At 43.4% G+C, this 72,089-nt stretch overlaps 4 protein-coding genes across 5 annotated transcripts; 2 read left to right on the top strand and 2 right to left on the bottom strand.

Moving 5' to 3' along the window:
* The first annotated feature begins 22,029 nt into the window (after positions 1–22,029).
* Positions 22,030–36,238, top strand: LOC120033206 (secretin receptor-like). Its single transcript, XM_038979489.1, has 11 exons — positions 22,030–22,369; positions 25,120–25,195; positions 25,377–25,493; positions 25,658–25,790; positions 27,090–27,243; positions 27,417–27,477; positions 27,576–27,645; positions 34,823–34,914; positions 35,169–35,307; positions 35,386–35,427; positions 35,571–36,238. Exons 1-11 carry the CDS (start codon positions 22,030–22,032, stop codon positions 35,721–35,723), a joined length of 1,377 nt encoding a protein of 458 aa, XP_038835417.1. The 3' UTR covers positions 35,724–36,238.
* Positions 36,239–42,541: 6,303 nt separating this feature from the next.
* On the bottom strand, positions 42,542–49,674 carry LOC120033205 (metalloreductase STEAP3-like). The gene is given in 5 exon segments (XM_038979488.1): positions 42,542–43,040; positions 44,820–44,978; positions 45,195–45,722; positions 49,205–49,485; positions 49,488–49,674. Coding segments are annotated over 5 exon segments (1,434 nt in total). The 3' UTR covers positions 42,542–42,761.
* An 11,269-nt stretch (positions 49,675–60,943) lies between these two features.
* Positions 60,944–64,823, bottom strand: LOC120033203 (proline-rich extensin-like protein EPR1). The gene is made up of 8 exons (XM_038979487.1): positions 64,254–64,823; positions 63,942–64,208; positions 63,747–63,896; positions 63,357–63,662; positions 63,045–63,311; positions 62,616–62,999; positions 62,289–62,570; positions 60,944–61,060 (listed from the first exon to the last, which is right to left on the bottom strand). Exons 1-8 carry the CDS (start codon positions 64,821–64,823, stop codon positions 60,944–60,946), a joined length of 2,343 nt encoding a protein of 780 aa, XP_038835415.1.
* Positions 64,824–70,406: 5,583 nt separating this feature from the next.
* LOC120033763 (complement C1q-like protein 2) lies at positions 70,407–71,746 on the top strand. Of its 2 annotated transcripts, XM_038980217.1 has the most exons (3): positions 70,407–70,729; positions 70,784–71,003; positions 71,567–71,746. In XM_038980217.1, exons 1-3 carry the CDS (start codon positions 70,413–70,415, stop codon positions 71,744–71,746), a joined length of 717 nt encoding a protein of 238 aa, XP_038836145.1. In that variant the 5' UTR covers positions 70,407–70,412. The 2 variants fall into 2 exon arrangements, with proteins under 2 accessions (XP_038836145.1, XP_038836144.1); XM_038980216.1 differs by having other exon boundaries at positions 70,410–71,003.
* Positions 71,747–72,089: the final 343 nt, after the last annotated feature.

Raw genomic sequence — 72,089 nt, 5'->3', positions numbered from 1 at the left:
GCAATGTCCGTACTGTGAGATACAGGGAGACAGGACGGACAGGTGATCGTCCTCGCAGTGGCAGACCACGTGTAACAACACCTGCACAGAATCGATACATCCGAACATCACACCTGTGGGACAGGTACAGGATGGCAACAACAGCCTGAGTTACACCAGGAACGCACAATCCCTCCATCAGTGCTCACACTGTCTGCAATAGGCTGAGAGAAGCTGGACTGAGGGCTTGTAGGCCTGTTGTAAGGCAGGTCCTCACCAGACATCACCGGCAACAACATTGCCTATGGGCACAAACCCACCGTCGCTGGACCAGACAGGGCTGGCAAAAAGTGCTCTTCACTGACGAGTTGCGGTTTTGTCTCACCAGGGGTGATGGTTGGATTTGCGTTTATCATCGAAGGAATGAGCGTTACACCAAGGCCTGTACTCTGGAGTGGGATCGATTTGGAGGTGGAGGGTCTGTCATGGTCTGGGGCGGTGTGTCACAGCATCATCGGACTGAGCTTGTTGTCATTGATGGCAATCTCAACGCTGTGTGTTACAGGGAAGAAAGCCTCCTCCCTCATGTGGTACCCTTCCTGCAGGCTCATCCTGACATGACCCTCCAGCATGACAATGCCGCCAGCCATACTGCTCATTCTGTGCGTGATTTCCTGCAAGACAGGAATGTCAGTGTTCTGCCATGGCCAGCGAAGAGCCCGGATCTCAATCCCATTGAGCATGCCTGGGACCTGTTGGATCGGAGGGTGAGGGCTAGAGCCATCCCCCCAGAAATGTCTGGGAACTTGCAGGTGCCTTGGTGGAAGAGTGGGGTAACATCTCACAGCAAAAACTGGCAAATCTGGTGCAGTTCATGAGGAGGAGATACACTGCAGTACTTAATGCAGCTGGTGGCCACACCAGATACTGACTGTTACTTTTGATTTTGACCCCCCCTTTGTTCAGGGACACATTATTCCATTTCTGTTAGTCATATGTCTGTGGAACTTGTTCAGTTTATGTCTCAGTTGTTGAATCTTGTTATGTTCATACAACTATTTACACATGTTAAGTTTGCTGAAAATAAACGCAGTTGACAGTGAGAGGACGTTTCTTTTTTTGCTGTGTTTATAACCTACAGTGTACTTCCTAAGGAGCAAAAGGGTTTTCCACGTTCGTCAAGTCAAATGGTCTGAGGAAGGGTAGGAGGTTTTTTAAGTGCTGTGTTGGTACAAGAACTTACTGGTTGCGTGCGGTGCCTTCATTGAAGTTCTCTGCAATCAATGGATAATCTGAATATAATAGCAAAACAATCCTAACTAACTATCTACCCCAGGAGGCTGCTGAGGGGAGAACGGCTCATAATAATGGCAGGAACGGAGCAAATGGAATGGCATCAAACACCTGGAAACCATGTGTTTGATACCATTCCACTGATTCTACTCCTGGAATTCCCACGAGCCCATTCTCCCCAATTAAGGTGCCACCAACCTCCTGTGCTATCTACCTAACCATAGCATCCCAGTACCATGACACCTCGGCTGTGAGCTGGTCAAACAAGATAAGCTAATAAGAAAAGTGTTCAGTTGTGTGTGAAGAAAAACAGCCTGTACTTTGTACTGTTTGCTCAAGAACACATTGTATAGATGAGTTAGTACATCATGATCCGTTAAGTCACTATAGCGGTCTCTCTACGCAGCTGTATGTGTGGTGTGAATGGTAGACAGCCCTGTAAGGCTGTGTTACTGGATCCTTACACGCGCGGGGCCCAGCTACTGGTGAGTGTGGGAGTGTTGGACAGAGCGGCCAGGGCAGCCGATGGGAACTTCTTCCAGGTCATCACACCTCGGATCACATCCTGCAATTTGATCAGGATAAAGAACACAGTGTAATTGTTGTAAAAACGGCTTTGGCTTTAGTCTCAATTACTACAAATGTCCATATTGTGGGAACATTCAAGGTATTCTATTCTATTATTTTTTATAATATTTTAATTATATAGAAATGCAATGCTAGTACACAAAAAATTGACGATTTTTGTATTAATAACTCCTGTTGATATGAAAGAGACTTACTGTTCGGTCCAAAAATTTCTTCTGAGTGCTGGGGGTGTGCATTCCAAACACAGAGGGCTTTGGGATGGTGTACCGGGGCAGTGGACACAGGTGGAACTCCAGGTCACACTCTAGGTAGAGGGGGTCTGCTTTGAAGGCATGGAGACCGGGGGCTGGGTTCTACAGAGCAGAACAAAGTCCAACATGGAACATGAACAGTATAAAATTATTCACAATTATCGATATTCTCAGGCCCAGTGAATGATTCCACTATTGAGAAGAGGAACAGCTGTTGTGGGAATCATCAGGACAGAGATTCCAACAAAACATTTCCAACACTATGCATAATAGTAACACCAATCATTACGACTACATCTACTGTATACAGCCTTATAATGGACAGCCTGGAGATATTTACTGGAGATATGACATAGATGTGGTCCATACTGTAGATATGTAAAATAGAACACATTTATATATATACAGCAGTGGAGGCTGGTGGGAGGAGCTATAGGAGGACTGGTTTGTTGTAATGGCTGGAATGGAATAGAATAATTGGAACGGACTCAAACATGTGGTTTCCATGTGTTTGATGTGTTTCATACCGTTCCATATATTCCATTCCAGCCATTACAATGGGCCCGTCCTCCTTAGCGCCTCCCACCAGCCTCCACTGATATACTGTAAATAAATAAATAAATAAATAAATGTGTTCTATCATATTCTGTGATATTGCCTTACAAAGATTCTGAGGGGGTGTGCGTAGGGAGGCTTCAGCAGGGCGGCGGGGGCCGTGAAGCTCAGACTGGGACACTCGTCCTCCTGCTCCACATCCTCCTCGCCCTCTGGCTCGGCCACTGCACACCCCGAGGGAGAACGGATCACTCTGGGTAACAATTCATCCTGAAAGACAGGGACACAACCATACAAGCAACCAGTGTATTAGGACACCGAACGAAAGACTGAAACAGGAGAGACGACCTGAACTTGTTCAATACCAAACACACATTTTTGTTTTCCGTTACAAAATGTTTTCCTACAGTGTTTCCTAATGAATATGACCCAGCAGAGAATAAAAAATAAAAAAAAGATTTATCAGTCTTGTATAACAGCCATGGTGGCAAGAGCAGAGAAATACTATCAAAATCATATCAATGAGATGGGGCCAATCAGTTAGAAGCTCTAGTTCTGCAATTGCAAAAATCCTACTTGATGTTGTCCTAAAGTAAGATAAGATCTGACAGTTGTAGGATGTTTCTATAATAAGTAATGTTGTGGTAAAGAGTTTGTTATGGAGAGCTGCCCATAAATGAGTAAGTGCTTGTATGATGGGAGCTAAGTGGGGACCATGAGCTCTGGAGAAGGGTGGTCAATGTTCATCTTGTCACGGTCTTGTCAACCATGGGAAACTATAGGAACATTTAAAAAAATAATGGTTTGATTACATAAACAATGAGGTTATTGCTGTATCAGCTTGAGCAAATACACACACGCTATTGGATGTCAGAGGAGCAGAGCAGATCCTAGTCTCTGACAGTGACACCATTAAGTAATCAATCAAACCATTCAGAGTTCTCAGGGTTATTGCTGTTCTATTACATTGTTTATGTTATATCACTTCTATATCATCTCATAAAAGGCTTAAAAGATTGACTTTGATTTATTTGCTTTTGTATAAATGTATCTGTGTATTACACACCACCTATGTAAGTGTCCCACAGTGTTGCTGGTGAGTTGTCTCTAGGCTCACCTGCGCCCCAGTGCATAGCGTCCTGGGCTGGGTTGGGGGAATGTAGCTAGCTGCAGCCTCAAAGGCCGAAACAGGCTGGTAACCCATTAACTTGTAGTGCTGGGGAACCTTGAAAAACAACACAAGTAATGGGACAGAAGTGAGCATGTTACTGTACAATTTCCAAGCAAAATCCCTGTTACCATCAGCAGTGACAGAAAGGCAAAAATAGCTAGTTGTTAGTGCTACAATGTACAAGCAACATCAATGATTCTTTACTCAGGCAAAGACCTCTCATGTAAACGTACCTTCAGATTGAAGAATGGAGTGTGTCGTCTGACCAGGACCTCAATAGGCCTAACAGGGACGGCACCCAATGCATTGGGAGCCTGGGCATACAAGGCCAACACTATGTTATGGTCATTTTCACAAAATAATTTCAATGAATACAAGTTACTGGGCAAATCAAATCAGTGTTCCTTCTTTGCAAGTAGTCCACGCAAGAACAAGATGGACTACTTGAACAAGTGCACTGCACTTACCAGTTCATCAGACTGGTTAGGAAGAGAGAAGATATGGAATGTGAACGGAATCACATTGTCTGGTGAGATCTTCGGGAGTTGAAAGGTCTCCTCCTCAACTGAAACAGAAAAATGCATGCATCTTGCTTGCTTCCAACATCACAATGACTTGGTGGGTAAAATAACTTTAAGATATATTTTTATTTTGGCACAACAAATGTGTGTGCTGCATCGGTCAGGTATGTATTTTGATCATATGCCTGTGACAAATAGAGAACACGTTTGCCCTTTGGGGTCTCAACGGTGCAATACCTCTTACTCCTTTGGACAGGCGCTTCAAGCTTTGAGTCAGCTGCCTCAACGAGACAAGTCTGTTGTTCATACGACATTGAATCACCACCTGAAACACATGGTGCACTCACTTAGAAGTCGTGTTGTTTCGAAAGGTTATGCATGTTTATAAGTAAACCCTCTTCGTGCTGTATGAAATCTGTTGCAGCACATATTTCTTGCTCAAATAGAGAATGATATAAATACAAAAACCCCAAAAATATTTTCAAGTATGCTTTGGGAGAAATATGATATTAAAGAGAACCAGGACTTGGACATTGTCAGCTTTCCAACTGCCTATGAGGTATTGTATAACATACTGGTTTTACAGTTTGGCATTTGGTTGAATCTATTCAAATGTAGGCTACATCATTAAATATAACTGACCTAAGGAATTCCCATCCCAGACATACTACAGGGAATGTCTATTCTTAGCTTCTTACTACTTTCATTAGACTGGACTGTGCCCCACTACAAAACTACTACTACACCATCTTATGGCATGGCTTAAGATCGTTATCATAGAGAGTATACACACCGTCTCACGTGGTTTGTGAGTGAAAAACCATTGTGTTGAGTGGGCTGGGATGAGGCACTCTATGCCTACAGGGCCTAACCTAAGGCCAATAGAGTGAAAGAGAGAGGGCTAAGTACTGTACCTTGCGGGCTGCCTGCTGGAAGAGCCTCAGAGCTCTCTGCCTGATCTCCAGATGACTGCTGGAGTACATGCGAAAGGAAGGCGTGCCCACCGGTGCCTGGAAGGTACAAACAGAACAGACGTTTTGATTGTGAAAAAGAAAATGGATACAAGCAGCTCTCATATTCGGGGGGGGGGGGAGCTATATGCATTCCATTTGATGCCATTTTAAAGGCAAACAGGTCCGTTTTGACTTCGACATGCTTACCTGGCCTGTGTTACGCAGGACCCGTCTGGTAGAGAGCTTAGGTTGGCCTCTAGCAAAGTCTCTCTCCTTCCTCACCTCTCCTTTTCTAACCTGGAATTAAGACGGACGTTCAATTAAGACGGGGGTTCGCCATGTTTAGAATACGAGCAAGTGTGACTAACAGGGATCAATCCTGGGAGAATGCATTAGCCCACTAAGCCAAAGCCTAGACATTTTCTCTGGGAGCCAATGCAACTCTTCAAGTCTCAGGTAAGGTTATTGATCATCACACTAGGAAGGTCACTAAACTACCTCTGTTACACAAACGTATGAAACACAGATCAGCAGAAGGCATAGGGAAGAGGTGTAAAGGCTGTTTTGGTTCCTGGCCTGAGCTCCAGATTCCAGAGAAAACACATGAAAGGAGTTTATCAAATCCCCAAGTGGAGTGGTTGGCCTCTCTAAAAACAATGGTGGCCTGGAAAGAACACAGTAAATACAGCCAATAAACAGAGAGAGGGGAGAGGAAGTGCTGTTAAGTGTCCTGAGAGAGATCTGTCATCTGTTCCCCTTTAGAAGAAACAGCAATAGCAGCAGCTCCCTCTGACATTACAGCCTCATGTTGTATATCTAAGGAAAAGTAACTACTTATACATTTACTGGCTGTTCTCAATAAAACTCAAATATAGTTGGTGTCCACATACTTTTGGTAATGTTGTGTATATAAAACATAGTAACAATATGGTGTGCAAACCGGAGAAAAACTGGTTGCCCAGATAGCTGCACAAGTGATGAGAAAACAAAGCCAGAGCAGAGGAAAACATGAAACATGTCGGAAATACAACATACAGCAACAGTGTTTTATGATTATTATGACTATCCTGATAAGTTACAAATCTTACCATATATTCATAATCTGCAACATCTCTCTCCTCCAAAACCTGCATTTTGGTCTGTGTCGAGACAGGGTCCTTCCCAAGGTGAACTTGCCTTAAACAAAAATACATTTATCTACAGTACAGTTTGAGTGACCTATGACATTTATTACATAATCATAGATACGGTAATCTACAGTCATGGCCAAAAGTTTTGAGAATGACACAAATATTAATTTTCACAAAGTCTGCTGCCTCTGTCTTTAGATATTTTTGTCAGATGTTACTATGGAATACTGAAGTATAATTACAAGCATTTCATAAGGGTCAAAGGCTTTTATTGACAATTACATGAAGTTGATGCAAAGAGTCAATATTTGCAGTGTTGACCCTTCTTTTTCAAGACCTCTGCAATCTGCCCTGGCATGCTTTCAATTAACTTCTGGGCCACATCCTGACTGATGGCAGCCCATTCTTGCATAATCAATGCTTGGAAATTGTCAGAATTTGTGGGGGTTTGTTTGTCCACCCGCCTCTTGAGGATTGACCACAAGTTCTCAATGGGATTAAGGTCTGGGGAGCTTCCTGGCCATGGACCCAAAATACCAATGTTTTCTTCCCCGAGCCACTTAGTTATCACTTTTGCCTTATGGCAAGGTGCTCCATCATGCTGGAAAAGGAATTGTTCGTCACCAAACTGTTCCTGGATGGTTGGGAGAAGTTGCTCTCAGAGGATGTGTTGGTACCATTCTTTACTCCCTTGGCTGAGAAGCAACCCCACACATGAATGGTCTCAGGATGCTTTACTGTTGGCATGACACAGGACTGATGGTAGCGCTCACCTTGTCTTCTCCGGACAAGCTTTTTTCTGGAAGCCCCAAACAATCGGAAAGGGGATTCATCAAAGAAAATTACTTTACCCCAGTCCTCAGCAGTCCAATCCCTGTACCTTTTGCAGAATATAGCTTCTTTGCTGCCCTTCTTGACACCAGGCCATCCTCCAAAAGTATTCGCCTCACTGTGCGTGCAGATGCACTCACACCTGCCTGCTGCCATTCCTGAGCAAGCTCTGTACTGGTGGTGCCCCGATCCCGCAGCTGAATCAACTTTAGGAGACGGTCCTGGCGCTTGCTGGACTTTCTTGGGCGCCCTGAAGCCTTCTTTACATCAATTGAACCGCTCTCCTTGAAGTTCTTGATGATCCGATAAATGGTTGATTTAGGTGCAAACTTACTGGCAGCAATATCCTTGCCTGTGAAGCCCTTTTTGTGCAAAGCAATGATGACGGCACGTGTTTCCTTGCAGGTAACCATGGTTGACAGATGGAAAACAATGATTCCAAGCACCACCCTCCTTTTGAAGCTTCCAGTCTGTTATTTGAACTCAATCAGCATGACAGAGTGATCTCCAGCCGTGTCCTCGTCAACACTCACACCTGTGTTAACGAGAGAATCACTGACATGATGTCAGCTGGTCCTTTTGTGGCAGGGCTGAAATGCAGTGGAAATGTTTTTTGGGGATTCAGTTCATTTGCATGGCAAAGAGGGACTTTGCAATGAATTGCAATTCATCTGATCACTCTTCATAACATTATGGAGTATATGCAAATTGCCATCATACAAACTGAGGCAGCAGACTTTGTGAAGATTTATATTTGTGTCATTCTCAAAACTTTTGGCCATGACTGTACAGTGCATTCAGAAAGTAATCAGACCCCTTGACTTTTCCACATTTTGTTACGTTACAGCCTTATTCTAAAATTGATTAATGAATTTTTCCCTCATTAATCTACACACAATACCTGATAATGACAAATCGAAAAAAGGTTTTTAGAAAATTCTGCAAATTTATAAAAAAATATATTTAAAAAATACTTAATTCACATAAGTAATCAGACCCTTTGCTATGAGACTCGAAATTGAGCTCAGGTGCATCCTGTTTCCATTGATCATCCTTGAGATGTTTCTACAACTTGATTGGAGTCCCCCTGTGGCAAATTCAATTGATTGGACACAATTTCGAAAGGCACACACCTGTCTATATAAGGTCCCACAGTTGACAGTGCATATCAGAGCAAGAACCAAGCTATGATGTCGAAGGAATTGTCCATAAAGCTCCGAGACAGGATTGTGTCAAGCCACAGATCTGTGGAAGGGTACCAAAAAATGTCAGCAGCATTGAAGGTCCCCAAGAACACAGTGGCCTCCATCATTCTTAAATTGAAGAAGTTTGGAACCACCAAGACCCTTCCTAGAGCTGGCCGCCTAGCCAAACTGAGCAATCGTGGAAGAAGGGCCTTGGTCAGGTAGGTGACCAAGAACCTGATTGTCACTCTGAAAGAGCTCCAGAATTCCTCTGTGGAGATGGGAGAACCTTCCAGAAGGACAACCATCTCTGCAGCACTTCACCAATCAGGCCTTCATGGTAGAGTGGCCAGACTGAAGCCACTCCTCAGTAAAAGGCACATGATAGCCCACTTGGAGTTTGCCAAAAGGAACCTAAAGGACTTAGACAATGAAAAACAAGATTCTCTGGTCTGATGAAACTAAGATTGAACTCTTTGGCCTGAATACCAAGCGTCACGTCTGGAAGAAATCTGGCACCATCCCTACGGTGAGGCATAGTGGTGGCAGCATCATGCTGTGGGGATGTTTTCAGCAGCAGGGACTGGGAGACTAGTCAGGATCGAGTGAAATATGAACGGAGCAAAGTACAGAGAGATCCTTGATGAAAACCTGTTCCAGAGCGCTCAGGACCTCAGACATTGGCAAAGGTTCACCTTCCAACAGGACAACAACCCTAAGCACACAGCCAAGACAGTGCAGGAGAGGCTTCAGGACACGTCTTTGAATGTGTCCTTGAGTGGCCCAGCCAGAGCCCGGATTTGAACACGATCTAATATCTCTGGAGAGACTTGAAAACAGCTGTGCTGCGACGCTTCCCATTCAACCTGACAGAGCTTGAGAGGATCTGCAGAGAAGAATGGGAGAAACTGTGAGGACAGACACTTGGAGACGAGAAGCAAGTACAGGGAGTGAACATCTAATTAATAAACAGACATGAAACAAGGCAGGACAGCATCTGGACATCAAAAACATAACATTAATGCTGACACGGGGAACAAACTGAGGAACAGACAAATATAGAGGAGGCAATAAACAAAGTGAAGGAGTCCAGGTGAGTCCAATATTGCGCTGATGCGTGTAATGATGGTGACAGGTGTGCATAATAATGGGCTGCCTGGCGTCCTCGAGCGCCAGAGAGGGGGAGCGAGAGCAGGTGTGACAGTACCCCCCCCCCTCTAGCGGCGCCACTCGGCGTCCCACCTGGGCGAACCTGACGAGCCGGCTGAAGAGTGGAAGCCTGAAGAGTCGGCTGAGGTGTGGGAGCCCGACGAGCCGGCTGAGGCATAACATTGGATGGGAGCCTGCCGAGCCAACCAAGGCAAGGAAACCTCTCGAGCCAGCTAAGGCGTGGAAGCCCGACAAGCCAACTGAGGCACCCCAGGCTCCTCCGGCAGCGGCACCCGGACCCGACATCACCAACAAAAACAAAAACTCCCTGATGCTTCAAATTTTGGTGTCAGCATTCTGTGAGGTCAGACGCTTGGAGATGAGAAGCGAGTACAGGGAGTAAACATTTAATTAATAAACAGACATGAAACAAGACAAGACAGCGTCTGGACATGAAAATCATAACGACATTAATGCTGACACGGGGAACAAACTGAGGAACAGACAGATATAGAGGGGGCAATCAACAAAGTGAAGGACTCAAGGTGAGTCCAATATTGCGCTGATGCCTGTAATGATGGTGACAGGTGCGTGTAATGATGGGCCGGCTGACGCCCTCGAGCACCAGACAGGGGGAGCACGCGTGACAGAAACTCTCCAAATACAGGTGTGCCAAGCTTGTAGCATCATACCCCAGAAAAATCGAGGCTGTAATCGCTGCCAAAGGTGCTTCAACAAAGTACTGAGTAAAGGGTCTGAATACTTATGTAAATGTGCTATTTTTAATACATTTGCAAAAAACAATCTGTTTTTGCTTTGTCATTATGGGATATTGTGTGTAGATTGATGAAGAAAAAACCCCAATTTAATCAATTTTAGAATAAGGCTGTAATGTAACAAAATGTGGAAAAGGTCAAGGGGTCTGAATACTTTCCGAATGCACTGTTTATGATTATTAACGTGAGTAAATTATGGTTCTTCACCATCTGAGATGATTGGCTCTCTCTTCCTGGATGTCCTGTTGAACCCTGGTCTCAAAGAACGCCTCCTTCATCTGTCTTGTCTGGAGGCCCAGCTTAGGTTGGGACATCATGGCTGAATTGTAAAAAAATATATATCTGTAACTTAGTAACAGCAAATACAGTCTGCAGCAGACCCAAATGGCATGAATTAAGCATTCCAGAATTTGAATCATCTGAGAGCTTTCAGTCATACTAGCAAACAAGTCATCCAACAAACCGGGTTTCTCCCCTCTATACATTAAGTGAATATTGAATGACACTCCCTCATCTCTTAGAGAAAAATGTAATGTATGTTGATTACTGGTGTGAAAGATCATTACTGGTGTGAAAGTTGATTACTGGTGTGAAAGTTGATTACTGGTGTGAAAGTTGATTACTGGTGTGAAAGTTGTCCAGGTACCTTCCCTCAGGTCTTTAGAGCTCAGTTTATCAGTCTGTTGTATCAGTATCTTGGCCACTCCAGCAGGGGCGGACACATCAACTGCAGTCTTCAGGCTCAGCTTCACATCACTCTCTCTTCTCTCCCTTACAGTCTATAGAAATCATACAATACCAATCACACACAAGATATGTTCATATTCATATGATTACCTCATTATCTACATCGTAGCATAGTCTGCTAAATGAACTGGAGTGAGTTTCTCAAAAGCCCTGTAACTACCATTGTACTTTATTTCTCTAGCATGACTCATATCTCTGTGCATCTGGGTTGTCAAGATAAATAAGGTGTGATGTCAGCTAGAAGGCTTTCTGGAAACGCATCCTTGGTACAGCTGGAGTTAAATGCTTGCGGTACCTTTGACTTTTCAGGTGTCCGCATTGACCTCTGCTTGGATTTGGTCAGAGGCTGTATCAAGGAGACAGGTGGAGGCCCTCGACTGTCAACAAACAAAACTTCTCTTGCGTGTCCCATGTCTTTCTCCTGTTGACTGGGTCAGAAACAACACCAATAAATGGATGTAGCACGTTTCCTGCAGTATAATGACCAAATTGCCCTCTAGTGGCCTCATCTGTGGAATGTTACTAATACATGTTTTAATAATTTCATAATTAATAAACATGATTTAAAAACACATGTTGAAAATCCGGTGTTTCTATGGCAAACGGTTTGTTAAATTTCAGTCTTTCTCTGATGTATATAAACTGTAATACTGGGATGCAAAGTCAAAATGTAATACACTTCAACTTTATAACCTGACATGGTACAGGTGTCTTCTTTTATTAAGCCCATAACCACGTGTGTGAGGTGTAAACTTTTGTTTCACAGTAGATTTGTTTAAGACTACCAAGAAACACTCTGCGTGACCCTGATTTAGCTCACTGCAGTAAAATGTCAATACTAGTTTGTTTCCATCACTCTAGGCCTAGGGCCCAAACCTAATGCTAATGGAGTAAAAGAGAGAGGGCTAAGTACTGTACCTTGGGGACTGCCTGCTGGAAAACCTCCAGAGCTCAAAATAGCCATAGTTGACTAATAACTTACCAGGCTTTATCTGCCATTAATAACTTAATTGTGTACTTAGCTAATAATTGGACTTTGATACTGTACATGGGGCTGTTGGCATTGTAAGAGTAGATATATCCTATCAATATTTGCTGAACAAAATAAACAATACTCTTCCCATGGTATCAGTGTAGATGAAGGGGAGGGGACAGGTTAAAGAAGGATTTTGAAGCCTTGAGACAATAGATGTAAGTGCCTTTGAACGGGGTATGGTAGTAGGTGCCACGCGCACCGGTTTGAGGGTGTCAAGAACTACAACAATGCTGGGTTTTTCAAGCTCAAGTTTCCCGTGTGTATCAAGAATGGTCCACCACCCAAAGGACATCCAGCCAACTTAAAATCAAATCAAATTGACACAACTGTGGGAAGCATTGGAGTCAACATGGGCCAGCATCCCTGTGGAACGCTTTCAACACCTTGTAGTGCATGCCACAACGAATTTAAGCTTTCTGAGGATAAAAAAGGGGGTGCAACTCAATATTAGGAAGTTGTTCCTTGTAAATCTACAATCTGCTGATTCTTCCATTAACTCATTCAAATCTTATCTTCATATATTTTATTGCAGGTCCAGGGAGAAGTAAACATGGGAATATTTGATCTAAAACACACACATTGAATGGATTGGATACCAATGCATTTTGATATGACTGCAGTTCCCTTGCTTGATAAATCATTAACTTCCCTTAGTCATAACACAGGGGAGTAAAACTCGTCCACTGTCAGTGATGGAGTACACTCATTTTCTCATGGGAACTGAATCAAAAATGATATTTTATATACAGACTCGAAAACAAGAACAACCTGTTTATCAGTATAAGTGACTGTTCGTGGTTTTGAGTCTGTAGCCCAGGACTAAACAAAGAAGTTAGCCATGAACAGAAATCAATGAAACAAAAGGATATAATCATAACTAGAATCGTGCAGAAGAACCATATATGTGCATTTTCAATAAATGTAGATAAACATGATACATCATTATACATTTTTGGGGGGGGAAATTATTCAAGTACCTATCAACTGTAAAATTCCTAATGTGGTATATACACACTTAGAAACAGAGAAACATTTGAATATATGAAAGTGGAACAGTATGCACTTCTCTGCAAGGGTTAATTTTTATCTCTCTAAATGTTTGTACAATTTCTATTTTCAAAGTTTGCAGACAAAGAGTTTCAATACAGTACATGTGCAGCACTTGGTCTCTCTCACAATAGCACTCTCAGAAGGATATTGTAACCACTTAACAATCACATGTTTACCATTCTTATCAGTAAATAAATATGTTTGGCTCAGTGCATCAATTGATGGAACTCACAATGACAGAAAATAACAAGCAATAACATAATACAAACCAAGAAAACAGGAACTTTGCTGACCATATATCAAATATGTATATAATTGTAACTATGACCTGGTAAAAATGGCATAATTCAATATAGTGTTTGATGAATTAACCGTTAACATTTAAGAATGGTTCTGGGATACCTGAGTGCCAGGTGGGGCGAGGAGGACCCGCTGAGGGTGCAGACGTAGGGTTTGGAGTTGAACTGGGAGATGACCACCTGTAGAGTGACCTGGGACGTGTCATACTTGAACGGCCTGAATGTGACGGTCACCTCCACCTTCCCATTGGCTGGAATCACTCCTAGAATCAAACACAAACAAAGGATTATACTGGTCTTGACAAACTCAGAATTTTGCATGTTACCAATAATGCATTTTTGAAAGGAAAACAATACGTAGGCCTACCTAAACTCAACACTTCGATACCCTCAAACCATGGGAAACATAGAGAGATACCTTTTCAGATCTCTCTACCCAGTCTGAGTACTAGGCTATTTGCATAACCCCGGAAATCAAGCATCACTCATTGTCTGGAAAGCATCACCATCAATGCCAGAGACAAAACAGCACAGTTCCCCCCTGACTGCTTTGTGTCAAGGTGGCTCTGTTGCAGACTATCAGCATCTTTCCACAGTAATTCAAACACAAGACATGATGGTGGTGTTAAGGAATCACAGGTCAGGGCTAGGTAATGAGCTAATAATATTACGTGAGTTCATAGAGCAGAGTCTGGGTGTCTGGGAGCCAGCAATTTTTTTTTAATGTGGTTCAAAGTTTAAACTAATCACCTCAAGGAACTAACACAAAAACATAGCCGGAACCTTATTATAAAACCAGAAATTATCCTACCGTCAAATACTAAAAAATTTATTGATACATATCTGGCAATGAGACTCATTGGCTTAATACATTAATCACAGAATATATTCCAACTGTAGATAATAATACAGGGGTTATCCTCACTGTCTGTCTGACTGAGCTGTTAGGATGTTGTTGCTATCTTGTTCTATCATCTGTCATCAGGACTCTAGCATAATGGTGTAATTACCACTTTATTTAGTGGCCTAATATAAAGTGCTACCAAGTCTGTTGATTGGAGTTACCTGACAGGGGCTGGACAGAAAAGGCCTTGTGTGGCTGGATGATGTACACCTGGAACTCAAAGTCAATGGGACAGCTGCAGCTCAGAGGGATCACATGGCTGACACTGGAAGGTCAAAGACGGGTCAAAGGTCAAAGATAACAAGCATAGATATGCACAGTCCCAGAGAGAAAGGACAACAGCCTACATGTTCATTGAGACCTACAATGTAAAGCTAAATCAAATTCAGCTTGCCGCTCAGTTCAAAAGACAATCATTTTCAACAACAGATAAAAATACCCTCCTAAAAAAAATCATGGAAAGTAGATTGCGTTACAATCGGTAAAATGTAAACAATTACTATATCTCTATGGCCCTTCAAATGTTTATTATTTGATATTTGTGAAGTATTCTCTTTCCAAGCGTATTGTTTTAACTGAAGATTGTTGAATATGCAAGACAAATACAACTGGCCCTAGCATATAACCCAGCCTGCGGCTTAGAGAACTACGATTAGCTATCTACCTGTGCAAATGGACTCTAATATATTGACTGCTCACCGCATCATTAGTGTCAACAGAGATTATTAAAAACAAACGTTTGTGATGCGTTACATGACCATAATAACACAATGAGTTTATTCCTCAAACAGGCCTTTGTTGCCACTCATCATGTTTATCTGGCAGGCTAATTCAGAAACTGGTGCACTTAGCAAACACTTAGCAGACTAGGCTGTAGCTGTTGCCTATCCCTTACAGAAAAACACGTGAAGTGTTCCAAAAACACATGTTTTCATGTGATCTTATGTGAAGTTAATGTGATAACATGTGACAACATTTAAAGCAACATCTGATTACATGAAACTACACATGTGGAAACGTGATCATATGTGAAGTGTTCTAAAAACTCAGGATTTCACAAATTATGTGTTTTTTCTGTAAGGGATATGAGTGGCCATGCAACTCATGTACAATCCCCTTAGAAAGTTTCATTGACGAGTTGAAAGACTATTCAAAAGGCAAGGATGCACAGAGAGACACGAATGTCCACCTCACCTCACCTTTGGCCCAGTGGGACAGCTGGTATGGTGATGTGTGTTGGGATGTGCAAGTCATCGATGATGGGATAGGCATGGACTGGAACCTGTAAGTTCTCTTCCCCCTGGAGAGAGATTGAGAGAGAATAGCAATGCTCCCTGATGCATTCATTTCCTGGAGTTCTAAGCAGGAGGGAACCTTCTAGCAGTACCATGGTCCCATATCAGTTTGCCACGGAGTGACAATGACCTTAGAAGTTTGCATGACAGCATAAACAGATCTGGGACCAGGCTTACCTTGCAGCAACTATGGAGAGAAATGTTGACAACAAACAACATGTGATGCATAAACACAGCAAATCCTTATTTTGAGTGACAGTTGAATAGATTAGAAGTAGAAGTTGAAGAGATCACTGTCAGACATGACAGCAAGCGAACTTGATTAGAAACTAAAATAGCACTGGAATCCAACCTTGCAATGAACCCGAATACAGTCGTAGAAGTAACGCCATTCGTCAGGACAGAAGTGTACTTTCACTGTGTAGGACAGTCCAGGGACAAGACGATGCTGCACAGAATATCAAAATGGAGGAATGAAGCATCAACACTGACACGCAAACGAAATCAAAGATTATAGACAGAATGCATAACTTGACATCAAATAGTAATGAACAAATACCTTTTTTAAATATTTTGTTTTGAAATGCTTTGTTTGGGTGGGGATAATGTGAATGTTGATCACTTCAGATGATATGTTGATCAATTTCTGAGGAAGATTAAAACAAACATTAAGTACATGACACCTTGTATAATGTACTGGTAAATGAAGTACATATAACTGCATAATTTATCTAAAGTCAGTGCTTTGTCTTTTGGAACAGTCAACACATTGCTGAAGCTCATTGCTGAAGCTCACCAAGCTCCTGTGACAATCCTTCCCCAGTTTAAACCCACTGAAGTGAAGTGCTGAGGGTTCTGCTTGGATTGCACTGTTGCTCTTGAGTTTGGTGTAGGTTTCTGGAAGGTATAAGTATAATATAAAAGAGATATATGTATTCACCATCTGCTTAGTCCCATGTGGCTCAATTGGTAGAGCATGGTGCTTGCAATGCCAGGGTTGTGGGTATGATTCCCATGGGGGACCAGTACAAAGAAAATGTATGCACTCACTACTGTAAGTCGCTCTGGATAAGAACATCTGCTAAATTATTCAAATGTAAATATAAGAAACCAAAACGCCCTAGGAGCCACACACTGTATAATGTAGTCAACGGTAACAGATAGCATCATGAGCATGCATATTATAGGACTAGCCCAAGTGCTCTACTACACTAAACATATTCTTGACTGAATATAGCCTGTTAAATATATGACTGAGATGTATCAAATCGTTAAAGTGTAAGGGTCCTACGGGTCTCTAGTAGGTGATGAGGGACATTAGAGGGACTTCTTTTTCTGTCCTCCACCAGTTGGCACAGTGGAAGAGGGGTCTTCTTCCTTTGACTGTCTGTGAATGTCTCTGATGCAGTGTGTGCCACTTCCATCACTTCTCCATTAAAAACAGGGCTGAAGAAGTTAACAAACAATATCACAATTGATATCACATCAGATATGTAAATGCTGGCATTTCAAAGATGCAATGTTGTTCATATGATAATGAGAAGAACCAAATGACACAAAGCTAGCAAGCCAACTTTGTGCATGTGCAGCTACAGTGGTTGACACTGGAAAATAAGCAAACTAGCTAGGGACGGGTTAGCAAGAGAGAGTGGAAGCTAGCACAGCAGAGAGGAGCAGATAGCAAAGAGGAACAGTTAGCTGGCTTGTTATAAATCTTCATGACAACCGTGCGACTTTCAGGAGATATTAGTGTGTAAACAGTTTTTTTTAGGTGCGATTTGGTAGCTCATAAACAACACAAGTTTTTATTCGTTGCATGATGTCGGTGCTTTTCAAGGTTGAAAACGGCACGTACCTGTTGTTTCAGCTACAGAACATCCACCAAACACTCTCGTCGCCATAGTAATGCCTCGGTGGGACGCGGTTAGTACTAGCAAAGAGTTTCTAAACCCAGAAGCGCAACATCGCGAGACTTCTGGGAACGCTTTTAAAACAGACCACGCAGACAAGACCGGGGTTTGAGAAGTCAATGACAGAAGCGAAAAATGATTATTTAGTAATTAATTTATCTAAAGGCACAAACTAGGTATGACAGCATGCACATGCGCAGTTCAGCGTGAGACGACCATTAGACCCGATGACGTATTTCTGCGCATGAGTTTAGCGAGCTAACATCGCCATGACTTCGCCTACAAGCGTTATCGGGGATTTCTATTGGAGAAGCAGTTTCTGCCTATCTTCATACAATATTGTCTTTGGTACAGTCTATTATAAAAAGGTCAGGTGTAAGAACTGCACAAACAAAACACATGCAGTTGGTTCGGGCAAAGCCAGTGGATGCTGATTGATGGCTTGCTGCTTTGAATTGGACGATTATTTCAGACTTTTAGTACCGAAAGTTAGCTTACCGTTAATTCAAGACTATAATTAGGTTACAATTTTCTGGTAATTAATGCTTGTGACTGACAAAATGCACATTGGAATTATTGGAATCCTACTGGGCATGTACATGAAGGTAAGGATAAACGCGCGTGTTTGAAACAGCTGGGCATGTTTGGCAGAGGTACATACTTATACACTGAGTGTACGAAACATTAGAAACAAAAGCGTTCCACAGGGATGCTGGCCCATGTTGAATCCAATGCTTCCCAAAGTTGTGTCAAGTTAGCTGGATGTCTGGTCTGGACCATTCTTAATACACACGGGAAACTGTTGAGCGTGGAAAACCCCAGCAGTGTTGCAGTTCTTGACACACTCAAACTGGTGTGAGTACCTACTACCATACCCTGTTTAAAGGCACTTAAATATTTTGTCTTGCCCATTCATGAATTGACACACACAATCCATGTCTCAAGGCTTCACACTCCTTCTTTAACCTGTTTCCTCACCTTTTATGTACTGATTTGAAGTGGATTTAACAGGTGACATCAATAATGGATCATAGCTTTCACCTGGTCAGTCGACTATGTCATGGAAAGAGAATCTAGGTTGAAGGTTATGCCTTTAGATTTCGAGAATTTGAAACTAAGGAATACTTATTTTTTTACGTGTTGTACACTCAATGCCTTCAGAAAGTATTCACACCCCTTGACCTTTTCCACGTTTTGTTGTTACAAAGTGGGATACATATTTATTTTATTTATTTTTGTCAATAATCTACATAATACTTTAATATAAAAGTGGGGGGGAAAAAATCTAAAATTTTGTAAAAAACTATATATATATATATATATATATATATATTAGGAATGTGTTCCTAATGTTTGGTATACTCAGTGTATATTAATTTCACATTTGGCAGAGACTACAGCTGTGAGTCTTTTCTGGGTAAGTCTCTCTAAGAGTTTTCCACAGCAGGATTGTGAAACATTTGCCCATTGTTCTTTTCAGAATTCTTCAAGCTCTGTCAAATAGGTTGTTGATCATTGCTAGACAACCATTTTCAAATCTTGCCATAGGTTTTAAAGCAGATTTAAGTCAAAACTAACTTGGCAATTCAGGAACACCAGTGTTGATGTGGCCTTTTGTTTTAGGTCATTGTCCTGCTGAAATGTGAATTACTCTCCCAGTGTCTGGTGGAAAGCAGACATAACCAGGTTTTCTTCAAGGATTTTGCCTGTGCACATTCCAACGATTACAAGTGTAACGGATGTGAAATGGCTAGCTAGTTAGCGGGTACGCGCTAATAGCATTTCAATCGGTTACGTCACTTGCTCTGAGACCTGAACTAGGGTTTCCCCTTGCTCTGCAAGGGCCGCGGCTTTTGTGGAGCGATGGGTAACGACGCTTCGTGGGTGTCAGTTGTTGATGTGTGCAGAGGGTCCCTGGTTCGCGCCCGGGTCGGGGCGAGGGGACGGTCTAAAGTTATACTGTTACACAAGCATACCCATAACATGATGCAGCCACCACTATGCTTGAAAATATGGAGAGTGGAACTCTCCATGTGTTGTGTTGAATTTCCCCCAAACATAACACCTTGTATTCAGGATAAAAAGTACATTGTTTTACAAAATTCTTTGCTGTATTACTTTAGTGCCTTGTTGCAAACAGGATGCATGTTTTGGCATATTTTTGTTCTGTACAGGTGTAACCGATGTGAAATGGCTAGCTAGTTAGCGGTGGTGTGCGCTAATAGTGTTTCAATCGGTGACGTCACTCGCTTTGAGACCTTGAAGTAGTGGTTCCCCTTGCTCTGCAAGGGCCGCGGCTTTTGTGGAGCGATGGGTAACGATGCTTCGGGGGTGACTGTTGTTGATGTGTGCAGAGGGTCCCTGGTTCGCGCCCGGGCCGGGGCGAGGGGACGGACTAAAGTTAAACTGTTACACAGGCTGCCCTTTTTAACTCTGTCAATTAAGTTAGTATTGTGGAGTAACTACAATGTTGATCCATCCTCAGTTTTAATGTCATCATTGGCCCCATGGTGAAATCCCTGAGTGGTTTCCTTCCTCTCCAGCAACTGAGTTAGGAAGGACGCCTGTATCTTTGTAGTCACTGGGTGTATTGATACACAATCCAAAGTGTAATTAATAACTTCACCATGCTCAAAAGGATATTCAATATCTGCTTTTTAAAATGTTTACCCATCTACCAATAGGTGCCCTTTGCGAGGCAATGGAAAACCTCCATGGTTTTGTGGTTGAATCTGTGTTTGAAATTGACTGCTCGAATGAGGGACCTTACAGATAATTGTAGATGTGGGGTACAGAGATGAGGTAGTCATAAAAAACATTTAAAAAAACATGCGACTTGTTAACAAATGTTTACTCCTGAACTTATTTAGGCTAGCCATAACAAAGGGGTTGAATACTTATTGACTCAAGACATTTCAGCTTGTTATTAACTTGTAAACATAAAAAACAAAACATAATTCCAGTGACAAAAAAACTAAATTTAATCCATTCTAAATCCAGTCTAACAGCAAAATGTGGAACAAGTCAAGGGGTGTGAACCTTCTGAAGGCACTGTAGGCTATGGGGAGATGACACATGACACCGTCTTTTTCTTTTTAACTATGAAAGGTTCAAGCAGACTGTGAGCCGTACATCATTCTTATTAGAGAGGAGGAGAGGTGCCTTCATGAGTTGCGACTGCATAATGTGTCCAAAACTCCCCAACCAGGTGAGATGAGACCGTTTGTATTTTTTTCCCCTTAGAAATTCATACCCAGCATGGTTTGTCATGTTTTCCTAAGCTAAACAAATATAGGTTAACATGTTCCTTCTCTATTCCATAATAGTCAATGTTCTTAGACAAACAAATTTTAATGGTATTATATGATATGCATACAACATAAGAGTACAATCATTTCCAGTCCCACGGGTATCAAAATCTGAAACGGCACCACACATCAGCACATCACTGGGAACCAGGCCAGTTTGACAGTGGACTAGGTTTCCCTCTAGTGGCAATAGAGTAGGTTACATCTCAACATACCGTATTATCGTTGTAGTTACTTACCCCCTTTGAGTTCAACGTTACTGTCATGTTGGTGAGAACAGCTCATTATCAGAGATGTTTGTCTTGCTCCTCTTGTTATTACTGTACTATGGTCGACAGGTAGCCTAAGTGTTGGGCCAGTAACTGAAAAGTCGCTGGTTCGAATCCCCGAACCGACTAGGTGAAAAATCTGTCGATGTGCCCTTGAGCAAGGCACTTAACCCCAATTGCTCCTGTAAATCACTCTGGATATGAGCGTCTGCTAAATGACTAAAATGTAAATTATTCAACGATCAAACAAGGACTGCCCTTGTACTGTTTGCCTTATAATGCATGTCAACAAACCACCAAACACATGTATAGCCCACCCCAAAAAACAACATTTTACACACTTTGATGATTCGAATTTGAGAGAGAAAAGAAAACTACCTGATTTTGTTTTTCTTATTCAGACTGCAAGGGCATGTGGGACCACTTGAATTGCTGGTCTCCTGCTTTTGTAGGGGAAACTGCATCACACAACTGTTCCAATTTCTTCAAATCAGAAGGTGAGTCCCCCACCCCACCCCTGGCTGTTATGTGTTAGACCCCACCCCTGGCTGTTATGTGTTAGACCCCAACCCCACCCCTCGCTGTTACGATGTTAGACCCCCACCCCAACCCTGGCTGTTACGATGTTAGACCCCCACCCCAACCCTGGCTGTTACGATGTTAGACCCCCAGCCCTGGCTGTTACGGTGTGTTAGACCCCCACCCCAACCCTGGCTGTTACGATGTGTTAGACCCCCACCCCAAACCTGGCTGTTACGATGTGTTAGACCCCCACCCCAAACCTGGCTGTTACGATGTGTTAGACCCCCACCCCAACCCTGGCTGTTACGATGTTAGACCCCCACCCCAACCCTGGCTGTTACGATGTGTTAGACCCCCACCCCAACCCTGGCTGTTATGTGTTAGACCCCCACCCCAACCCTGGCTGTTATGATGTGTTAGACCCCCACCCCAACCCTGGCTGTTATGATGTGTTAGACCCCCACCCCAACCCTGGCTGTTATGTGTTAGACCCCCACCCCAACCCTGGCTGTTATGATGTGTTAGACCCCCACCCCAACCCTGGCTGTTATGATGTGTTAGACCCCAACCCTGGCTGTTACGATGTGTTAGACCCCCACCCCAACCCTGGCTGTTATGATGTGTTAGACCCCCACCCCACCCCTGGCTGTTATGTGTTAGACCCCCACCCCTGGCTGTTATGTGTTAGACCCCCACCCCTGGCTGTTATGATGTGTTAGACCCCCACCCCTGGCTGTTATGATGTGTTAGACCCCCACCCCACCCCTGGCTGTTATGTATTAGACCCCCACCCCAACCCTGGCTGTTATGTGTTAGACCCCCACCCCACCCCTGGCTGTTATGATGTGTTAGACCCCCACCCCTGGCTGTTATGATGTGTTAGACCCCCACCCCACCCCTGGCTGTTATGATGTGTTAGACCCCCACCCCTGGCTGTTATGATGTGTTAGACCCCCACCCCACCCCTGGCTGTTATGATGTGTTAGACCCCCACCCCACCCCTGGCTGTTATGTATTAGACCCCCACCCCACCCCTGGCTGTTATGTGTTAGACCCCCACCCCACCCCTGGCTGTTATGTGTTAGACCCCCACCCCTGGCTGTTATGATGTTAGACCCCCACCCCACCCCTGGCTGTTATGATGTTAGACCCCCACCCCACCCCTGGCTGTTATGATGTGTTAGACCCCCACCCCTGGCTGTTATGTGTTAGACCCCCACCCCTGGCTGTTATGATGTGTTAGACCCCCACCCCTGGCTGTTATGATGTGTTAGACCCCCACCCCTGGCTGTTATGTGTTAGACCCCCACCCCTGGCTGTTATGTGTTAGACCCCCACCCCTGGCTGTTATGTATTAGACCCCCCACCCCACCCCTGGCTGTTATGTGTTAGACCCCCACCCCTGGCTGTTATGATGTGTTAGACCCCCACCCCTGGCTGTTATGATGTGTTAGACCCCCACCCCTGGCTGTTATGATGTGTTAGACCCCCACCCCACCCCTGGCTGTTATGTATTAGACCCCCACCCCAACCCTGGCTGTTATGTGTTAGACCCCCACCCCACCCCTGGCTGTTATGTGTTAGACCCCCACCCCTGGCTGTTATGATGTGTTAGACCCCCACCCCACCCCTGGCTGTTATGTATTAGACCCCCACCCCACCCCTGGCTGTTATGATGTGTTAGACCCCCACCCCTGGCTGTTATGATGATGTTAGACCCCCACCCCACCCCTGGCTGTTATGATGTTAGACCCCCACCCCACCCCTGGCTGTTATGATGTGTTAGACCCCCACCCCACCCCTGGCTGTTATGATGTTAGACCCCCACCCCTGGCTGTTATGATGTGTTAGACCCCCACCCCTGGCTGTTATGATGTGTTAGACCCCCACCCCTGGCTGTTATGATGTGTTAGACCCCCACCCCACCCCTGGCTGTTATGTATTAGACCCCAACCCTGGCTGTTATGTGTTAGACCCCCACCCCACCCCTGGCTGTTATGATGTGTTAGACCCCCACCCCTGGCTGTTATGATGTGTTAGACCCCCACCCCACCCCTGGCTGTTATGTATTAGACCCCCACCCCTGGCTGTTATGTGTTAGACCCCCACCCCTGGCTGTTATGATGTGTTAGACCCCCACCCCTGGCTGTTATGATGTGTTAGACCCCCACCCCTGGCTGTTATGATGTGTTAGACCCCCACCCCACCCCTGGCTGTTATGATGTGTTAGACCCCCACCCCTGGCTGTTATGATGTGTTAGACCCCCACCCCTGGCTGTTATGATGTGTTAGACCCCCACCCCTGGCTGTTATGATGTGTTAGACCCCCACCCCTGGCTGTTATGATGTGTTAGACCCCCACCCCTGGCTGTTATGATGTGTTAGACCCCCACCCCTGGCTGTTATGATGTGTTAGACCCCCACCCCTGGCTGTTATGATGTGTTAGACCCCCACCCCTGGCTGTTATGATGTGTTAGACCCCCACCCCTGGCTGTTATGATGTGTTAGACCCCCACCCCTGGCTGTTATGATGTGTTAGACCCCCACCCCTGGCTGTTATGATGTGTTAGACCCCCACCCCTGGCTGTTATGATGTGTTAGACCCCCACCCCTGGCTGTTATGATGTGTTAGACCCCCACCCCTGGCTGTTATGATGTGTTAGACCCCCACCCCTGGCTGTTATGATGTGTTAGACCCCCACCCCAACCCTGGCTGTTATGTGTTAGACCCCCACCCCACCCCTGGCTGTTATGTATTAGACCCCCCACCCCACCCCTGGCTGTTATGTATTAGACCCCCCACCCCACCCCTGGCTGTTATGATGTTAGACCCCCACCCCTGGCTGTTATGATGTTAGACCCCCACCCCTGGCTGTTATGTATTAGACCCCCACCCCTGGCTGTTATGATGTTAGACCCCCACCCCACCCCTGGCTGTTATGTATTAGACCCCCACCCATGGCTGTTATGTGTTAGACCCCCACCCATGGCTGTTATGTGTGTGTTAGTTAATGATCCACCGCCAAGATCATTTGTTTCCATTCAATACAAAATATGTTTGTCTTTCTAACATAAATTGTTGATGGATGCTCATACAGGCGATAGACTAAAAGGACAGAGGAGTGGTATAGAGTTCATAAAAGGTCTGCAAGTAGAGTCAACAGCGGCATCATTAAGTGATTTTATGACAACCGTATGTAACACAAATGAAGCCTGCAATAACTACTGCCTGCACTAAAGAGAGATTGAACCTGCGTACTACGTAGGTCTTAGAAAATCTTAGGTCTGTTCTATGGTCAATGTTTTTTATTCTGATGCTGACTATTTCCATGGCCATAATTCGTTTATTTAAACTGTACAGTAAGTAATTATTGATGAGGCTGTATGATTTTTCCAGGTAAAGTGTACCGGAACTGCACAGACACGGGCTGGACGGACCCTTTCCCTCCTTACGAGCATGCATGTTTCAACGAAACCTTACACTTACCTGGAGAGGTGGGTACATGTGTACTTTTAGTATGTGTTACATCAATGGTTTTGTATTTGACTCAGGACAAGTACTTAAAAATAAGGGAAAGCCATATAAGTGTTGAGCATTGATTTAAAAATACGGACAATTTTTGTAAAGCAAATCTTACCCCAGGTCTCTTTTTCCTCCCAGTCACATGACTCCCACATGTACTTCCCCTACGTGAAGACCATGTACACTGCAGGCTACGCTCTCTCTCTAATCTCTCTCACCATCGCCATCACCATCCTCTGTCTCTTTAGGTGAGAAACAGAGAATCAAGTCTAAACTGTTATGATAAAAATGTGATAATCTATTTGGGTACCCAATAAACTACGCTGTAATCAACATGCGCATCTTAATATTGGGTCTCATGTTGGTCAAGGGGGACATTTCTAACTGCTTTTACACTTTTCCTGTTGTCTAGGAAACTACACTGCACCAGAAACTACATCCACATCCAACTCTTCGTTTCCTTTATCCTGCGTGCTACCTTCATCTTCATCAAAGACTCTGTGCTCTTCACCGATGAAGACTTCTACCATTGTGATGACTACCCAGTACGTATCTACTGTACTTTGTAGTGACTGTCAATGTATGTGTGAATGGATGAACACATTGAGAGAAATTAGTAATTTAGTGTGTGAAAGTGGAATAACTCACTTTTGTAACTCTTGAAAAAAGTCCTTGTTTTGATAAAAGTTAATCTTTCAACATGATATGAACGTACTAAAATACCGCTCCTATATACACTCAAAAGTATGTGTACAACCCTTCAAATGAGTGGATTCGGCTATTTCAGCCACACCAGTTGCTTATAGGTGTATAAAATCGAACACACAGCCATGGAATCTCCATAGACAAACATTGGCAGTAGAATAGCCTTACTGAAGAGCTCTGTGACTTTCAACGAGGCACCGTCCATCATAGGATGCCACCTTTCCAACAAGTCAGTTTGTCAAATTTCCACCCTGCTAGAGCTGCCCCGGTCAACTGTAAAAATTGTCTGTCCTCGGTTGCAACACTCACTACTGAGTTCCATACTGCCTCTGGAAGCAGCATCAGCACAATAACTGTTTGACGGGAGCTTCATGAAGTGGGTTTGCCATGCGCAAAGCCAAGCGTTGACTGGAGTGGTGTAAAGACCACCGCCATTAGACTCTGGAGCAGTGGAAACGCGTTCTCTGGAGTGATGAATCACACTTTACAATCTGGCAGTCCGACGGATTAATCTGGGTTTGACGGATGCCAGGAAAACGCTACCTGCACCAATGCATAGTGCCAACTGTAAAGTTTGGTAGAGGAGGAATAGTGGTCTGGGGCTGTTTTTCATGGTTCGGGCTAGGCCCCTTAGTTCCAGTGAAGGGAAATCTTAACGCTACAGCATACAATGACATTATAGATGATTTCTGTACTTCCAACTTTGTGGCAACAGTTTGGGGAAGGCCCTTTCTGGTTTCAGCATGACAATGCCCTCATGCACAAGCAAGGTCCATACAGAAATGGTTTGTCGAGATCGGTGTGGAAGAACTTGACTGGCCTGCACAGATCTCTGACCTCAACCCCATCGAACACCTTTGGGATGAATTGGAACGTTGACTGTGAGCCTGGCCTAATCGCCCAACATCAGTGCCCCACCTCCCTAATGCTCTTGTGGCTGAATGGAAGCAAGTCCCCGCAGCAATGTTCCATCATTTCGTGGAAAGCCTTCCCAGAAGAGTGGAGGCTGTTATAGCTGCAATAGGGGAGGACCAACTCCACATGAATGCCTATGATTTTGGAATGAGATGTTTGACTAGCAGTTGTCCACATACTTTTGGTCATGTAGTGTATATATCTTTTCTCATCATATCCTGTAGGTGGTGTGTAAGTTAGTGGTGATGTTCTCCAACTACTGCATCATGGCTAACTACAGCTGGCTGCTGGTGGAGGGACACTACCTCCACACCCTGGTCAGCGTCTCCTTCTTCTCCAAGAAGAAACACCTTTGGTGGTACATCGTCCTGGGCTGGGGTACGGACACCTGCCCCCTCTACATTACAACAACACTACTGATACCATGTCATTGTCATCTAGCAATGTCATGTCATTTTGATCTGTTAAAAGACAGACTTGATAGTGAACTATTAACTGAAATGAGAGGGTTGGATTTAACTAAACTGTTTTTGTTTTGTTTTCCTACATAGGTTTGCCAATGATTGTCATTGTATCCTGGGGCTTGGCAAAATACTTCTATGAGGATGAAGGGTGAGATACAGATGAATAAGATGCCATCTGTTTAAAATAGTCTATGACAATTGCATCATCATAGTTCACATACATGCATGTTTCCCTTTCTCCTCAAGCTGCTGGGAGACAAGGGTACGTGACTGGGTTTGGTGGATTCTCCGATTACCAGTCCTACTCTTCATAATTGTAAGTGCATCAATCGCTGGTGATAACTAATGATTAGGCCTATGCATTGTTCGAGATGGAATACCAGGGCGCGTTCTCAGAGCATGCGCAGACCAGCTGGCAAGTGTCTTCACAGACATTTTCAACCTCTCCTTGTCCTGGATTGTAATCCTATCATGTTTCAAGCTGACCACCATTGTACCTGTTCCCAGGAACTCCAAGGTAAACTGCCTAAATGACTATCACCCTATAGCACATCAGATCTGTAATTATGAAGTGCGTTGGAAGGCTGGTCATGTCACACAACACCATCATCCCAGACACCCTGGAACCACTCCAATTACCGTACTGCCCCAACAGATCCACAGATGATGCTATCGCAATTGCATTTCACACTATCCTTTCCCACCTAGACAAGAGAGGAAATAACAATGTGAGATTGCTGTTCATAAACTACAGCTCAGCGTTCAACACCATATTCCCCTCCAAGCTCGGGACCCTGGGACTGAACCTCTGCAACTGGATCCTGGACTTCCTGACAGGCCGGCCCCAGATGGTGAGGGAAGGCAACAACACCTCCGCCACGCTGACCCTCAACACGGGGGCCCCACAGGGGTGTGTGCTTAGTCCCCTCCTGTACTCCCTGTTCACCCACAACTCCAACACCAAGTTTGCTGACGACAACGGTGGTAGGCCAGAACACCGATGGTGATGAGACAGCCTACAAGGAGGAGGTAAGAGTCTTGGCAGTGTGGTGCCAGGACAACAGCCTCTCCCTCAATGTCAGTAAGACGAAGGAGCTGAACGTGGACTGCAGGAGAGAGGGGAGAGAATATCCCAATCCACATTGACGGGGCTGTAGTGGAGCAGGTCGAGTGCTTCAAGTTCCTTGGCGTCCACATCACTAAGGTCTTAAACATGGTGTAAACACACACCCACACAGTCATGAAGAGGGCACAACAATGTCTCTACCCCCTTGGGCCTAAAAGATTTGGCCTGGGCCCTCGGATCGTCAAAAAAGTTATACAGCTGCACCAGAGAGCATTTTGACTGGGTGCATGACCGCTTTGTATGGAAAATGCAATGCCCTCGACCGTAAAGCGCTACAGTGGGTGGTGCGGAAGGCTCAGTATAATACTGGGACCGAGCTCCCTGCCATTCAGGGGCCGGATTCACAAAACCTTCTCAATTGAAGCTAGGGGGCAGAATTTTTATATTTGGGAGAAAAAAACGTTCCCAAGGTAAACGGACTATTTCTCAGGCTCAGATATTAGAATATGCATATAATTGACAGATTAGGATAGAAAACACTCTAAAGTTTCCAAAACGGTCAAAATATTGTCTGAGTATAACAGAACTGATTTTGCAGGCGATAACCTGAGGAACTCCAACCCGGAAGTGCTTTACATTTTTTTAAATCATTGTTCCATTGCTTGCCCCTCCATTTAAAGGCGTATCAACCAGATTTCTTTCCCAATGGCTTCCTCAGGCTGTGACCAGGCTTTAGACATAGTTTCAGGTTTTTATTTTGAAAAATGTGCGAGATTTATCAAAACGTGTCAGTGGATGACCAGGTGTCCTTTGATTGGTTCCTGCGCAAGAGATTTGGCTCAACATTTTCTATCTCTGCAGAATTGAACAGTTTACCGTCTGGTTGGAATATGATCGATTATGTATGTTAAAAACAACCTGAGGATTGATTATAAAAAACCTTTGACATGTTTCTACGAACATTACGGATACTTTTTGGAATTTGTCTGCCCTTCAGTACCAGAACGAACTTGTGGTTTTCTGAACAGAACGCGCAAACCAAATGGCGATTTTTGGTTAAAACTAATCTTTATCGAACAAAAAGAACATTTATTGTGTAACTGGGAGTCTCGTGAGTACAAACATCCGAAGATGATCAAAGGTAAGCGATTAATTTGATGAAAAGCGTGCCCAAAGTAAACTGCCTGCTACTCAGGCCCAGAAGCTAGGATATGCATATACAGTAATTGGTAGATTTGAATAGAAAACACTAAAGTTTCTAAAACTGTTAAAATAATGTCTGTGAGTATAACAGATTGTATCCGCTATTGAAGACAGTATATTCCGTCTTAAATTTTATCGATTATTTACGTTTTAGGAAAGTTGTTTGGACCAAGTTTACAGGTAACTTATTAGATAATTTGTAGTCATGTTGGGCGAGTTAGAACCAGTATTTTTCTGAATCAAACGCGCCAAAAAAAATGACATTTTGGGGATATAAAAAAGGAGTTTATCAAACAAAAGGACCATTTGTGATGTTTCTGGGACAAATTGGAGTGTCAACAGAAGATCTTCAAAGGTAAGGCATGAATTATATCGTTATTTCTGACTTTCGTGTCGCACCTGCTTGGTTGAAATATGATTTTCATGTGTTTGTATGGTGGGGTGCTGTCCTCAGATAATCGCATGGTTTGCTTTCGCCGTAAAGCCTTTTTGAAATCTGACACGGTGGCTGGATTAACAAGAAGTTAAGCTTTATTTTGGTGTATTGCACTTGTGATTTTATGAAAGTTAAATATTACTAATTTGAATTTCGCGCTCTGCAATTTCACCGGATGTAGCTGTAACAGGTTTTAAGAAGAAATGTCTTAACTGCCATTTATTTCCTTAACTATAGACTTAAAGTTAAGCAAAGTTGCTATTCCTCAAAGTTATTGGAAATGTAAAAAAATATTATCCTATATTTCTTCCTAATAAAAAAGTTAAGAAGAAATGGGATTCTTGAAAATGTTTTAGGATTTCTTCTTGGAAATGTACTTAGCTTTAAACACTTGTCTTGTGACGAATGGATACTTTTGTAACATGGACGTTTTCTTGCGCCACTGCCCCCGACACAGTTGAGTACCAGACATTTAAATACAGCAAGAAAACTAATTAAATATGCATTATCTAGCTAGCTAATTCATAATATATTACAATATTCTAGAAGTGTTACATAGCTAGCGTTAGCTTGTCAATTTGCAAAGAAGAACTTGTCTAACTTAGCTAACGTTAACGTTGTTAGCTATGTTGGCTATAATGTCGTTACGCGTTAGCTAGCAAACGTAGCTACCTAACTAACCGGTCGCGCAGTCCCTCTACTACCGTCTCTCCTATCCAGTGTTGCCAACTCCTCAGTAGGGAAAGTAGCTATTGGCTGTCCTAAAAGTCGCTAAATGACGTCAACACCTAATTTGCAGAATTGGCCATGTGCATGTAATTCTGATGGACGCTGTAGGAGAGCGGAATAACGTCATGGGAGAGACAAAGTGAGTAAAAAAGACCCTAAAGATGTTTAGAACTACAAATGAACTTCTGTCGATTCTTGTTTTTTTTTATGTCACAATTCCAACCCTCCTCCTTTATCCGGGCTTGGGACTGGCAAAAGTGACCCAAAAGAGACACACTGGCGGAGTTACTTAGTATTTTTATTTTTAGTTTTCTTAATTTGGTTTGGTTTTTAACCTTATGGTCCACTTAGGCAGCACCCGCTGCTCATTGAGAAGATTAAGAACGATACGTGCTTTCACGTCAGTCTCCAATAACACCAGAAAAGTTGCTAGATTTGTCGCTAGTCAATTTTTTTGAAAATGTGTCGCTAGAGGGATCTGAATACTCGCTAAATGTAGCGAGAAAGTTGCTAAGTTGGCAACATCTCTATCATGGACAACACCTTCTTCTTAGCAGCCGACTAGGTGTCGGACCACTATTTCTTACGTCGGCGTCACTGGCCCTTGCCATACCCCCGACGTCAGAGACGGACTCGGCCACTCTCACCCATCCTCTCTTTTTGGTCTCTGCAGTGACCCCGCCGTTTGAGTGTACCCAACAGCAACCTTTTCCTGGCTGCTAATTCCTCCATCACTTCAAGCTCTTGTTTGCTGAAGTTTTTATAGAGCTTTTTATTGAACAACCAAACCTTATTGAGGTTATCCATTTTTGTTTTTGATATAGCTAGTCTGATGGCTATAATGTGTGAAAATAAATGTTTTTTTTTGTGCATAAAGGGATCGCGAGCCAACAACAAAAAATAGACAGCGCAGATAAATAAATGTAAATATCAAAGCTATTATAGTGCTCAAATCCTATCATCCCTGTCACATGTGCTTGAAACCAGTAAATAAGCCTGTCACTAATGTCAATGCCACGTAAGATATTTACGAAGTTCTTAGGAAAGATATTTCTTAAGAAAACTATGAATTCCAGAGAACATTTTGAGGAATTGCACTTACGAACTTCTTATTTTTTTACCCTTAAGAAACGTTAGGAAAAAAACATAAGTAATGTTTTGTGAATCCGGCCCCAGGACCTCTATCAGGCAGTGTCAGAGGAATGCCCGAAAAATTGCCAAAGACACCCACCTAGGTTCACTGTTCACTCTGCTACAGTCTGGCAAATGGTACCGGAGCATCAGCTCTAGGACCAACAGGCTCCAAGACAGCTTCTACCCCCAAGCCATAAGACTGCTAAATAGCCATACATAGTCTGGGTAACCATTTAATTAACCCTTTCTTTATTTTTACTATTTTCTGTATTGTTGACAAAAAGACATCAAACTCTGAAATTACTCATGGAATTGTGTAGTAACCAAAAAAGTGTTAAACAAATCCAAATATATTTTAGATTCTTCAAAGTAGCCACCCTGTGCCTTGATGACAGCTTTGCACAATCTTGGCATTCTCTCAACCAGCTTCACCTGGAATGCTTTCCAACAGTCTAGGAGTTCCCACATATGCTGAGCACTTGTTGGCTGCTTTTCCTTTACACTGTTGTCCAACTCATCCCAAACCATCTCAATTGGGTTGAGGTTGGGTGATTGTGGAGGCCAAGTCATCTGATGCAGCACTCCATCACTCTCCTTCATGGTCAAATAGCCCTTACACAGCTTGGAGGTGTGTTGGGTTATTGTCCTGTTGAAAAACAAATTACAGTCCCACTAATTGCAAACCAGATGGGAGCGGTATCGCTGCAGAATGCTGTGGTAGCCATGCTGGTTAAGTGTGCCTTGAATTCTAAATAAATCCCTGACAGTGTCACCAGCAAAGCACCATCACACCACCTCCTCCATGCTTCACGATGGGAACCACACATGCAGAGAATCTGTTCACCTACTATGCATCTCACAAATACACAGCAGTTAGAACCAAAAATCTCAAATTTGGACTCATCAGATCAAAGGACATATTTCCACCGGTCTAATGTCCATTGCTCGTGTTTCTTGGCCCAAGCAAGTCTCTTCTTATTGGTGTCCTTTTAGTAGTGGTTTCTTTGCAGCAATTCAACCATGAAGGCCTAATTCACTCTGAACAATTGATGTTGAGATGTATCCGTTACTTGAACTCTGAAGCATTTATTTGGGCTGCAATCTGAGGTGACGTTAACTCTACTGAACTTATCCTCTCCAGCAGCGGTAACTCTGGGTCTTCCTTTCCTGTGGCGGTCCTCATGAGAGCCAGTTTCATCATAGAGCTTGATGGTTTTCGTGACTGCACTTGAAGAAACTTTCAAAGTTCTTGAAGTGTTCCGCATTGACTGACCTTCATGTCTTGATGGAATGTTTGTCTTTGCTTATTTGAGCTGTTCTTGCCATAGCCCTATTTGGTAAAAGACCAAGTCCATGTTATCTTCTGTATACCACCCCTACCATGTCACAACACAACTGATTGGCTCAAACACATTAAGAAGGAAAGAAATTTCACAAATGAACTTTTAACAAGGCACACCTGTTAATTGAAATCCATTCAAGTTGACTACCTCATGAAGCTGGTTGAGAGAATGCCAAGCGTGTGCAAAGCTGTCAAGGCAAAGGGTGGCTACCTTGAAGAATCTCACATTTTGATTTGTTTAACATGATTCCATGTGTTATTTCATAGTTTTGATGTCTTCACTATTATTCTATTCAGTTGATTGGACATGATTTGGAAAGGCACACACCTGTCTATATAAGGTGCCACAATTGGCAGTGCATGTCAGAGCAAAAACCAAGCTATGAGGTCGAAGGAATTGTCCGTAATGCTCCGAGACAGGATTGTGTCGAGCCACAGATCTGGGAAAGGATACCAAAAAATGTCTGCAACATTGAAGGTCCCCAAAAACACAGTGGCCTCCATCATTCTTAAATTGAATAAGTTTGGAACCACCAAGACTCTTCCTAGAGCTGGCTTCCCGGCCAAACTGAGCAATTGTGGAAGAAGGGCCTTGGTCAGGGAGGTGACCAAGAACCCGATTGTCACTGACAGAGCTCCAGAGTTCCTCTGTGGAGATGGGAGAAACTTCCAGAAGGACAACCATCTCTGCAACACTCCACCAATCAGGCCTTTTATGGTATAGTGGCCATAAGTAAAAAGCACATGACAGCCCGCTTGGAGTTTGCCAAAAGGCACCTAAAGGACTCAGACCATGAGAAACAAGATTCTCTGTTCTGATGAAACCAAGATTGACCTCCTTGGCCTGAATGCCAATTGTCACGTCTGAAGGAAACCTGGCAACATCTACAGTGAAGCATGGTGGTGGCAGCATCATGCTTTGGGGATGTTTTTCAGCGGCCACGACTGGGAGACTAGTCAGGATCGAGGGAAAGATGAACGAAGCAAAGTACAGAGAGATCCTTGATGACAACCTGCTCCAGAGCGCTCAGGACCTCAGACATTGTCCTGTTGGAAGGTGAACCTTCGCCAACGACCCTAAGCACACAGCCAAGACAACGCAGGAGTATCTGCAGAGAAGAATGGGAGAAACTCCCCAAATATAGATTTGCCAAGCTTGTCGTGTCATACCCTAGAAGACTTGTGGCTGTAATTTCTGCCAAAAGGTGCTTCAACAAAGTACTGAGTAAAGGGTCTGAATACTTATGTAAATGTGATATGTATTTTTAAAAAAATACACTTTCTAAAAACCTGTTTTTGCTTTGTCATTATGGGGTGTAGATTAATGAGGGGGAAAGAAATACATGTAATCAATTTGAGTAAGGCTGTCAAGGGTTCTAAATACTTTCCGAATGCACTTTAGCTTCATTCTTGTATTTTTTTACTGCATTGCTGGAAAGGGCTCGTAAGCAAGCATTGTCACTGTTAAGTCTCCACCATTTGTATCCGGCGTATGTGACATACAAATCGTTTTTTTATATAACTGAGAATGTAAATATTACTTTTACTCCCTACGGTAATCATTTGTTGCCATTTCATTGCAGATTAATTTGGTATTTTTTCTGAGCATCTTAAGAATTCTGGTGGGGAAACTGCGCATGCCAGACATGCATGGAAATGAATTCAGCCAATACAAGTGAGTTGTCAACATGACCATACTGTACCATTACCAAAGCATTAAGGATGTTTATTTTGTAGGCTAAAATAATAAATGACTTAATTGCTTACAACAGTGTTACAGTACCTGTGCTAACTTTCTGTAAGCGTTGCCCAGTCAAACCTGAAAGACCAGCACAATGGCAAACTAATGGAATCTCTCAACTTGTGTACAGTATTGATTCGTGTCTTTTGTGTATTGTAAAATTGCATATTTTCCTTGGATATTTTCAGGAGACTTACCAAATCGACTTTTCTTTTGGTGACCCTCTTTGGTGTGTACTACATCCTCTTTGCCTTCTTACCCATCAAAGTCAGTGGTTTAACTTACAAAATATGGACCTTTGTTGAGTTGGCTCTTGCATCAACACAGGTAATTTTCACTGACTTTTCTTTTTTTACTTTGTGGGAATACTATTTGATGTCTAAATTCACCTTTCTTCCTTTCCAGGGCTTTGGAGTTGCTGTTCTTTACTGTTTTCTAAATGGGGAGGTAGGTTTTTTGCCCATTTCTCAAAACTATTATGCAAGTTGAAATAAGTGGTATAAATGTGCAATTGCTAATATTAGACAGCAGCCCTGATTAACTAGTGCTCGATGATACACCATCTCCATCCCCATCCCCTCCAAACACAGGTACAGTACGAGGTACAGAGGAGATGGCGCAGGTGGAGGCTGAAGCAGCATCTACACGAGGAGCCCAGACAGCATGGTTCCATGAGCCAAAGTGTCTCTCCTCTTACCCAGGTCTCCTTGCTTCCCTGTTCTGGACCGGCCAGCCTGGCATGATCTTAGACCCCCCCTCCAATCACTGGAGATCTAGACACACCGGTTAAAAACACTTATACAGATGACTCTCAAGACATCAAGGGAACTTTAAGTTCTAGAACTTTCTTGAACTTGAGGAATGGTCCACAGAATCACTTGGCCACTCTTGAAGACTTGGACATGGCATGGGAAACAGCACTGTACTGTGAATTTTGCCATTCCCTCAAGCAACATTTCTAGGACTATGGACAGTGGACCAGGCCTGAAGATCTAGGACATTTGGGTTCAGTGGGAAATCCTAAGAAACAAGAACATATTCAAAAAGGGGAAGTAGGACTCAGCTCTTCATCATCATGTGAAAGAGATATCCTGGAAAGAGGTCTGGTTATGACCAGCTTTTTGTCCAGAGAATTTATCGACATGATTGAAAATTCTCACTTTTTATTATACTTGGAAGACAGATATTCTAAGAAACATAATTTACTGTTCTTTTGTACCATTCAAAAAAAAAATGAAATAAATACCCAGATCAAGGGCTGCACATTTTCAAGCTAAACAAATTGCTGGTGAGAGTTTGTTAGACCAGTCATCTTGGTTGTCTCTAAACACTTTACCCATGTAAAATCTCAGATTTGGTCTCTTTTCTTCTTGTTCATTGTAACCTATTATAAACTGTGTGGTTCGAGTCCTGATCGGCTGACAGCCATGGTATATCAGATCTTATACCACGGATATGACAAAACATTTATTTTTACTGTAATGTTTACATTGGTAACCAGTTTATAATAGCAATAAGGCACCTCTGGGATTTGTGGTATATGACCAATATACCATGGCTAAGGGCTGTTCTTAGGCACAACGCAAAGCGGAGGCCATAATAACACACCCCCTCAGGCCTTATTGCTTAATTATAAAATGGTTCTAAGAAAAAGTGTGCACTAATGTCCTAAAGAACCTCTACATTGGATACTTTGCTTTCATTTCTTCCACAAAGACAATATATTAATTTTATGGCATCTTCTTTGGACTTTCCTATTGGATTGAAAATAGAAACAGGACACATTGAAGATTTGTGTTACATTCAAAACAGCGAGAGAGTGGAAAAGCAGAATAATACATTGTCCAAAAATACTTACCTTCCTGTGCTTTCCAACCATCCCATTTAGATTTTCCTTGGAAGTCAAATATTCCCGGATGCTCTGTGGACACAATGCATACATCTTAAAAGTTATCTTACAACAAAAAAATATTGCTTTAACTGGCAGGTATTGGCAGTCTGAAAGACACTTGCCCATCGGACAAGTCAGGAGTATTTTTTTGGTTACCCGAAGATTATGATCACTTGCCTGTTAATGTAAAAATAAGCTACACTGAATAAAAATGTAAAAAGCAACAACTTCTACAGTTTAGTTCATATAAAAAGGAAATCAATCAATTGAAAATAAATAAATTAGGCCCCAATCTATGGATTTCACATGACTGGGAATACAGATATACATCTGTTGGTTACAGATACCTTTAAAAAGAAAGTAGGGGCATGGATCAGAAAACCAGTTAGTATCTGGTGTGACCATTTGCCTCATGCAGCCTGACATCTCCTTCCCATAGAGTTGATCAGGCAGTTGATTGTGGATTGTTGTCCGACTTGTCTTTAATGGCTGTGCAAAGTAACTGTATTATAGCGGGAACTGGAACACGCTGTCGTCCACGTCGATCCAGAGCATCCCAAACATGCTCAATGGGTGACATGTCTGGTGAGTATGCAGGCCATGGAAGAACTGGGACATTTTCAGCTTCCAGGAATTGTGTACAGATCCTTGCAACATGGGGCCGTGCATTATGATGCTGAAACATGAGGTGATGACGGCGGACAAATGGCACGACAATGGCCCTCAGGATATCGTCACGGTATCACTGCATTCAAATTGCCATAGGTAAAATGCAATTGTGTTCGTTGTCCATAGCTTATTCCTGCCCATACCATAATCCCACAATGGGGCACTCTACTCACAACGTTGACATCAGCAAACCGCTCACCTACACATGCTCTCTGCTTAGTACAGATGAAACCGGGATTCATACGTGAAGAGCACACTTCTCCAGTGTCCATCGAAGGTGAGCATTTGCCTACTGAAGTCGGTTACGTGTCAAACTAGAGTTAGGTCAAGACCCTGAGAACGACTGGCACACAGATGAGCTTCCCTGGGAAGGTTTCTGACAGTTTGTGCAGAAATTATTCGGTTGTGCAAACCTACAGTTTCATCAGCTGTCCAGGTGGCTTGTCTCAGACCATCCAGCTTGTGAAGAAGCCAGATGTGGAATTCCTGGGCTGGCGTGGTTACACGTGGTCTGCGGTTGTGAGGCCAGTTGGACGTACTGCTAAATTCCCTAAAACAACGTTGGAGACGGCTTATGGTACAGAAATGAAGATTCAATTATCTGGCAACAGCTGTGGTGTACATTCCTGCAGTCATCATGCCAATTGCACATTCAGTAAAAACCTGGAGGAACAAAACTGCACATTTTAGTGGCCTTTTGTCCCCAAGCACAAGGTGCACCTGTGTAATGATCATGCTGTTTACTCAGCTTCTTGATATGCCACACCTGTCAGGTGGATGGATTATCTTGGCAAAGGAGAAATGCTCACTAACAGGGATGTAAACACATTTGGGATAAATACACTTTGTGCATTTGGAACATTTCTCTGATCTTTTATTTCAGCTCATGAAGCCAACACTTTACATGTTGTGTTTATACTTTTAGTTCAGTATATCTACATGCAGAAGTGCCACATATTGCCTGCCTTTCACATACAGGGGAGGAATCTGAAAAACAAGTCCTGGAAATTCTTTGTATTTCGGTTGTTATCAGTAAATACATTCTCAGAGCAGGCTGACTGCTATACGTTGTCTATCTTTCACAAAGATCAGTTTCAGGCTTACTGGAAATATTTGCAATTTGGTTGTTTTCACTTTTTTAAATCACCTGCCCAAAGGGGCAACCTCAGAGCATGCTTAACTGGTGCAACTGTTCAGGTCACTTGCCGCAGGCAATAGGGCAACCCTTAATGTCAATCCCTGAATGGTTTGAAACAGTTTACATACAGACAAAAGGCAGCTAAACAATTGATAAGTCAATACATTTTGTAACTCTTGAGAAACGCATATAGAGGCAAAATTACACGCCTTGTAATAAGACACTATAAAGGTTGATACCTGCTTAAAAGTAGGGTCAGAAGTTGGGGAACTGAGGCACTACTTGTATTGGTATTTCCTGCATCATCCACTAGCTCTGCTGTAGGTAGGAAATCCTAGGAAATGTTCTGTAACTGACACAAGCTGTCTCCAATGAATCCCTATCCAGTTGTGTGTTTGGCATGGGCATTGCCTAAGTCAGGGGATGCGTAGCTCAGCCAATCTTAAATTGCACAAAATCTATTATTTGGCAAGGAATACTGTTTGTAGATCCGTGATTCTAAACATCACTTTGCTCAAACTGATCCTCCCCAATGGACTCCAAAGTTGTCAATTAGGGGCAGTTTAAGAGGAGAGTCAATGAAACCAACCACGGAAGTACTATATGTTGTAGCAAACTTCGGGGGTAGCCCCAACCAAGACTTAAAGCTGTGATTGTCAAGCCAACACATGAACCGTTACGCCAAGAAGTACAAACCTCTTGGTGTACAGTTAAGGTGTTGGCTTGACAGTCGATGGATCCGGGTTCGAGTCCTGGTCGGGGCTACTCCCCAAATTCACTTCAATATACTTTCATGGTTGGTGTCATTGACTGTCCCCTTTAACTGCCCTTAATTTATTTTTTTGCTACAACTTCTGAGTGCGTTGGAGGATCAGTTTGAGAAAAGTGAGGTGTACAAATAGTATTCCCTGCCAAATAATAGGCTTTGTGTGATTCAGAGCTACGCCTCCCCTGGCTTAAGCGATCCCCGCGCCAACCAGACATGGATTGATTAAGTGGAGACCGCTTGTGTCAATTACAGAACATTTCCTACCTGCAGCAGCACTAGTGAACAATGCTGGAAATATTGGTAAAAGCACAGTGCTACAAAACTCCTGGCCATACTCATAAGAAGTTGTAAGTACAATGCATTCAGAAAGCATTCAGACCCCTTGACATTGTTACATTACAGCGTTATTCTAAAATGGATTCAATTGTTGCTTTTCCTCAATCTACACACAGTACCCCATAATGACGATGCAAAAACTGGTTTAGAAATTCATAAAAAAAAAAAAAAAACGGAAATTAAACATTTACATAAGTATTCAGACCCTTTACTCAGTACTTTGTTGAAGCACCTTTGGCAGTGATTACAGCCTCAAGTCTTCTTGGGTATGACGTTACAAGCTTGGCACACCCATATTTTTGCCTTTTGGCAAACTCCAAGAGGGCTGTCATGTGCCTTTTACTGAGGAGTGGCTTCAGTCTGGCCACAGAGATGGTTGTCCTTCTGGAAGGTTCTCCAATCTTCACAGAGGAACTCTGGAGCTCATTCAGTGACCATCGAGTTCTTGGTCACCTCCCTGGCAGCGAACGGTTGAAAAGCATGCATTTGGTTTTACTAGCGTTTAAAGAGCAGTTGGAGGCCACGGAAGGGGTGTTGTATGGCATTGAAGCTCATTTTGAGGTTAGTTAGCACAGTGTTCAAGGAAGGGCCAGAAGTATACAGAATGGTGTCGTCTGCGTAGAGGTGGATCAGGGAATCGCCCGCAGCAAGAGCGACATCATTGATATATACAGAGAAAAGAGTCGGCCCGAGAATTGAACCCTGTGGTACCCCCATAGAGACTGCCATAGGTACGGACAACATGCCCTCCGATTTGACACACTGAACTCTGTCTGCAAAGTAGTTGGTGAACCAGGCCAGGCAGGCATTAGAAAAACCAAGGCTATTGAGTCTGCCGATAAGAATACGGTGATTGACAGAGTCGAAAGCCTTGGCCAGGTCGATGAAGACGGCTGCACAGTACTGTCTTTTATCGATGGCGGTTATAATATCGTTCAGTACCTTGAGCGTGGCTGAGGTGCACCCATGACCGGCTGAGTTGTTATTTTACCTGAAAAGCACAAGGTCCTCTACTCCGACAGTTAATCCACACATAAAATGGCCAACCGAGATGGCACGTGGGGTACCTGCTTCTATAAACCAATGAGAAGATGGGAGGCAGGACTTTCAGCGCGATCTGCGTCAGAAATAGGAATGACTTCTATTTTAGCACTTGGTATCGCAGACGCTCGTTGGCACGCGCGAGCAGTGTGGGTGCAATAATTGAATAACATGGATTTCTAAAAGTATTTTTCGACGCTCGTGCACGCAAGGTGGCCGGTCTGGTCAGCATGTAAGCTACATGCAGTAGATTCATAACAGATCAACTGCAAAAATATAAAAAATATTTTAAAAAGAAATGCATAATAGATTCAGATATTAACACCTGGAAGGTATCAGTAACATTTTGACAGATGACTTTGGGTTAGTTACTGCACATATTTATATATAAAAAAAAAAAAAAAAATCTGCTTACCATGGACATGTTGTGCCACAGAAAAAGTCCTAGCTACTCCTTGCGTGTGGAAATGCTCACTTCCGTGATTCCGTCTTACCTTTAACCTTTGAGTAGGTTGCGACATCTCAAATCCCATTGGAAATGCGGAAGAAATGGGAGGTGACAAATGCAATAGCCTATAGCTACCACAAGAGGACAGCATGTGTCCACAGTCAATCTCCAGGTCAGTAAGGATAGTGAGAGGAAATTAAATACATTCATGAACTTCTGCATAACAAAGAATGGGTAAATTGTGGAAAATAGTATGTTTATTCTGCCGATAAGCACTATCAAAATACACGTCTTGGGTTTCATTTTGTGAATAAACCTATGGAGCTTATTGAATTTAACAGAACCATACAAGTGATACAAGAAAACATGTAAGTCGAGAATATAAAATAGCTCTTACAATTTCACATGTACCGTTGAGTCACCATGACAACAGGTTAGTTTGATTGTTCAATAAAATTAGTACATTTTATACAATGGCATCATATTTAAATTATACCTACATAACAGTGTAACTTCAACACAAACACAACATGAGCCATCCTCGACGGTTTGGTGCCTGCAACAATATGGTCCTTGATAGTACATTTCTACAATCTTTGACAATATATTTTCACAATCTTTGGCACACATTTGATCTTTGAAAGACTCTGACCAGGTAAAGTATAAACATTATAGTGCATTCAATGGCACATTAAAACAATGCAAAAATAGTCTAAGGCAAAAAATAGAAAGGTCTATTTTCTTAACACGTCTCCGAGTAGTAAGAAGTGATTACACAGCAGAAGCTGGCATGACACCCCCGAACAACCGATGACATTGCTGTGAGGTGCAACATTTTGGCTCTGACTGACCTTAGTGTCAGCGCAGGCAAATCTGACAGCTGAGCCAGATTCAGCCGCGAGCAGGGCAGACAGAGCTGAGGCATCTAACAGCACTACAAGTACAGTGTCGGATGCCCAGGCTTCGCTCACGTTGAAGTGAAAGCCTGACAGTACAAATGTATATATATTTTTTAAACCCAATAGCATTGGAGGCCCAGTATCTGACTGGCTAAGAAACAAGTAGGAAGACAATGACAATGTCTGGTTTCCAATTTAGTTAAAGGGAGTAGAGGCAGCAAATTTAAAGCAGCACTACAATAGTCATCTCCAAAATGCATCACTGTACATGCATCCATCCAAAAGGCATCATGTGCCGGAGGCTTAGTGAGCAATAGAACCATAGTTCATTTCTCTTGAGAAATATAACAAGGTAAATGGTAGTGCTATAGATGACATGTCATCCAAACAAGTAGCATGTTCACTAGTAAAACAAAGGCCATTGAAATCCCTAAACTGCTTTTGATGCATAAGGCTGGTGATATTACATCCCTTAATATGACAGTCAGTACTTCTCTCCCATCTCCACTTGCCTGCGTGTGTGTGTGTGTGTGTGTCTTCCATGCTTCCTTCATTCAATCCTTCATGTAAGACTAAACCAAGCATCTCTCTCAAACATTACTGATGTCCTCCTGTGATGGCCCGTTACACTCGTCCTCAGGCAGTGTGAACCGGATGGCTCGGCTCTTCTCCCAACCCCTCCTGATACGACTCAGCCGGAGAGCCACGCACGGCAGGGACAGAGTCAGCCTCCCCAGCAGCACAGCCAGCGGCAGGACCAGCACCAGCAGGAAGGTGGGAGGGAGGTAGAAGCGATACTGCTCCAGGTCCCAGCCGTAGGTCAGCGTGTGGAGGGTGGCCATCAACAGGGCCATGTAGCCCAGTCTGGACTGGAGGGGAGAGAGACAGAGGACCATGATAATTAACTTATTTGAATTGAACTGAATCTGGGTGATAGCCACCTTCAGATGTACTCACTATAAGTTAATTTGTTTTGAAATCAAGCTTTTTTTATTCAATACAATGTCAGGTTGTGAGATCTGGTGGTGATGGCCCATTTTACATTAAAACTTTAAAAAATACACTTAAACTCTTGAACTTATTATAAACCCCCCAATACTCCATACATACCCAATCAAACCCCTTTATGAAAGACTACATGCAAATGAAGTTGGCCTACCCAGATGTACAGAACACCTGGGAGCTGATTGTTGACCTTTGAACTTTCTACATAACCTTTTAATAACTCAACATCTTAGTGAGGTGAAAGGAAGTGGTGATTTGAGTGGTATATTATATGTGCAGCATATTAGCTCATCGTGGAAGCACGAGTGTAGTAGAGGCCCAAGGGAACAGTATGACCTACAAGCTCAACATTTGTCCTTAATGAGCCCCTGTAGTCAGCGTGTGTGTGTGTCTGTGTCCGTGTGTGTGTGTTCCCTCTAATTATTAGCACAGTACAGGGCACTACAGAGAGCAGCTGAATTATAATTACTCTTGACAGGTGGGAAGGTTCAGTCGTGACTCACCCATTTCATCCGCATCCCTAAATATACACGGAACAAAAATATAAAACGCAACATGTTGGTCCTGAGCTGAAATGTAAAAAATCCATACACAAAAAAAGTGTATTTCTCTCAAATGTTGTCCACAAATTTGTTTACATCCCTGTTAGTGAGCATTTCTCCATTGCCAAGATAATCCATCCACTGGCAGGTGTGGCAAATCAAGAAGCTGATTAAACCGTATGATCATCACACAGGTTCACCTTGTGCTGGGAACAATAAAAGGCCACTTTAAAACGTGCAGATTTGTCACACAACACAGGGGGGTGCTGGGGAGTATATATGTCTGTAATAAAGTCCTTTTGTGGAGAAAAATTCATTCTGATTGGCTGGGCCTGGCTCCCCAATGGGTGGGCCTGGCTGCTAAGTGGGTGGGCCTATGCCCTCTAAGGTCCACACATGGCTGCACCGTCATGTGAAATCCATAGATTAGGGCCTAATGAATTTATTTCAATTGACTGATTTCCTTATAAGAAGTACTCAGTAAAATCTTTGAAATGATTGTGTTTATATTTTTGTTCAGTTTACATGTTTATTACTTAAAATACTAAAATGTATAATTATTGGTAAAATGAGATACAAGGCTCTGTTAAGAGTCAGTGCGAGTTAACAGTTCCTAATACCAGCCTAACTCACTTAAAGCAATGTCCGTCTGTCGTCCGCACTACGAATCAGCCTGACTGAACTCGCTACACTATGTCTGGCTGGCTGCACGCTTAAGGGACTGCAGGATTGTAATCTTGATGGAGAATAATGCTCAAATGTTTTACTGCGGCTCCGGGCTGTAGGCAGACAGGCCAAGCAGAACCCAGGCCTTTTATCACAGGGACTAGCAGCATGTGACTAATCTGGCGCCGACTGGATCAGCTTAGCATACATGTGAAGGGAAAGTTCTAAACGCTCCAAAGAAGGACAAATCCCTGGGAAATGGAACCATCCCCCTTTATGAATTCCGCGGCATGCGAGGAGAAGAGTTGACACACACAGCTCAGAGGTTGTCTTTCCACAGTAGGCTACAATATAAATGTGTTTTGCCAGTCTTTGACTGCTTCATTGAACTACTGCTCATGTAGACAGAAAAGGTGTCTGTGCAAATGTGCTGACCTGTACGAAGATGAACTCCCTCCAGTTGAGCGAGTTGCCCACGGTGGGCAGTGAGGAGATAGCCAGCAGAGAGAGAAGGCCCAGGATGCCTATAGACAGATACAGCTCCATCCTCCACACCTCCTCCTCTACCCACGAGTCCTCTTGGCCTACCTTCACCTGCACAGTAAACACACATTGTTGCTTACTGTGATGTCAGGTGGTTACACCATGAATAAGCCATGACAAATGTTTTACCATATTGAAAACGTTCTAAATGCTGATGAGTTGTAATGTTTTTAATGCTTTAGACCTATACATTTATAATTCAATACTAATTCATTAATAGTATGTAGGCTAAACTATGTATAAATAGTGTACTGATGCTTTTCTCACCTGTTTGAAGGCAGCGTTGAGCAGATTGTAGCGAGCAGACCTGCGCATGGGCAAACACAGGCTATAGACGGCGTGCAGTGCTGCGCAGAGAAAAGCACAGAGGCCCAACTGCTTCCGCTGCTGCAGCCAGCGATCCAACCAGTTGGGGAAACGCCTGTACTTGGTGCCCCACGACAGCTGCAGGAAGGCAGCCACGAGACCGGGCAGGTAGACCAGAGCCAGGGTCACCAAGGCCACAGAGGGGAGTGTCACGTTTACCACCTCCACCGGAATTTTGTAGAATGTGCTCTTCCCCGCCGTGGCGTAGGGGTGGACGACGTCACGAAGGAAGTTGTAGGCGTAGAAGAGGAGGAAGAGGCCGAGGGTGGAGAGACATGGGACGCGCCACGAGGGGAAGAGGTACAGGGGAGTGTTCTCTATCTCCTGGGCAGAGGAGAGGCGACCCATGTCAACAGGGATGAAGCCAAGACTGCGGCAGATCTGGAGTACATCGCTCTTGGCCCTACTGCTGTCACTGCAAATCAGCACCTGGATAGTAAAGAGGCGAGTGTCACAGAAGAGTGTCAGGGAAGGGAATCTTCACCAAGGAGAACCCAACTGAAGAGACACGATACTTTACCAATAGCCTACATCACATAGTTTAGCTACATTAACACCGTATGACCAACACCTGTGATAATATGGTTGCAACTCGAGAATGTGTGAAACATGTAACATAACATAAACTGTGGACATTGTCCGGTTTAGAGCAAAAAACTATAAAACAGTAGGGCTAGGCAATATGGCCAAAATATTCTATCACAGTATTTTTTTTAAAATTGGATGGTATTTTTAGTTTTTGAATAATAAAAGTTCTACATTTGCTTTATGAGTAGTGAGTGATCCTAGGGTGGCAACATATACATTCTAAGTGACTTCTGATTGTTTTATACTGTTCAAGTCAACTTCAACCAAAACACATTTCAGCACTTCTGCATTTCCTGCACTCAATTACAGTGGTGGAAAAAGTACCCAATTGTCATACTTGAGTAAAAGTAAAGATACGTTAATAGAAAATGCCTCAAGTAAAAAGTAAAAGTCACCCAGTAAAATACTACTTGAGAAAAATTCTAAAAGTATTTGGTTTTAAATATTTAAGTATAAAAAGTAAATGTAATTCATAAAATGTACTTACAGTTGAAGTCGGAAGATTACATACACTTAGGTTGGAGTCATTAAAAATCGTTTTTCAACCACTCCACAAATTTCTTGTTAATAAACTATAGTTTTGGCAAGTCGGTCTACTTTGTGCATGACACAAGTAATTTTTCCAACAATTGTTTATAGACAGATTATTTCACTTATAACTCAGTGTATCACAATTCAAGTGGGTCAGAAGTTTACATACACTAAGTTGACTGTGCCTTTAAACAGCTTGGAAAATTCCAGAAAATTATGTCATGGCGTTAGAAGCTTCTGATAGGCTAACTGACATCATTTGAGTCAATTGGAGGTGTACCTGTAGATGTATGTCAAGGCCTACCTTCAAACTCAGTGACTCTGCTTGACATCATGGGAAAATCGAAAGAAATCAGCCAAGACTTCAGAAAAAAAAATTGTAGACCTCCACAAGTCTGGTTTATCCTTGGGAGCAATTTCCAAACACCTGAAGGTACCCCGTTCATCTGTACAAACAATAGTACGCAAGTATAAACACCATGGGACCACGCAGCAATCATACCGGTCAGGAAGAAGACGTGTTCTGTCTCCTAGAGATGAACGTACTTTGGTGCGAAAAGTACAACTCAATCCCAGAACAACAGCAAAGGACCTAGTAAAGATGCTGGAGGAAACGGGTACAAAAGTATCTATATCCACAGTAAAACAAGTCCTATATCGACATAACCTGAAAGGCCGCTCAGCAAGGAAGAAGCCACTGCTCCAAAACCGCCATAAAAAAGCCAGACTACGGTTTGCAACTGCACATGGGGACAAAGATCGTACTTTTTGGAGAAAAGTCCTCTGGTCTGATGAAACAAAAATATAACTGGCTTGCAAGCCGACGAACACAATCCAAACCGTGAAGCATGGGGGTGGCAGCATCATGTTGTGGGGGTGCTTTGCTGCAGGAGGGTCTGGTGCACTTCACAAAATAGATGGCATCACGAGGATGGACAATTATGTGGATATATTGAAGCAACATCTCAAGACATCAGTCAGGAAGTTAAAGCTTGGTCGCAAATGCGTCTTCCAAATGGACAACGACCCCAAGCATACTTTCAAAGTTGTGCCAAAATGGCTTCAGGACAAAAAAGTCTAATTATTGGAGTGGCCATCACAAAGCCCTGACCCCAATCCTATAGAACATTTGTGGGCAGAACTGAAAAAGTGTGTGCGAGCAAGGAGACCTCCAAACCTGACTCAGTTACATAAGCTCTGTCAGAAGGAATGGGACAAAATTCACCCAACTTATTGTGGGAAGCTTGTGGAAGGCTAACTGAAACGTTTGACCCAAGTTAAACAAGTTAAACAATTTTAAAAAGTCTCTACTATTATTCTGACATTTCAGATTCTTAAAATAAAAGTGGTGATCCTAACTGACCTTAGACAGGGAATTTTTACTCGGATTAAATGTCAGGAATTGTTAAACTGAGTTTCAATGTATTTGGCTAAGGTGTATGTAAACTTCCAACTTCAACTGTATGTATCAAAAGTATAAATAATTTCAAATTCCTTATATTATGCAAACCAGATGGCACCATTTTGTTTTTTTAAATGTATTTACAGATAGCCAGGGGCACACTCCAAGAGACCTAATTTACCAACAAAGCATTTGTGTTTAGTGAGTCCTCCAGGTCAGAGGCAGTAGACGACCAGGGATCTTCTCTTGACAAGTGCGTGAGTTGGCCCATTTTCCTGTCCTGCTAAGCATTGAAAATGTACAAGTACTTTTAGGTGTCAGGGAAAATGTATGGAGCAAAAAGTACAGTATTTTCTTTAGGAATGTAGTTAGTAAAAGTTGTCAAATATAAAAATATTAAAGTACAGATACCAACAAAAAAAATGACTTAAGAAGTATTTTTACACCACTGCTCAATTGAGAATTCCCACACTGCCATTTAGGGCTGAATGATATGGGCAAATAATATTGGGACTTATTTTTAACCAAATGTTGCAATTGCGATTTGACTTGCAAATTAGAGCAAAACTGTTGAAACATGGAAATATAAAGACTATTCTAATTCTATAGTTAGAATATAATAGTGGGCACTTTAAATACAGTGTTGTTTGAGATGACAACGAATTAAAATGCCAGGGAGGAGTTATTGTGACAGGGTAGGAACAAAAGTGTTGTTAAGTGTTTCCTAGGGGACCCTATAAGCTTTGGCAACATTGCATGTTTTCACTTAGCTACTTCATGTAGCTAACATATTCTTGCTTTGAATATTCCTCTTTGATTTAGAAGATACTATTGCACAAACAACATACTGGTGTTATCAAGCTGTATTAGCTAGCTACGTTTGCTCTTACTCAGTACATGTATTAGCTAGCTATTAGCGGCTAACAATTAGCATCTTTCAAGATTTAGGGCAACTTCCTAAGAAAAAGACAAACTAGCTGTTTGCTGATGTAAAAAAAAAAACAAATAGTGTCATGATATTACACTAGTGGATTTATATTAAGAAACAAAGTGAAAACAGCACTGTAGTCATCAATATTGTTCCATGTGCTGCATTGACCATGCAGACTGAACGCAAGTGTCTCGTGGTTGAGGAACATCAAATGCGCTTATTGCGTGACTAGCGCTGTGTGGAAAGTGGCACGGAGAGAGATGGCTCAAGTAGCATATGAAACTATCAAAATTGACACTACACATGGCGTATCACATTTAACAAACCAAACATTCAAATACCAGTAAAGTAAAAACCCAAACCGGTCCCTGCATCAATACCGGTATATCAAATGTCATTCAGAGTAGTAATGTCTGTCTTCTCTGGCACTGTTGTGTGTGCAGATGACCTAGGCTTTACCTGTCTGCTGGCGTCCCTTGGCCCCTTCTGCAGGCTCCAGGCCGAGATCACATTAAAGCCCTTCACCACACTGCTCTCTGGGAAAATATTGGCCAGCTGCTCTGCAAATGACTGCTTATCACTGTTGATCTTAGTACCAGTACTAACATCCACCAGAGTCTTCCCCACTAGCGGCTCCCTCAGTCCAGCTAGGGTGGAGTAGTGCTCAGGGAAGAGGGCCACGAACACCAGGTCGGCCTGGGTGGTCACTTCAGCCTACGCGGGAAAGAGTGAGGCACAGCGCCTGGGTTGCAGCTGCCCACCACCACCCGGTACCCGGAGGCTACCAGCCTGGTGGCTAAGGAGCGGGAGAAGTCACCTGTGCCCAGGATGCCAACCAAGGGGGTACCTGGATCGGACATGGAGGTTTTGAGGTGTCTGGGGCTAGCACCACCAAGTATAAGAGGCTTCTCCATCTCCTCCTGGGGCATCCTGTCCTGAGCTGGAAAAGTCGCTAACGTCGGAAAATGTCTAACAGTAGACAATTATGTCTGTGCAGAGGCTTCTCCATCTCCTGGGGCATCCTGTCCTGAGCTGAAAAAAACGAAAAGTCGCTAACATTGGAAAATGTCTATCAATAGACAATTATGTCTGTGCAGAGGCTTCTCCATCTCCTCCTGGGGCATCCTGTCCTGAGCTGAAAAAAACAAAAGTCGCTAACATTGGAAAATGTCTATCAATAGACAATTATGTCTGTGCAGCATTCAATGTAAAGAAGACTGTGTTATTGACACAAATTAACACTGATGTACTACTTGATTCAACTTGCTAACGAACCTACTACTACATGTTACTAAAGTTACTAGCTAGACATCCTTCATTTGTGCACACCTCTTGCAGGTGTACTGGCTTCAATACTTAGCCATTGAGGTATTGAAGCCATGGCTGCGCATATTGATACTCTAGCTAGCTTACGTTACTCCTACTCAAAGGAGAGCTAACGTTAGCTAGCTGTGCAGGCTACCTACCTGTCCTTGCTTGGTTGAACGCCTAGCTAACTGCCCAAAAATACAGAACATGGAAGTACCAACTCTTTTCGACAAAATTGGTCAACTTCTAAAAATGTCTTATGTATAATTTAACTAACTAGCTACACCAAAACAGTAGAAACAAATTATTTTTGAAATTGTTGATAATTCGTTTTACTTGAGACAGGAGACCAAGTGGAGACATAGGACGAGGTGGATAATTTTATAATAAGGCAGGTTTATTCAAGTGTAAAAATATTATGCAAAGCGTGCAGCACGGCTCTTTCTATCTGATCCGTATGGGGTCGTCAGGAAAAGAGAGAGTTTCCACAGTAGTACAGTTTTATATATAGACAACAAGCAAAGTAGGTTGATCTGCGAGTCTGGCCTTCCGATTGGACGATCTGGGTCTTGGGTAGTCCTGTACAGGCCTGGTGTCCACGTTCCATTGGTTCCTGAGGTAGTTCTTTGTCTGGAGCTCCAATCCTGAGTTGTGTGTGTCTGAGTGATTGTCATGGGGGAGGGGAGTTGTGGGTGTCGTGCATTTGTCCAATGAGTCCAGCTTATGTCCAATATAAAAGGGAGTGTGTATATTGTGTCAACCATAGCTAATGTTGAGAAGTTGTTAAAACAAGTTACCAATATCTAATACAATTCCTTACAAATCCCCCTCTTCACGTCTCACCAGAGACGTGACATAAAGTATATAAAAAGACAAAACTAAAGGATAAAATTTGTCAGAAGACAAATTTTTGATTCCCTCTCTTCACGTCTCACAAGAGACGTGACATAAAAGTATATAAAAAGACAAAGCTAAAGGATAAAATTTGTCAGAAGACAAATTTTTGATTCCCTCTCTTCACGTCTCACAAGAGACGTGACATAAAAGTATATAAAAAGACAAAGCTAAAGGATAAAATTTGTCAGAAGACAAATTTTTGATTCCCTCTCTTCACGTCTCACAAGAGACGTGACATAAAAGTATATAAAAAGACAAAGCTAAGGGACAAATTTTTTAATTCCCTCTCTTCACGTCTCACAAGAGACGTGACATAAAAGTATCTTAGTCCTCAAATAGATAGACAGGTCCAGCTTCCCCATCCTCAAGCAATGGGAACATTTGGGCCCTTTCCTGATTAGGGTCTATGGCTGCAGTTATAACACGGCTAGCAAGCGTGCGCGCACATGGAATGCAACAGCATCCACAAAGTACAAGAATGGCCGCAAAAACAGAAATTGATACTAGGATGGAGGAAACCAGCGTCTTATATTTACCAAAAGCATCCATCCATGAGTCCCACATAGTAGTGTCCACTCCAGAATGCTGTTTCATCTTACCATTAAGGGTACGAAGTCCCTCCAATGCTACAGTCAGACTCCCATCCGTAGCTGTGTTATTGGGAATGAAAGTACAACACTGTTCACCAAACATTTGCACAGACCCCCCCCCCGTTCAGCCAATAACATATCAACCGCGATTCTATTTTGAAATGCCATCAGGGACGTAGCTGCCAATTGTCCATGGACCGCCTCGAAGCCTTGTTGAGTCCAATTGCCCAGTTTCTGGACATTAAAATGAATGTAGTTAATTCTGTCCACATTTTTATTAACTGTTCACCACCAACAGACAGAAGATTCAAACCCAGCTTTCACTTGGTCCACCAGTTTATATTCATCTGGCACCCCCTAGGGACACCAATAGCATCAATGTAAGTTGAGTCGTAAATGAGCAAGGACCAAAAAGGAGACCACTCCAATAACTACACCTGGAGTGGCCAACCACACATTAGTAACCCAAAAAACGAGAATATGTTAAACCCTCAGGTCCATCCCTCTATACAACCTGTACCAGGTGGGCTCGTCGCCACCCGGGAACTTCAAACCTTCACAACAGGGAGGACAAACATCACTTTTTATTCATTCGACAACATCAACTACAGCAAACCAAGGGTCCTCCTCTGTCAAGCCCACTTTCCTGCGGAAGCTTGTTTTCGTATCAGCCTCTCCAACTGGAGCATCAAGCAGCGGCATCATACCATAGGCCCTTTCCACATCTGTAACAGACTTCATCAAACAAGGTATGATACAGGCAACACAGAAATGAAAAACAACAACTAGTGTCAGAAATCCAGTAATCATCATTGCAGTGTACTTACCAAAACAACCACCCAGCCAGGGGAACAGTCCACTCTCCTCCACACCTGCAAGACCCTTCATCTCCACTGATAACCTCGCCAACCCACTCAGAGCTTTTGAAATGCTCCCATCCGGACTAGTATTGTTAGGAACAAACGTGCAACACTGTTACACCTCCCTTGTTGGCCAGACTTATGTCCAGTGTTAGTCTATTGTGTCTACTGGTTTGTGAGGCAGCATCCAATTGTTCAGCCATCCCTGTAAGTCCTGTGTGGGTGTGTTTGACAAATCATCATTAATTATAGTAGATATAATTGATCCAGACCTTTTGTTTTAGCATCAACAATAGCTGGGCCAATGATGGGCATCAGATGCCACAGGCCATCATTCCTGGTTAATGTCTGGAATTCGTGGGGGACCCCTATTGGGACCCCCAACAGGTTGGTGTGCATGTTATCTGTACCCTCGGACCAAGGAGCGTCACGTTTCTGCCGTCTCCTGGGTTGGTCCCAAGCCTCTGTGTCCTGTGTAGCTCCCAGAAGTTGATTAGCTATAATAATAGGCAATGGTGGTATCAGACTGGCCAAAACACATGAGCAACGACAATTTCCTTTCAAAAATAGGGTCAACCGCCTGGCAGGTCCACACATCCACCATACATCAGCAACACCTCTAGTTAATAGTGGCATTAGTGATGCAGGTAGTAGCAGGGAGCCTTCCATAGTCTATACCTCTACCTGTACCAGTGATACAGCTGTTATGTCCCCCATATGCCTTAACTCCCCACGGTACCTTCTGGGGAGGGACCACTGGGAACACAAGACTCAGAGTCTTACACAGGGTTGAATTTGGCTTGAACTTTTCCAATATGCACATCCAACCTTCCCCATTACTTAGGACAAATGGGTGAGCAGCCAGAATAGGTCTGGCATGTCCACATACGACACAGTCCTTTCTATTAAGTGTTTTGTAGGCCAACCACATATTCTCCCTTTCCTCATAACCAGTTTCAGTCCCCAAATGTTCACTATCTGAAATGTCTTTTATATTTATTATCTGTACCAGATTGGAGAGCTTAGGTGATGGCGTGGGACTTGGTCTTGAAGTGGTGGAGGAGACCGGCTGAACCCTGGTCCGTTGGAACTGGTGGTGGTTCTGGCAGCACCGCGATGGTAACATCCCCATCGTATCCTGATCAAACAGCTCAGGACTACAAGCAGTCCTGTAAAACCCCACCCTCTCTCAGAGAACACATCATCAGCCAGAGATCAAGCAACACTTTCACTTCTATGAACGTACACAGTGATGAGAGGGCGGGGTCAGGGATTTTTCATTAAGGAGTTGACCCCCGAGCTTTATTAGCAACAGTTCTTCTCCTTAACTCTGTGATCATTCGGCAGTGTCAGTTTGTCTCACCCTCCAAGTGCGATATGCTCCCAGGTCGAGTGAATCACCTTCTCCTTTAATTCACCTGCAACGCATAAAATCCTGGACATACAGATTTGGTTAACCACCAGTTTCTCATTTGTTTTATCTGATTATATATTTAACTTCTATACCTATTTGTTAGCTATAATTTTGAATTTTACATTAGTTTATTTTCCAATAGGCCCCATCCTATCCTAGACCACAATGTACCCCTCCCCCGTTTGATACCTGGCTCTGGCCAGGTATCAACCTTACCTACTCTAAATAATGACTTAGTACATTATAATATAGAAACGTCCCATTCATTCGCCGCATATCCAATTCTCCCTTGGGCGTACATTCATATCTATTCTTTTCCAATTCTCTGTCAAGTGACTTATCTACTTTAAAATGTATCTGTGCTGCTTATATATGTTAAACCCTTTCTCTCCTTTCTTATTTCACAGCCTACCTTGCTCATTTCCTTGTCCACCCTCCCCACTCTACTCTCAAACCTTCAAGGTCTCAACAGTGCGGGGTAGACCCATCTGTCTGCCTTTTTCTATGTGTTCCTTTACAATATTAACTAAGTGTCTCACTGTTTTGACTTTATCTGCATGGATTTAAAAATAACAACAGGTCTTATAGTGTCAACCTTTAAAGTCCTAACATAACCTTAATTAACCTATCTCTATCTTCTAATGGCCAATACAAATGCTTACCTTATGGTCAAGAGTTATAAACTCTATTATAATCAATTTACCTCAAAACTAGTATCCCAAATGACACAATCTCATTATTCTCACCACATTTCCCCGCGAGTGATCAAGTCGCCGGAAAATGCAATGGAAACAGAAAACAGGTCAAAATGTTACACCTACATTCGTGTTCCATATCTAAACATACCAAAAGAACCCTTTATCTTCTCAAAGTCCCTTGCCTAAATAAAACTCAGAAAGTAAAACTCCTATTCCAATATGAGTGTATTCTTTTAAGATATCTTATCTCTGGGTACACGGAAACCCTTAACCTTAATGTTTACTCCAAAAAACAAAATTATGTCACCAGCATTCAACCAGTCGGCTGGGAGACCATTGGGTGCTGCAATACTGCCATCTTCTGTCCATTCTCTGCACAGCTCTCCACCCACTCTTATTCAACCTTCTCAATTTGAGCCATTTTAGTTTCTTATTTTAACTATTGTTTTCTAAATTTTTTAATTTTTTTTAATTTTTTAATCTATTATTACCTAGTTAGACTAGAGTGTCCGTGACATACATCCATGGGGATCCGGTTATAGCTATTCTATTAACCATGTGAAAGTGCCCAGGGACACCCCAAATATCAGTAGGAATATCACAAATAAGGGGCCAGATATCCCTAGCCTTGCCCAGGGAGGGAGAAATATCCCTCTAACTGGGCGAGGTTCCTTTATCAGGGGAGACGGAGTTTGATTCCGCATCACCTGAGTCAGGAATGTCTTCCTTTGGAATCGAATTTAAGCTGTTTAAATCAGCTCTGACTTCTGTCAGTGTTCTAGAAGGGATTGGGGCTGGAGTGCAATGTGTGAGGTGGTGCCAAGGTGCGCCTGATTTACCTTTGACCTGGACTGAGTGTGAAGTAACCTCCCTCACTTCGTACTGTCCAGTCCACCTGGGTTCTAGCCACTTTCTCTTGTGGACATTAACCCCACCCAGTCACCAATTTTTACCTTCCGTGTGCCAGATCTCCCTTCTGCTTCCCCGTTGGACCTTGTGAATCTGTGTGGAGAGAGCTGCAGAAAGTTCCGTCAATTATCAAACATTACAATTTGTTGTACATCAAGGGCGGGCATATGACCTCCCTTCCTTGGTGAACCCAGCATGACTCCTCCAGCCATTGTCTCATGAGGAGAGAGATGGGTGCCTGCACCTGGAGAGGCTATCATGGCCAGCAACGCCAGGGGCAGGACTTTAACCCAAATCAACTTCAAACCTGCACATACATTTGATTGGCGCGTTCCACGAGACTTATGAGATTGTGGCCTGTACACTAACCCCATCATTAAACAACATCACTCGGCGGTCACTTAAACACAGCCTCAACCTAGCATATGGCTAATTAGTAGCAATCGGTCTCGTGGAACGTTCAATCACTCTCATTAATTTGGAGAGTTTCAGGTTTAATACCATTACTCCTATATCAAGCTTAGATTTATCACCGATGCTCCTAGTTGAAGAATATTTCGACTAGTCCCAGATTACTAATGCGACTTGAATCCCAATACGCCAAGCTTAGATTTATCACCGATGCCTCTAGTGGAGTGCCATATCCACTAGCCTCAGATTACTAATACGACTTGAACAGGCTACATTACATTTCAACACTTTGAGTTTCAAGTTTAATACCATTACTCCTATATCAAGCTTAGATTTATCCCCGATGCTCCTAGTGGTGTGCCATGTCCACTAGTCCCAGATTACTAATTCGACTTGAACGGCGTCAAGCTTAGGTTTATCCCCGATACTCCTAGTTGAAGAACAATTCAACTAGTTCCAGATTACTAATTCGACTTGATCAGCCTCAAGCTTAGATTTATCCCCGATACTCCTAGTTGAAGAATAATTCAACTAGTTCCAGATTACTAATTCGACTTGATCAGCCTCAAGCTTAGATTTATCCCCGATACTCCTAGTTGAAGAATAATTCAACTAGTTCCAGATTACTAATTCGACTTGATTTTATACTTCGCAAATATCTTTACACAATGCCTTAGATTCTAAACAATTCCACATAAATTTAGCAACAATTCACTCACCTCAGTACTTCTGATCATTAAATTTAGATATTAGCTATAATACAATATGCAGATTTTGATTAAACCGGCTCTGCTTACCTTAATATTTTCGAGCTCTTTGATCAGTTTCCTGGGTGAGTTGAATCGCCGACGTCTCCCTCGAGCGGGTCACCTCTCCTTCTTGAATCTTTCTCCCTCTCGTCTCCTGTCCGATGAATTTTCTATTGGGCCGAATTCAAATATGTTTTGACCATCCTCTGCTTACCAAGTCTGTTGATAATTCGTTTTACTTGAGACAGGAGACCAAGTGGAGACATAGGACGAGGTGGATAATTTTATAATAAGGCAGGTTTATTCAAGTGTAAAAATATTATGCAAAGCGTGCAGCACGGCTCTTTCTATCTGATCCGTATGGGGTCGTCAGGAAAAGAGAGAGTTTCCACAGTAGTACAGTTTTATATATAGACAACAAGCAAAGTAGGTTGATCTGCGAGTCTGGCCTTCCGATTGGACGATCTGGGTCTTGGGTAGTCCTGTACAGGCCTGGTGTCCACGTTCCATTGGTTCCTGAGGTAGTTCTTTGTCTGGAGCTCCAATCCTGAGTTGTGTGTGTCTGAGTGATTGTCATGGGGGAGGGGAGTTGTGGGTGTCGTGCATTTGTCCAATGAGTCCAGCTTATGTCCAATATAAAAGGGAGTGTGTATATTGTGTCAACCATAGCTAATGTTGAGAAGTTGTTAAAACAAGTTACCAATATCTAATACAATTCCTTACAAAATCATGTTGTTTGGCTCACCTATCATGACGTCTGTGTATTTTTGTCTTGTGCTCATAACTTCTTTCCCGCCTCCTCTGTGTGAAGAAGATAAGTTCTTCCCCAAACTGACTTGAGAGTTGGCCTACAGTAGGCTAGGACTGGCCATTAAGTTAACCGTAGCTACAGTATACGTTATTCCTATCAAGAAGACAGTAGTCAACCCATAATTAACATGGTTCGAAAAGCTCTGTCTCGTATGTAAATTGATTGCAGTGTCTATGGGTATTTAGGATTTTTCTTTCAAGATGTTCTCTGTGGTGCATTCATTTTACATTGGATGTTTGGCTTGCTGTATCACAACTTTATTTTCAATGGGGATCTTCAACGCTGGGATTTACTGTAAATTAAAAACATTGGCCCACTAAAAGTAAGCTTTGTCAGCTGTAGAAGGTTAAATGTTTCCTTCAGGCTTACATGGTTTCATCTGTCTCTCTCTCTACTCACATAACCTACATTTGTCCATTTTCTATCCATTTGTAAATTATGGTTATTGATGATAATTGATGAACACATTTGACCTATGACTATGACCTATGATGGAGATATTGTAATCTAATTTTGGAAAGTCATGTGGCATTGATTGTGCAATATGTTTTGACATGAGTAGGCTACATCTAAATGTTATGTGACTCCATTGCCATGCCACTCCTATGAAATGATAAACAATCTAGTGAGAGTGAGATATGACAAGGTTTTGTCTCTATCCAGATTTAGGAGATTCAAGGCTACTTGATTAAAGGCTACAGTACATAGGCCTACATAATGTAAGTAGACTAAAGGCAATTAACCAACGACTGTAGCGGTCCCTTCCATTTCATAAGAAGAAGACATTTCTGTCAGCCATCGCCATATATTGCTGCAGCATTTAAGGCCATTTTAAACTCTGACTTTACACTCCGAGATCCGTTATGGCATCAGTGTTCGTGGTTAACTTTCATCTCAGCCGACAGCTCTATCTGGGCTCATGTTGGATGCCAGGCATGTCCGAACCATTTCCCCGCCTGACTTGCTCCCAAGCCCTGGCTGCTCTGCGGCATTACTGTAACCTTCCCGGCTCCATCGGACGAGATGAGCGCGTAAAGCTGGGATTTCTGTGGAAAGCCTCAGCCTTGATCACAGAATCACAGAAATGTATGACCATCGGCAGCCTTTGACTCGTCCGACTGATTTTGAGTGTAATATCACACTAATCCATCTTGTAATCTAAAAATCACAGATCATTTAATGTGATTTATTGGAAATAAGTGACTGTCTTTGATGCAGGGCCAATGTTTTTTAATGTAGATTGTATACATATTTCATATACATTAACCTATGTTTCAGTCTATTTTAACATGTAAGATTTCCCTTCACGCCAACAGCTGTAAGACTGCATTTGCCTACCAGCAGCAGAGAACCATTGCCACATTCAGTTTACTTACAGTGAGGGGCTAAGTTATTTCTCTTCTACAACATGTTTTAAGTGTATAATGTAAAGACTTGATTTGTAACAGAACAAGGGACTACCGGTCACTCTGTGACCTTTAGGGTCAAAGGTCAACAGAGATCCAGCCAAGTCTAAAAACCTTCCTCCACGTCATCCACTGGCACCAAATCATCCACTGGCACCACGTCAACTACTGCCCAAATCTGTCTCCCAAACTGAGGACGTGTTGTCATTATGAGACGGGCAGTGGGCACTAATGCAGCCCAGGGGACCATGAGTCTGTGAGTCAGTCTCACTGCATCAGATAACGCAGACTGGGCTGGAGAACTGGGTCAGGCTAGAGTTGGAGCCTGGGAGCAGACATGTATAGCCAGCAGTAGCAACTCATGGTCAACGTATTGACAATGGAACACTTTGGTGCTTCAAAATTGGACACGTACACAGAGAGCGGCGCAGATCAACGTCAAATTCTGTGTTTACCTGGGATTTTGCTGATGATATTTCAATGGGCATTGCTCATTTGAATCACATGATTTCAAAAAATCTACTGCATTGTACCCTATATCAGTCTGCATGTTCCTAACTAAGGTTGGATATACTGTACTGGGCTATGTGAAATTTGATTGAGTCCTCTTCCTCCACTGGCCTCTGAAAACATAGCATCCTCCTAACAAGTTGTGTGATTAGGGAAATTGTATCCTATGACTCTACCTCAGGGCAGCGGTCGTTCATTGCAATGACCTCCATAGCATGGATAGTGGTGCGCCCTGCCTCCCTCCCTCTTTCCCTTGTTTTGTTATCTCCTGAAGGTATATTGTTCAAATCCCTGGGAAAGGTCACATCAGCAGCCATGTGAGTAATGAGGTAGTAAGCATTTATCCTTTGTTGATGGAAACAAATGTGTTTATACTGAACTGGATGGAGCACAGAGAGAGTTCGGTTTCACTTGTGCTATATGAAACAGGTCCAACTTAATTTAAAATTGATCCTTACACTCGTTTTTCTTCAAGATCTACACAATCAGATAAAAGTTCATAGATTTGACTTGTATTCTTTTGTGAGTGGTGTATTTCTTTGATTGGTTGAAATGTAATGTATGTTATATATAGAAAACAGAGGGGAGTTTTGAGATCCATTATACACATTGTGGATCGTATAAGAACCAGTGTACCGGAGTTTCCTTTTCGAACACAACAGCTTGCCTTTTCTTTGGCCACTCAGAAACTTAGTTATGCAGTTACTCAGATGTGGGTAAACCATGTCATGTTGTCCTTCTCTTTGAAGAACTGTTTCATCTTTACTTGAAATGACTAATACAAACCTACATACTTTGATGACCACTAATCTCTTTGTGTGTATGTTCTCAGTGACCTGTTACTATATCATTTTGGATTATCGAGATTATAGAGATAATCAGACAGCTAAAGTGATAACATGAGATTGAATCTGTCTTTGAGATAGCCAGGCTTGTTGCTGATGAAATTATAGCTCAAGTCCACCCACATCCTAAGGGATATGTCTGGATCTGACAGTGTGCCAGCAGCCAGCATCAGTTCATGTCCTCCACGTGTTAGTCTATGAACAATGGGATTCTGATAGTGTTGGGTTGAATCACTCTTTTCGTGTCTGATAGAGATAATTTTTTTCACTTGCAATGGTGGGAAAAGCAGGACATCAACTATGTGGGCAATGTAATCTTGATTACATAGCCCACAGGTCCATCACCTTATTTGTGTGGGTTTATTCCTCTTAGAAAAACCTACCAATCTCACAGCAATACATACATCTAAACTGGCTACTGTTTCACACATCATTTTGGTATATTTGGTATCCAATGGACTGATAGTGTGGGATTGCTAGGTTAAAATCTACTGTAGTTACAATGAATAAATAACAGGAATAAGCAAACTTGGTCTCATTGGATTTTATTATAAGTATTTTAAGACCAAGTGGGGTATGCTTGAGTTTATTTTAAAAAGAAAAATGCTATGCTCCACTGCGTCCTTTTCTTCAGGCAAAATAGCTTATGGGAGAAAGAGAAAGTTTGTGACATCCCTTACCACATACATACTTTACTGTTGAAAAGGTGCACTTACAGTATATCAACCTCTGGAATTACATTTACTGAAATAGATTCATTTGGATTGTTGTGTCAAAAAGGTGAGCTGGATTAAGTCATGTAGTACCTTTTAAAGGGCTTAAAAGGTCCAGTGGAAGAGTCAACCCATGTAGAAGGGAGTCCCAGGGGTGGACATGTGATCCCCAGCAGAGTCCCATCCACCATCATCTGAACACAATTCAGGAGAGCCTTAATAAATTGTTAAACTAAACATAAATCATGTGCTACCAAAAATGTTTTGATTGAAGCCTGTACCCAGTTAGGATTTAGAATAGTCAATGGTGAACATTATTTTGCTCACCAGCCCCAATCAGGCTTGTTACAAGAGTAGAGAGGATATTTACTGTTCAAATGGGCATTTACCTTCCGGCACCAACATCGGTGAGAGAGGTATGAGCATGTGAGCCAGGGCAGCGTCTGATATTCCAGGCCCAGCTTTGGTAGTTGTACATGGATAACCTGGATATTTGCTCATTGGAGCACCTGTTACTAATGGAAATCAGCGTTATATAAGGTAAATGACTAGGTGAAATCGCTCTATCTCTCTGTGAAATGTGAGCTAGCTAAAGCATAATCACCTGCTCTCATTGAATATGGGTTAACTCCATTTTGGGCCATTTGGCAACCCTGTGGTGGAGGTGAATCAAAACAATCCTGTGCCCCTTGACATCCCTGTGGTGGAAGGAAAAAATCCGAAAGGCAGGAAGGAGGTGGAGTAGTTCTGCCCTTTGGAACTGAAGTTTTCTTGTCTTTCTTACTTTTTTTATGTCGCTGTGTCAGACCCTTCAGTGGCTTATTTTTCCGCGGTTGTAGGAACAGGCTTCGCAGGTTGAAAGATGGGCAGCTCAACCATGATGGGTTTCACTGGTGGAGACATGGGCAGCTCAACCACGATTGGCTTCACTGGTGGAGAGATGGGCAGCTCAACCACGATGGGCTTCACTGGTGGAGACATGGGCAGCTCAACCACGATGGGTTTCACAGGTTGAAAGATGGGCAGCTCAACCACGATGGGCTTCACTGGTAAAGAGATGGGCAGCTCAACCACGATGGGCTTCACTGGTGGAGAGATGGGCAGCTCAACCACGATGGGCTTCACTGGTGGAGACATGGGCAGCTCAACCACGATGGGTTTCACAGGTTGAAAGATGGGCAGCTCAACCACGATGGGCTTCACTGGTAAAGAGATGGGCAGCTCAACCACGATGGGTTTCACAGGTTGAAAGATGGGCAGCTCAACCACGATGGGCTTCACTGGTGGAGACATGGGCAGCTCAACCATGATGGGTTTCACTGGTGGAGAGTTAGGCAGCTCCATCACGATGGGATTCACTGGTGGAGACATGGGCAGCTCAACCACGATGGGCTTCACTGGTGGAGACATGGGCAGCTCAACCATGATGGGTTTCACTGGTGGAGAGTTAGGCAGCTCCATCACAATCGGCTTCACTGGTGGAGAGTTAGGCAGCTCCATCACGATGGGCTTCACTGGTGGAGAGTTAGGCAGCTCCATCACGATGGGCTTCACTGGTGGAGAGTTAGGCAGCTCCATCACGATGGGATTCACTGGTGGAGAGTTGGGCAGCTCCATCACGATGGGCTTCACTGGTGGAGAGATGGGCAGCTCAACCATGATGGGTTTCACTGGTGGAAACATGGGCAGCTCAACCACGATGGGCTTCACTGGTGGAGACATGGGCAGCTCAACCATGATGGGTTTCACTGGTGGAGAGTTAGGCAGCTCCATCACGATGGGCTTCACTGGTGGAGAGTTAAGCAGCTCCATCACGATGGGCTTCACTGGTGGAGAGTTAGGCAGCTCCATCACGATGGGCTTCACTGGTGGAGACATGGGCAGCTCAACCATGATGGGTTTCACTGGTGGAGAGTTAGGCAGCTCCATCACGATGGGCTTCACTGGTGGAGAGTTGGGCAGCTCCATCACGATGGGCTTCACTGGTGGAGAGTTAGGCAGCTCCATCACGATGGGATTCACTGGTGGAGAGTTGGGCAGCTCCATCACGATGGGCTTCACTGGTGGAGAGATGGGCAGCTCAACCACGATGGGTTTCACTGGTGGAGACATGGGCAGCTCAACCACGATGGGCTTCACTGGTGGAGACATGGGCAGCTCAACCATGATGGGTTTCACTGGTGGAGAGTTAGGCAGCTCCATCCCAATGGGCTTCACTGGTGGAGAGTTAGGCAGCTCCATCACGATGGGCTTCACTGGTGGAGAGTTAGGCAGCTCCATCACGATGGGCTTCACTGGTGGAGAGTTAGGCAGCTCCATCACGATGGGATTCACTGGTGGAGAGTTGGGCAGCTCCATCACGATGGGCTTCACTGGTGGAGAGATGGGCAGCTCAACCATGATGGGTTTCACTGGTGGAAACATGGGCAGCTCAACCACGATGGGCTTCACTGGTGGAGACATGGGCAGCTCAACCATGATGGGTTTCACTGGTGGAGAGTTAGGCAGCTCCATCACGATGGGCTTCACTGGTGGAGAGTTAAGCAGCTCCATCACGATGGGCTTCACTGGTGGAGAGTTAGGCAGCTCCATCACGATGGGCTTCACTGGTGGAGACATGGGCAGCTCAACCATGATGGGTTTCACTGGTGGAGAGTTAGGCAGCTCCATCACGATGGGCTTCACTGGTGGAGAGTTGGGCAGCTCCATCACGATGGGCTTCACTGGTGGAGAGTTAGGCAGCTCCATCACGATGGGCTTCACTGGTAAAGAGATGGGCAGCTGAACCACGATGGGCTTCACAGGTTGAAAGATGGGCAGCTCAACCACGATGGGCTTCACTGGTGGAGACATGGGCAGCTCAACCACGATGGGCTTCACTGGTGGAGAGTTAGGCAGCTCCATCACGATGGGATTCACTGGTGGAGAGTTGGGCAGCTCCATCACGATGGGCTTCACTGGTGGAGAGATGGGCAGCTCAACCACGATGGGTTTCACTGGTGGAGACATGGGCAGCTCAACCACGATGGGCTTCACTGGTGGAGACATGGGCAGCTCAACCATGATGGGTTTCACTGGTGGAGAGTTAGGCAGCTCCATCCCAATGGGCTTCACTGGTGGAGAGTTAGGCAGCTCTATCACGATGGGCTTCACTGGTGGAGAGTTAGGCAGCTCCATCACGATGGGCTTCACTGGTGGAGAGTTAGGCAGCTCCATCACGATGGGATTCACTGGTGGAGAGTTGGGCAGCTCCATCACGATGGGCTTCACTGGTGGAGAGATGGGCAGCTCAACCATGATGGGTTTCACTGGTGGAAACATGGGCAGCTCAACCACGATGGGCTTCACTGGTGGAGACATGGGCAGCTCAACCATGATGGGTTTCACTGGTGGAGAGTTAGGCAGCTCCATCACGATGGGCTTCACTGGTGGAGAGTTAAGCAGCTCCATCACGATGGGCTTCACTGGTGGAGAGTTAGGCAGCTCCATCACGATGGGCTTCACTGGTGGAGACATGGGCAGCTCAACCATGATGGGTTTCACTGGTGGAGAGTTAGGCAGCTCCATCACGATGGGCTTCACTGGTGGAGAGTTGGGCAGCTCCATCACGATGGGCTTCACTGGTGGAGAGTTAGGCAGCTCCATCACGATGGGCTTCACTGGTGGAGAGTTAGGCAGCTCCATCACGATGGGCTTCACTGGTGGAGACATGGGCAGCTCAACCATGATGGGTTTCACTGGTGGAGACATGGGCAGCTCAACCATGATGGGTTTCACTGGTGGAAAGTTAGGCAGCTCCATCACAATGGGATTCACTGGTGGAGAGTTGGGCAGCTCCATCACAATGGGATTCACTGGTGGAGAGTTGGGCAGCTCAACCATGATTGGTTTCACTGGTGGAAACATGGGCAGCTCAACCATGATCGGTTTCACTGGTGGAGAGTTGGGCAGCTCCATCACGATGGGATTCACTGGTGGAGATGGGCAGCTCAACCACGATGGGCTCCAATGGAGGTGGAGGGAAGAAATCCTGGGCCCTTTGACATCTCTGAGTTGTAGGTGGAAGGAAATAATCCGATAGGGAGGGAGGAGGAAGAGTAGTTCTGGCCTGTGGAACTGAAGTTTCCATGTCTGTCTTTCTTTTTTTATGTCGCTGTGTCAGACCCTTCAGTGGAATATGTTTCGGAGGTGGTTGGGCAAATTGGGAAAGGACATAAACAAATCAAATTGTATTCGTCACATACGCCGAATTCAACAATTGTAGACCTTACCGTGAAATGCATACTCATAAGCCCTTAACCAACAATGAAGTTTTAAGAAATTAAGAGTCAAGAAAAGATTGACTAAATAAGCTAAAGTTTTTTTTTAAAGCATATATAAACGTGTGAATTTCTGATTGCAGTTAAACTAGGACCATGATTTACAAATGAAAAGGGACAGTTTGGAGTGAGTAGCCTACCTCAAATCTCTGAAGCGACTCAGCTTCCACTGGAGCGATCGGCAGCTCAAACATGACGTGCTTCACTGGTGGAGAGATGGGCAGCTCAACCACAACAGGCTTCACTGGTTGAAAGATGGGCAGCTCAACCATGATGGGTTTCACTGGTGGAGAGATGGGCAGCTCATCCACGATGGGCTTCACTGGTGGAGAGATGGGCAGCTCAACCATGATGGATTTCACTGGTGGAGAGTTGGGCAGCTCCATCACGATGGGATTCACTGGTGGAGAGTTGGGCAGCTCAACCACGATGGGCTTCACTGGTAAAGAGATGGGCAGCTCAACCACGATGGGCTCTACTGGTTGAAAGATGGGCAGCTCAACCACGATGGGCTTCACTGGTGGAGAGATGGGCAGCTCAACCACGATGGGTTTCACAGGTTGAAAGATGGGCAGCTCAACCACGATGGGCTTCACTGGTGGAGACATGGGCAGCTCAACCACGATGGGCTCCACTGGAGGTGGAGGGAAGAAATCCTGGGCCCTTTGACATCTCTGAGTTGTAGGTGGAAGGAAATAATCCGATAGGGAGGGAGGAGGAAGAGTAGTTCTGGCCTGTGGAACTGAAGTTTCCATGTCTTTCTTTCTTTTTTTTATGTCGCTGTGTCAGACCCTTCAGTGGTTTATCTTTCCGCGGTTGTAGGACATACTGGGAAAAGACATAAACAAATCAAAATAAATCAAATTGTATTCGTCACATGCTCTGAATACACAAGTGTAGACCTTACCGGGAAATTCATACTCACAAGCCCTTAACCAACAATGAAGTTTTAAGAAAATAAGAGTCAAGAAAAGATTTACTAAATAAGCAAAAGTTTAAAAAAATAATAATTTGTAAATGTGTGAATTTCTGATTGCAGTTAAACTAGGACCATGATTTACAAATTAAAAGGGACAGCTTGGAGTGAGTAGCCTACCTCAAATCTCTGACGTGACTCAGCTTCCACTGGAGCGATCGGCAGCTCAAACATGACGTGCTTCACTGGTGGAAAGATGGGCAGCTCAACCACAACAGGCTTCACTGGTGGAAAGATGGGCAGCTCAACCACAACAGGCTTCACTGGTGGAAAGATGGGCAGCTCAACCACAACAGGCTTCACTGGTGGAAAGATGGGCAGCTCAACCACAACAGGCTTCACTGGTGGAGAGATGGGCAGCTCAACCACAACAGGCTTCACTGGTGGAAAGATGGGCAGCTCAACCACAACAGGCTTCACTGGTGTAAAGATGGGCAGCTCAACCACAACAGGCTTCACTGGTGGAAAGATGGGCAGTTCATCCACGATGGGCTCAACTGGTGGAGAGATGGGACGCTCGACCACAATTGGTTTCACTGGAGGAAAGATGGGCTATATGTAGCAATATAAAAACAGAAGGTTAGTCCAGAAACAACGCAAATCAATTACAATGTAATTGACGCAAGGCCTAAAACAGACCTGTTTGCTTACTTATGAAAATGCAAACCATAATAATCATCCTCTCCCTCATCATCCATCCTAACTCATGCTCTCTCATCCAAAGAAGAAATGTACCTGTGCCCTACTCTGTGTGCACAACAGGGTAACAAAGTACCACATGAAGAACATAGATTGGTACTCCTGACACTTCTGCCATGCAACCTCAATCATCTTCTCAAGAGTCCCAACGCTACATGAGAGGAAACACACCAGGTTGTTTAGAATGGGTTGAAGGAGGCTTCACGCCGTGGATACAAAACAGTCTTTACATTTCAGATCTGAACACAATCTAGGTACTCTGGGTAATACAGGTAATCTGAAACTCCATTACATTAGTCCAATATCTCAATCAACTTCAGTGTAATCATAGCACTCCAAATTCCAACATGAATGTATCTGGTGGACAGTGTAGCTGTGCAGATGTCATTGCTGTGTTAACGAACAAAGTACTTACTTTGCAAGAGGACCAGGGAATGCTGCGAGGACTCCAGGCTGCTCCTGTGGGCTCTGCTGAGGGAGATCAGAGGAAGTAGGGAGGGGGAGATGGGCAGGAGCATCAACAATCTGAGAAGAACCAGCCTCTTTTTCCCAGTTGGCCCCTTGACCAGGTTGATCCTGGTGGTTGTAGTAGTCGTTCTCGTTCTCATACTTGTACGCATACTCATAGATGTACTCATTGTTTTTTAGGGTCCACCTCTCTGTAAAAAGAATAAGAGCAGAAGCTTGATCCTCTCATTTCCATAAAGGAATGGTAATAAAATGATTAAACCAAGTCCTAACACAGGTGTGAAATGCTTACCCCAATGGCCATATTTTTCATTCCAGTGGAAATATCCATAATCATCGCCCTTGTAAAACCCATCCGCATCAGCCTTAACAACATAATCAACATGGAGACAGTCAAATGAGAACAACTTTAAAGAGTAAAACCTGTTATCAAAGTAAAATAGCTCTAAGGTACAGTTTAAATTAAATCCCTGTTAATGTTCTCAGAATGTATTGGGGAAAACATTATACTGAGACCTTTTAAAGCTAGAATCCTTCATTGAAACAATAACAAAGCGGAGATGCCGCCCTCTATTTTGGTAAAAAACTGAGGGATGGGCCTGGAGAAATGTAACTACTCTCAAATTCCGACGGAGCTGGCCATCCATGATATCAAAATTACAGTTTTAACCATGTTTTAAGGTTATACAGTGTTTTTTCCCCATTACATTTATATTGTTTACACACATTGGATTAAAACAAACTTATATTTGGGGTTCTGATGGGGTACGTATGACAATTGAATTAAGATCATGAGGCATGTATAAGTTATATTACATAAGAATCAAATGGGTTTATGTCATTAATTAATCAATAACTAAGGGTTCTAGCTTTAAGGAACCAACCAGCTGATGTTGGGAATATTTTGAGAAACTCCTGATCCCAATGTTTGGTTACTCACAACCAAACAGGAACCAAACTGAATGTTGCCAGAACTTTAGAGCCCTGAATGCTGATTGGCTGACAGCCAGCCGTGGTATATCAGACCATATACTGCAGGTATGACAAATCATGTATTTTACTGCTCTAATTACATTGGTAACCAGTTTATAATATCAATAAGGCACCTCAGGGGTTTGTGTTATATGGCCAATATACCACGGCCTGTATCCAGGCACACCATGTTGCATCATGTTAAGAGCAGCCTTTAGCTGTGGTATATTGGCAATATACCACACCCCCCCAGGGCTTATTGCTTAAGTAACCCACTGGGCACAGACATCATTTCAACATCTAGTTTTGAATTAATTTTGCTTAAGTTGTCAACCAAGGTGAATTCAAAGTGAAATCAACAACAGCAAAAATCACTGGGTACTTGCTAATTGGTCTATGGTGATAGCGTGGAGGTACGCACACTACCGCCCTGGACCAGAGCTAATAGGCTACTTGCTACCGCCCTGATCCAGAGTGAAGTGTTTGATTACTCACATCATATGGATCCATAGTTGCTGGATCCATGGTTAGTCAATCTTCAACACAGACGCACTGCACCATCCAACATCTCGGGTACAGTTTCCGGTAAGGTCTCCAACATTCGGAACAACACACCTTAACGGTTTCAGAGAGTGATCCAAGTAGTAGTCTCTAGAAACAAGTCGTTGCCACTAATAAACGAACATTGATTGCTCGGGGTTATTTACAGGCTAGAAAACGTCACAATACTAATCGTCATATTGGAACTCACAGAGATTCTTGGAACTCATTATGTAAATGTAGTAACACAACTTTGAGTCATAATGCAAGTATTCACACTGCACGCGACCACTATTGACATGGGATGGGTTGATCATTTGAGTCAAATATTTGGCAACTTCCTTGTGTTTGTTTATAATTGAAAATCAATAAACAATTTTATAGTAAAGTTTTGGTCACTCACATTAGTCTCGATGGATTGTTTCTAAATATTTCCCGCAAATGTTCCACTAGTAGCCTAGGCCTAGCCAACAAGACAAAAAAGGGTTCAAGGGAACACTCACAGCAACACATTAATTTACTATTCTGTTATATTTAAGTATATGGGAACGTGCATAGAAAATATTTAGTCTGTCTGCATTACCAGTATCTATTGGTAGCCAATAATGACAGACTCAATAACAAGGAATGACCGGGAATAAATTTGAGCTGACTGCTTAGCTGCTGAGACAGGGTGTGAGATGTTAAACCCCAGCTCTGGAACAAAAGGATTAAACGATTTGTTTCAGACATGAAACCGTCACTTTGTTAGAGATTGAAGACAGAATACAAGAATGTGTGAATGTAAATGTATGTTGACATGGATAGTGTGGGGTATGCCATTTGTTACAAAGGGGAGGTGACGAACTAATATTTAATAAAACAAATATTAGAGAGGCCTAAAGCAAAATTACTAAGTTGTTATAAGTTCCTTTAAAAGTGCATTGATCATAGGCTAAATGTTTTGATTCATGTTGATTTTCAGCGTCCTAATGATTGGGAGAGGTGCTGAAAGGACAGCTCCTGCCCCGCACACAGAGCTTTTCGTTTCAGCAAATAATGGCTGTTCTGTTCTATTTAATTATATGGGGACATGTTCTGTACAACCACATGGGTTGCGTGTTTCAAAATATAAATGGTGGGATCAAAGTGTTTAATGCTTTCTAATTCCATATCCTCCTTGCTGTAATATGAGGATTAGTAATTCATACATAAAGATTGCCCAATTATTGTTTCGATCTTAATCCAAATTGCAAAAGGCTTTACTCCGCATGTGTTACGTCAGCGACCCCCGTAGGACTGGAATAGAATAGGAGCGCTCCAAATCAGTGCTGAGAACCAGCGAGCGCCCATCCATGCCAAGATTCATACCCTTCGTCTGTCTGCTCTGGCACGACTGCCTAAGGCTTATGGACAAAACAAAATAGAATAGTTGCATTGAGGAAGAAAATATATTTGGTGTCAGTTTTTTTTCCTTCTAATTACGCACGCAAACATTCCACTATTACTCCTCCAAGCTCAGCAGACTTTCTATCGCTTGCTTCTCGGATATTCCAGAGGAAGCGACTTGTGGCCGCTGTGATTGGCATCGTCATGGTGTTGGCCCTTATCATAGCAATACCGCTGCTTGTGCAAAGTACCAAGACTTCGGCTCACTATGAGATGATGGGCACCTGTCGAATGATCTGTGATCCATACAGTTCGAAACCCGCCAGCGCCACGGCAATGGAGCTCATGCAGGACATGAATGCTATCCCGCCGCCGCCAATGGCGCAAGGCTCCAAAGGTGAATTAGGGCGACCTGGGAAACCGGGACCAAGAGGTCCACCGGGAGAACCAGGACCTCCCGGCCCAAGAGGACCACCCGGAGACAGGGGTGATTCCGGGAAAGATGTTTACCCCGCGGTAACGTCAGGGACTGCAAAGACCGAAACGGACACGGACGAGGTTAACACTGCACTCAGTGAAACAAAGGTTGCGTTCTATGTCGGTTTGAAGAACCCACACGAAGGATATGAGGTGCTTAAATTCGACGATGTTGTCACAAACTTGGGAAATCAATACGACCCAACCAATGGCAAGTTCACTTGCCAAGTGTCCGGAATTTATTTTTTCACATACCACGTGTTAATGCGAGGAGGCGACGGGACAAGCATGTGGGCAGACTTGTGCAAAAACGGACAGGTAAACATTATTTAATTAAATTAGCATATACGAAAATATTGTATTATCATTAATTTAAAAACAATTCATGTCTATAACATACTATAAATGCATGCAAAAACCCAAAGGGTATGGAGAAAAACGTATACTACACGCACAAATGTTATGCACTCACTTTATATAATTTTGGCTAGTGCACTTTTCGGCTTTATGGTAGGACATTTAAGGCCCTTAGCATATGCTTAGCAATGGTAAACTCAGTTAAATCGGGTAGTCTATACATTATATTACCACGGTAAAGAAATGCTTGATCGTTTAGCGTCTTAAGCCCTCGTTCCCACTTCTGTGGTGTCCAAAGTGACATAATATAACCTATTCTACAAAGTGGTAGTGGAGGAATTTGTCTGACCATAACTGACGAAATGTCCAAAGTGACACAATATGATGTAATCTACAAAGTGGTAGTGGAGGAATTTGTCTGACCATAAGAGCATAAGAGACGAATAAGAGACGAAATCAAACAACTATAAAATATCAAATTCATGAGGATTATACTTATTTTGTGTTTCCCTTCCATTACACAGGTTCGGGCAAGTGCTATTGCACAGGACGCAGACCAGAACTACGATTACGCAGGTAACAGCGTGGTTCTACACCTGGACTCCGGAGATGAGATTTATGTCAAACTGGACGGTGGCAAAGCACACGGAGGCAACAACAACAAGTACAGCACCTTCTCTGGATTCATTTTGTATCCAGATTAAATAGCCTGACAAGTTTTAGGCTACCCATGACTCTGCCTCCGAATGCGGTCCAAATAGAACTTCATCTTTAATTTCGCTCTCTCATTTCCTTTGAAGAGCAGGGTGCTTGTAATGGTCTTCTAACTACCAATAATATATAGGATAAATAGGCTATATAGCAGTTGAGGTCGTTTGATTGAATGTGGTAAGATTACTTGATTCAGAAGTTTGTTTTACTCAATAGGAACACCTTACGTTGAGAAATATCCTAAATGTTGCTAAGATCAAATGCACAGAGATAGAATCATATAACCCATATGTTCGGTACATTCAGAGTCCAGAGTTGTGTTTTATTTTATGTCAC

This window comes from Salvelinus namaycush, chromosome 40, assembly GCF_016432855.1.
Source record: "Salvelinus namaycush isolate Seneca chromosome 40, SaNama_1.0, whole genome shotgun sequence".
Taxonomy (NCBI): Eukaryota; Metazoa; Chordata; class Actinopteri; order Salmoniformes; family Salmonidae; genus Salvelinus; species Salvelinus namaycush.
Note: the sequence above shows the minus strand (reverse complement) of the source record. Positions and strands in the feature narration are given on the sequence as shown.

Bases quoted from the DNA above. Each gene is read 5' to 3' on its own strand.
- LOC120033206 (XM_038979489.1), top strand. From the start codon at position 22,030: ATGTTAGACCCCCACCCCAACCCTGGCTGTTACGATGTGTTAGACCCC. The intron at 25,196-25,376 runs AACCTTACACTT...GGTCTCTTTTTC, and splicing joins GAGCATGCATGTTTCAACGA to CTCCCAGTCACATGACTCCC. The intron at 35,428-35,570 runs GTAGGTTTTTTG...CTCCAAACACAG, and splicing joins ACTGTTTTCTAAATGGGGAG to GTACAGTACGAGGTACAGAG.
- LOC120033203 (XM_038979487.1), bottom strand. From the start codon at position 64,823: ATGGAGCTGCCCAACTCTCCACCAGTGAAACCGATCATGGTTGAGCTG. The intron at 64,209-64,253 runs GTGAAACCCATC...CCACCAGTGAAG, and splicing joins AGCTGCCTAACTCTCCACCA to CCCATCGTGGTTGAGCTGCC. The intron at 63,663-63,746 runs GTGAAGCCCATC...CAACCTGTGAAG, and splicing joins AGCTGCCTAACTCTCCACCA to CCCATCGTGGTTCAGCTGCC.
- LOC120033763 (XM_038980216.1), top strand. From the start codon at position 70,413: ATGGTGTTGGCCCTTATCATAGCAATACCGCTGCTTGTGCAAAGTACC. The intron at 71,004-71,566 runs GTAAACATTATT...TCCATTACACAG, and splicing joins ACTTGTGCAAAAACGGACAG to GTTCGGGCAAGTGCTATTGC.